General features: G+C 44.5%; 1 protein-coding gene across 1 annotated transcript; it reads right to left on the reverse strand.

Annotated features, from left to right (window-relative positions):
* Nucleotides 1–8,659: 8,659 nt before the first annotated feature.
* On the reverse strand, nt 8,660–44,709 carry LOC134356594 (adhesion G-protein coupled receptor G2-like). Its single transcript, XM_063067554.1, has 8 exons — nt 44,628–44,709; nt 19,060–19,163; nt 16,973–17,100; nt 15,636–15,904; nt 14,316–14,415; nt 10,558–10,655; nt 10,190–10,265; nt 8,660–8,837 (listed from the first exon to the last, which is right to left on the reverse strand). The coding sequence occupies exons 1-8, from the start codon at nt 44,707–44,709 to the stop codon at nt 8,660–8,662; spliced, it is 1,035 nt and encodes a 344-aa protein (XP_062923624.1).
* Between the last annotated feature and the right edge of the window lie 27,380 nt (nt 44,710–72,089).

Below are 72,089 nucleotides of genomic sequence, written 5' to 3' on the forward strand. Positions count from 1 at the left end.
CGTCCGCAGAATTCTCCAGCACCTTCGAGAGAACCAGCTCTTTGTGAAGGCTGAGAAATGTGAATTTCATTGAAATACCGTCTCCTTCCTGGGGTGTGTAATTTCAGGCGGTTCCATTCAGATGGACCAACGGCAGGTCAAGGCGGTGGTTGAAAGGCCCCAACCCTCGACTCGTCGGGAGTTGCAACGCTTCTTGGGCTTCACTAACCTCTATCACCGCTTCATCAGAAAATACAGTACACTGTCTGTACCCCTCACTGCTCTTACCTCATCGGCTGTCAGATACTCCTGATCCCCTGCTGCTGAAAAAGCATTCTCTGACCTGAAGGAACGTTTCACCTCTGCCCTCATCCTGACTCAACCCGACACCGACTGGCAGTTCATTGTGGAGGTGGATGCGTCTGACATTAGTGTAGGAGCTGTTCTCTCTCAGCGTTCGGCCATGGATGAGAAGGTACCCCCCTGCGCCACCTTCTCTCGCCACCTCACTCCCACGGAGCGGAATTGCGATGTTGGAAACCGGGAGCTGCTGGCTGTGAAGCTAGCTCTGGAGGAGTGGAGGCATTGGCTGGAGGGAGAAAAGATGCCATTCTTAGTCTGGACTGATCACAAGAATCTGGAATATATCTGTACTGCCAAGCATCTTAACTCCTGTCAAGCTCATTGGTTCCTGTTTTCCTCAAGATTCAACTTTACCCTGTCCTTCCGCCCAGGTTCCAAGAATGGAAAACCTGATGTCCTCTCCTGAAGATTTCCCTCCCCTGAGACCCCTGAGGTACCCAATGTCATCCTCCCTGCTCACTGTCTCATGGATGCAGTGCAATGGGACATTGAAGCCATGGTGCAAACTGCTCAACAGAGCGAGGCAGCCCCTCGTCAATGTCCCACTAACCGTGTTTATGTTCCCAGCTCTGTCCGCTCACAGGTATTGCAGTGGGGTCATTCTTCCAAGCATACTCAGGCCTTCATCAGTCAGTGGTTCTAGTGGCCCTCCATGGGGGATGACATCCACAACTTTGTCTCAGCCTGCTCGGTCTGTGCTCAAGTCAAGAACTTTAACTGGTCACCTGCTGGTCTGTTACAACCCCTGTCTATCCCCAAGAGACCCTGGTCCCACATTGCCCTGGATCTTGTCACCGGTCTTCCCCCATCAGATGGAAACACCACCATCCTCACAGTAGTTGATCATTTCTCCAAGTCTGTACACTTCATTCCTTTAAATAAACTCCCCTCGGCCGAAGAAACAGCCAAGTTACTAGTACTGCATGTTTTTAAATTACATGGGTTACCTGTAGATGTTGTGTCAGACAGAGGCTTTCAATTCACATCCAACTTCTGGAGGGCATTCTGTAATCTTCTGGGTGCCTCTGAGCCTGTCTTCAGGATTCCACCCACAGACCAATGGCCAGACCAAATGGGCCAACCAACAGCTAGAGAGTATTGCAGAGTCTGATCTCCCAGAAACCCTCTGCGTGGAGTCAGCGGCTACCCTGGGCCGAGTATGCCATAAACTCTCATTCATCCTCATTCACCAGTCTGTCCCCCTTTGAGTGCTGCCTTGGCTACCAACCTCCACTGTTTCCTGCCCAGGAGAAGGAGGTTGGCATTCCATCTACCGAGGCATTCAACAGCCGTTGTCAGCGGACGTGGAGGTAGACTTGCTCTGCTCTTCTCCGTGCCTCTGCTAGGGTCAAGCTGACCGTCATCGCTCCAAGGTCCCACGTTACTGCCAGGGACAGCATGTGTGGCTTTCAACCCGAGACCTGCCCCTCAAGCTGGATTCCTGCCAGCTCGCCCCTCACTTCATCAGCCCCTTTCCCATTGCTTAAGTCATCAGCCCTGCTGCCGTCCGTCTCAAGCCCCCCTCCACTCTCCGCCACATTCATCCCCCCTTCCATGTGTCCCACATCAAGCCTTTCATGATCCAGCCCCGTGTCCTGTCCCCAAACACCACCCCCTCCCCCCCAACCCACGACTCATCAATGGGTCAGAGGCCTTCATGGTGCATTGACTGATTTGTCGCTGGGGCCGTGGCCTCCAGAACCTTGTGGACTGGGAGGGCTACAGTCCTGAGGAGAGGTGCTGGGTCCCCACCTGTAACATCCTGGAACCCTCTCTTGTTAGGGCTTTCATCACCAGCACTCAGCTCTACCTGCTGTCATTCCGGGAGGCATCCGCAGACGGGGTGGGGGGTGGGTGGGGAGGGTGTTACTGTCGGTAACTCCAGATGAACTTTATCTTTTTGTGCATTTTCCCCCAACTGTCAGTCTGTGGTTTTGTATTGCCATGTGCTCCCGTCCCTGCTCCTGCTCTACTCCGGCCCCTGTATTACTGAGTACTGCGTCTCTCATGTTTCTCGTTATTACCTGTATTGCTGCTACCTGTGACTCATTGTGCTCCACCTATCATCTGCCTCTCTGTTTATTGCTCAGTGTATTTCAGTCCTGTGTTTTCAGCTGTTTGTTGCCAGATTGTGCCAGTGAGTTTTCCTGAACCTTTCCAGCATTACAGCCTTACAGCCTTTCCAGTCCTCCCCATGCACCTTGGGGATCTCGGCTGGAGGGTGCTGCACAAAGCGGTGCCCTGCAATAAGTTCTTTAGTCTGTACACGGATCTCCCAGCCGCGTGTCACTTCTGCGGGCTGGAGGAGACCGTGTACCATATGTACGTGGAGTGTGTGAGGCTGCAGCCCCTTTTCGCGTATTTGCGTGGGCTGCTTCTCGCCTTCTGGTTGCATTTCAGTCCCACCCTATTCATATATGGTCATCCAGTAAGGAGGGGGGCACAGAGGGATGAGGATGTCCTTGTCAACTTGCTCCTGGGGCTGGCGAAAATTGCCATCCGTGGCTCCTGGAAAAGGGTGGCAGGAGGTTCTCCCCGGGCGGACTGCCTGGCTATGTTTAGGGGGTATGTTCGTGCCCGGGTGAACATTGAAAAGGAATACGCACAGTCCACGGCGACCGTAGAGGTGTTCCGGGACTGTTGGGCTCCGCGGGGTGTAAATGCCATCATTGATGAGGATGGCAATATATTGGTTTAACATGTATTGTGTGTTTGTAGTGTAGTAATATGTTAGTCACTGGTTTTGTAAATATTGTATAGCACCGACATTTGTAATAAAGAATTTTATTTAATTAAAAAAAAAGGAGAAAAGGGAAAGTTTACTCAACCTATCCTCATAAGGCATGCTCTCCAACCCAGGTAACATCCTTGTAAATCTCCTCTGCACTCTCAATAGTGTCCACATCCTGCCTGGTGTAATGAGATGATCAGAACTGAACACAGTACTCCAAGTGGGGTCAAACTAAGGTCTTGTATAGCTGTAACATTACCTCATGGTTCTTGAACTCATTCCCATGGTTGATGAAGGCCAACACACCATTTGCCTTCTTAACAACACTGTCAACCTGCACAGCAGCTTTGAGTATCTTATAGATACAGACCTGAAGATCTTGCTGATCCTCCACATTGCCAAGTGTCTTACCATTAATATTATATTCTGTCTTCAAATTTGAAGTACCGAAATGAACCACTTCACTCTTATCTGGGTTGAGCTGCATCTGTCACTTCTCAGACCAGTTCTGCATCCGATTGATGGTTCGTATTCTGCAGAGAAAATAATATAACCTCTGACAACCCTCCAGACTATCCACAACACCCCCTATTTTTTTTGTGCCATCTGCAAACTTACTAACCCACCCTTCTATTTTCTCATTGAGGTCATTTATAAAAATCATAAAGGGGGGTGCCCGGAGCAGATTGCCGTGAAACACCATTTGCCTTCTGATGGCAAGCCAATTCTGGATCCACAAAGCAAGCTCTTCTTAGATCCCAGGCCTCATTACTTTCTGAATGAGCCTCGTATGGCGAACCTTCTCAAATGCCTTACTGAAATCCATATACACTACACTCACCGCTCTACCTTCATCCTCAAAGAATTCAATCAGGCTCATAAGGGATGACCTGCCCTTGACAAAGCCATCCATAATCAAATTATGTCTCTCCAAATGCTCATAAATCCTGCCTCTCAGGATCGTTTCCAACAACTTGCCCACACTGAAGTAAGCCTTATTGGTCTATAATTTCCTGGCTTATCTCTACTCTGTTTCTTGAACAAGGAAGCAACGTTTGCAAACTTCCAATCCTCTGGTACTTCTCCTGTCCCCATTGATGATGCAAAGATCATTGCCAGAGGCTCAACAATCTCTTCCCTCGCTTCCACAGTATCCTGGGGTATACCCTGTCTGGTCCCAGTGACTTATCTAACTTTCAAAACCTTTCAAAAGCTCCTGCACATCCTCTTTCTTAATAACTATACAGTCAAATGTGTCAGTCTGCTACAAGTCATCCCCACGATTGCCAAGGTCCTTTTCACTGGTGAACACTGAAGCAAAGTATTCATTAAGTACCTCCATTACCTCCTCCAGCTCCATGTGCATGTTTCCACTCTTGCTCCTGATCGGTCCTATTCTGACCGGGCTCATCTGCTTGCTCTTCACATACTTGTAGAATGCCTTGGGGTTTTCCTTAATCCTCCTCGTCATGGCCCCTTCTAGCTCTCCTAATTTAATTCTAGAGCTCCTTCCTGGCACACTTGTAATTTTCTAGTGCTCCACCAGTACCTAGTTTCTTGAACCTTTCATAAGCTTTTCTTTCAGAAGATTCAGAGCAGCTGATATTTCCAGAGAGAGAAGAGAAATAATGCCAGGGTCAATTTCAAATATGCCAGCCTGCTATCAGTTATACTACCTCTCTCTCAGTAGGACAGGGTAATTGCTTCTGCAGTAACACCTAATGGAAGCCTCCAGAGTTGACCCAAGTCGTGTCTGTGGAGTGGATGGAAGGGCAACTCGATAAACTAGAGATGCTGTCGCTTTACTGCAAACTGCAAGTTGCAAGTTATCTTCACACCTAAACACCTCAGCCTTCAGCAGCAACCCATCCCTCTTCAAATAAACAAATAGATATTCAACAACTCTTTATGTATAAACTTTTCTCGGGCTTCCAGCCAGGTTCTGGTACAGGAAGCCCAAGAAGAGTTCATTTGCCATATACACTGGGAAAGTAGTAGACCCTTTTTCTCTTTGTGTATTTAGCCGTTTTTGAGGTGAACCCTGGCAATGGGATCACAAACATCCTGCAGTGGTTGGTTGTCCGTTGTGTCCAATAACAACAGAAGACCTGTGGGGAGAGTTCTTAAAGTGGAAAAGCTGTTGCACTGGGGCAGTTCCACTTTCTTGACCTCTGAAGTCCGTGTCCAGTGGTTCAAGTGGTCATCACAGACTGGGGGCTTCCTTGGTTGCAGTAGATGGCCATGACTTATCTGTGCCCTGTTACCTGCTTCACTCTCCATGAAGCGTTACAGAATTTCCTTCCTAGCCATTGGAGCTCACTGTCCACCAGAGCTGACTTCACATGCTTGGATAGGCATGTCCCTATCTCTCCGGGGTACGAGGCCCACTGGCTTCTCTCTCCTGGTTTAGCCCACCTGTAGAAACAGTGTACCGGGGTGTGGCCACTGTCGCATGCAGACAACTACTTTGTGAGACCTGAGTGTCTGGTGGTGTCCAAAGGTGACAGCGCTGCTCCAGAAAGGTCATGACAAGTCCTCTCACCAGAGGTGCAATCACTGAACACCCCACACACCCAGAAATACCCTAAACACCACTCTTAAATGGAACAGGAGCATTTGTTTGATGGGCAACCTGAGGTCAGCATCTTCCCTGCAATTTTATCTCTTACGAGATCTACAGAGCGTCTCTGTGTAACACACTTCAGAATCCTGGCCCCTCCTCATTCCTGTCCCTCACGATAAGATTACTGTTGCCACCTGTGGCTCAGCAGGTAGTGTGACTACCTCATGGTACCAGCTACCCAGGCTCAGCCCTGTCCTGCAGTGCTGTCTGTGTGGAGTCCGTATGATCGTCCAGTGACTGCTGGAGTTTCCGCTCCCACATCCCAAAAAAGAGCATAGCGGTAGATTAACTCGTCACTGTAAATTGCCCTGTGGGAGCGAGGTGAGAAAGGAATCTGGGTGGAGCTGGCAGGCATGTATGGGAGGCACAATGCACTGAAATAACTGGGGAAACAGGGTTAATGGGCTTGCTCAAAGAGCTGGCAAATACAGAATGGGCCAAATGGCCTCCTTCCACAATGTGAGAAAATGTAAGATGTATTTTATGTTCCTTCTTTGTAACCCAAATCTCTGCAGAATCTTTAATGCAGGTAGATACACTTTATTGCCATTGCAGAAAGAAGCTGCCATATACAAAATGAAATAAATTGCAATGTTCACACATTCTCTCCATTGGAATCGCAGTCACAAGGATCAAACTCATTCCCTTTACAAACCACCCGATCAGACTCAGTTCCACTCTGAGTAACATTCTGGCATTTGTGATTTAAGTGTGAGTTTTACGTGTTAATGAGTCTTAACAGGAGAAGAAACTTCCTCCAATTTCATAAAAGTGAATCACGGCCAGGGAAGGGCAGTCACTATAACAATGCAGGCAACACAGCACAACAGGACTTCAAAAACAACTGAGTGTTAATGGCCAAATAAACCTGTTCAGGAGCTGTTTCTTGAGTGATGAATATTGGTCAGAACCCAGGGATATCTGGCTTTCTCCTTTGTGAAATCGAGCAGTGTGATCCTTCATGTTGTACTGAAGGGGAGTGTGGGCCTTGGTTTCCCTTTTCACCCACACCAGCCTCTCCTCTCCTCTCCTCTCCCCTCCCACCCTCTGTGGTGCTGCACTCAGCTCACAGTCTGGGACACTGAGGACAGAGCCCTGTGTAATTGCCTGTCACGCACCTCATCCATGTAATTATCCGGGGGCGGGGGGATGAGACTGGTGTTGATCCATTCATTGTAAGAGAACATGTTGTGTTGCTGGTACTTTGCACATGGATAATGTCATATCACGATTGTATTCACTATGTATGAACTGTATGTATAAGGTATGGGGTTAAAAGTGCAAACTTACCAAGTACTTCAAACCAGCACTCTCTGGTAACCTTGGGACAGGAGTGAAGGGTCCCTGGGGGTGAAGGGGGGGGGGTCGGAGTTGGAAGAGCAACAGTGTGAATCCCACACTGGGATTGAGGGAGTCCCAGGGTGACTGGGACAGGAGTGAGGGGTCCCTGGGGGTGAAGGGGGGGTTGGAGTTGGAAGAGCCTCAGTGTGATGGGGTGGGATTCAGGGAGTGCCAGGGTGACTGGGGCAGGAGTGAGGAGTCCCTGGGTGGGTAGGGGGGAGTGACGTTGCAAGAGCCTCGGTGAATGGGGTGGGAGCGAGGGAACCTCAGGGTGGCAGGTGTAATGGGGTGGGAGCAAGGGAACCTCAGGGTGGCAGGTGTAATGGGGTGGGAGTCCCAGGGTGAGAGTTACAGGAGGGACGGAGTTGCAGGGCTTCTCAGAGGTAACATCTGGGTTGGAATCCTGGCAGCTCTGAGAAAGAAACAGATCTGATGTCAGGTCCATTAACCTCCTGCCACGAAATACCAACTGATCTTTGCCCTTCCCTACCGGGTAAAGCTGAGTTACCCTTACTGCCATTCACTGGGACAGGGTGTCGACTCTCAGCAGGTGATCCATTAATTTACTCTTCAATGTAAATGTTAAAGCAAGTTCGTGGAATGGTGATCATTACTGAACATAATAATCAGTACAATATAGATTAGAATTGACACCTGTACGGATATAAAATTTCTTGTAAATGTTCTATATCCTGCAGAAATACATGCAGCTGCCACCAATCGTAATAAACCACTTTTTTTTAAAAAAGCAATGCCTTTTCCTAAAATTGCTCAAGTAAGTCAGAGAGTATATCATTGTGAGAAAAGGTAACTGCTATGCTTTAGTTAGTGTAATATAATTTTCATCTTCTAGTACATCGGTTGCACTTTCTAATTCCACTCTGCTCAAGATGGGAAGCTCAAAGAGTTGATTGTCGAAGTAAAAAACAAAGGGTTTTGGCCAAAGACTTTGACTTTATTTCCCTCCATAGATGTGACCTGACTCGCTAAGTTCCTCTGGCATTTTGCATGTGCTGCACAAAGGTGTCCACCTGCTTATGATTGACAAGGAAACCAACCTATAAGGAGAATGCCGATAAAGATGGCAAAATTTCAACCAGATATTCCGACAACTGAAGGATACGTTTGCAAATTACAGTAGTAGGTGATTTTTGTAACTAATGTGTACAAGTTGAACATTGAAATCATTAACATCCACAAAATGCAGGAGGAACAGATTCTAAGGAAAAGAGTACAGTAGAAGTTTCAGGCCGATACCCTTCATCATGACTGGAGGGAAAAAGGTTGAGGAGTAGATTTAAAAGATGGGCAGAGGGGAGGGAGAAACACAAGGTGATGGGTGAAACCTGAAGGGGGAGGGGAGAAATAAACAGCTGGGAAGTTGACTGGTGAAAGAGATACGGGGCTGGAGTGATGATGGTGCTAAACAGAGACTCCTATGTTTGCATCCATGGAAACAGCTCTATTTCTATCTTTGATATCTTTTTTTCCCTTTTCAAGGTTCTTTTGAAGACCTTGACCCGGAGTTACACTCTGACTTTGGTTCTTTGCGGGAATGGGACCTGTCCTCAGGGCCTCATGACCGGCCGCTTTTTGATATCCCAAGGATGTGGCCTGGAAGACTAGCACTCCTTCAGGGTGTGGTATTTTCGTTGCTCTGGAGACATGCTCGTTCTAGGCCGGTGCTCCTGACTGAGGCTTCGCGGGAGAACACGGAACATCGGGGGGAGCGGGTTAGCTGCCGTGGGCAGTGTGTCCAGAAATCCGAGCCTTTCTAGGGCTGATTCTCTGGGCGCAGAGCTTGGAAAAAATGACACAACAGACTTTTAACATCGTAAGTCAGTGAGTTGTTTGTTACGTCTCCGCTCTCGCTGTGAAATGGGGGCATTTCTTTCTCCCTTATTAGGGAGAGAGAGAGCGCCTGTGGTGTGTCGAATTACTGGGTGAATGAATAGTTTTGGGGTACTGCAAGTCTGTGTCTTTATTGACGCTTGCTGTACGCTTGAGTGCTCGGTGGAAGGTGCTGATGCTACTTGTGGGTGGGGTTGCGGAGGAGTTTGTTGCCTTGATGCTGCTTTGCGTGGGAGGGGAGGGGTAGCTGGGGGAGGGGGTGCTGGGGTTCTAACATTTAATGTCATTCATTCTTTGGGACACTCCTCTGATTTTGTGGATGTTTGTGAAACAAAAAGCGTTTCAGGATATATATTGTGTATATTTCTGTGATATTAAATGTACTTATTGAGAAGGAGGAATGTAATAGAAGAGAACAGAAGGTCATGGAAGAAAGAAAAGGGAGAGGAGCACCAGAGGGAGACAATGGGTAGACAAGGAGATAAGGTGAGAGAGGGAAAAGGAGATGGGGAATGCTGAAGTGGGGGGGTGGGGGAACATTACCAGAAGTTTGAGAAACCGATGTTCATGCCATCAGGTTGGGGACTACCCATTCGGAATACAAGGTGTTGTTCCTCAAGCCTGAGTGTGGCCCCATCGCAATAGTAGAGGAGGCTGGGGATAGACATATCGGAATGGGAATGGGAAATGGAATTAAAATAGGTGGCCACTGGGAGATCCCACTTATTCTGGCAGATGGAGAGTAGGTGCATGGCAAAGCGATATCCCAGTCCATGCTGGGTCTCACTGATATACAAGAGGCCATACCAGCAGCACCGGACGCAGTAAATGACCCCAACAGACTCACAGGTGAAGTGTCGCCTCACCTGGAGTGACTGTTTGGGACCTGTGGGAGGAGCTGTATGGGCAGGTGCAGCACTTGTCCCACTTGCAAGGACAGGTGCCAGGAGGGAGATCAGAGAGGAGAGACGAATGGACGAGGGAGTCTTGTAGGGAGTGATGCCTGCAGAAAGCAGAAAGTAGGGGTGGGAGGGTGGGAAAAATATGCTCAGTGGCGTTATTGGCTTTGATTGTCCCATTGTGGCTCAACAATTGAACACCTGAATAACTCTTTAGGTCAACAAATCACTACTAGGCACATCTTCAAGTGCAAAATGCACGTCACACATGCAAAGAGAAATCAGAGATATTGGTTCTGATTTTTATGGCAAGTTGAAATAATAAATGCTGCTCTTAATTAAAGTTAATAATCAGCGGGGTCTTTTCCAGCAAATGCAGTTTCATTTCCATTTCTTCTTTACTTATCTGATGTATAATTTGAACTTTGCTCTTTGGATGGTAGTTTTATGGTGCAGTACCACAAGAATATAAAAAACCCTGCAAAGATTCAAGAAGAAAATAGCATTGAGATATTAAACTTATTTCAGAATTTGTCCACATTTATTGAAAATGCTTGTAATTTTAGTTCTGATAAAATGAGTCATATCAAATGTACCCTCTGGTGACCATTAATTTAAAAAAACCTTTCAGTTCAATCGTCTCATTTTTAAAATAAGTAATTGAAACATTAACAAGTTAATAAAACAGCAGAAATATTTCAAGATTTGTTACCATTGTATAGCCGTTAATTTATAATTGCCACAACATACCTGGTAAATCTCTCACTAACCTTGCAGGGAGTTTAAGATGCAAAACAGGTACGTTTGAACCACGTACACTGGTCCATGTGAAATCAACGGCAAAGCCCATGTGATGCCCAGCAAATAACTGAGGCCGAGGACAGTCCACAGATCCTTCCACACAGATCTTGACACAGAATAGATTCCTTTTCTCATCTGAACTAACTTGACACAGACGGTGATTAGCATTGTCAGGTTCCAAAGCCATATCATGCCAAAAAAGCCACAGTTTGTAACATAATGCACTTTATCATTTGTTATCCAGCACCTGTGTGAAAATATATAAACTATGAAGTATTCAATTTGCAGATTTTGTCTGGAAATAATTTCCCATTACATCCAGTGTTCTGATCCACTGCCTAACAAGCTCCAACACTCTGGAGAAATGTTTTAACACTATGAGGTCTCTGAACATAGAACACAGACCAGCACAGAAACAGACCCTTTGTTCCACAATGCCTGTATCAGCCCCAATGTCAAATTAGATTAATCCCATTCCACTGCATGAGGAATATATCCCTCTACTCCTTGTATGATCATGTGCCTGTCTAAATGCCTCCAAAATCTTACCACCTTATCTACTTCTACCTCCTCCCATGGCAGTACGTTCCAGGCACCTTCTACTCCCTGTGTCTAAAGCCTTTCCTGGGAAACATCCATGAGACTTTCTTCCCCACATCTTAAACCTATGCCCTCTAATGTTAGACATTTCTACACCAGGAAAAAGGTTTTCATTATCTACTGTACCTGTATCTCCATAATTTTATTTACTTCTATCAGGTTACCCCTCAAACCCTGAGGCTCCAGAGAAAATAATTCCAGTTTGTTCAACCCCTTCTGAGAGTTAATATTCTGTAACCCATGTTACATCCTGGAGTACGTCTTTGCACCCTCTGCAAAGACTCCACATCTTTCCTGTAATGGGGCAATCAGAACGGTGCACCATTCTCCAAATGTGGCCGAACCAAGGTTTTATACAACTGCACACATGACTTCCCAAGTTTTATTCCTCGCACTTCCTTCAAACAAAAGGGGTAGCCATGGGCACTCGCATGACTCCCAGTTATGGTATGCCTGCCTGTCTGTCGGTTACGTGAAACAGTCTGTGTTCCAAACCTTCAGTGACCGTCCCGCACTTTTCCATGCTACATTGACGACTGCATTGGTGCTGCTTCCTGCACCTGTGCTGAACTTGTCTATTTCATCCAGTTTGCTCCAAATTTCACCGTGCCCTCAAATTCACCCGGTCCATTTCCGACACTTCCCTTCCCCTTCTCAATCTCACTGTCTCTATCTTTGGAGACAGCTTATCCACCGATCTCAATTCTAAACTAACGGACCCTCACAGCTACCTGGACTGTACCTCGTTATACCCTGCTACTTGAAAAACGCCATCCCCATCTCTCAATTCCTGTCTCTGCCGCATCTGCTCTCAGAACAAGGCATTTCATTCTAGAATGAAGGAGATGTCCTCCTTTTTCAACGAAAGTGATTTCCCTTCCTCCACCATCAATGCTGCCCTCATTCGCATCTCTTCCATTTCACCCATGTTTGCTCTTACCCGATCCTTCTGCCACCCTACCAGGAATAGGGTTCCTCTTGTCCTCACCTACCACCCCACGAGCCTGCATGTCCAGCACATAATTCTCCGAAACTTCTGCCATCTCCAACTGGATCCCACCACCAAACACATTTTTCCCTCCCCACCCCCACCGCCACTTTCTGCTTTCCACAGGGATCACTCCCTATGTGACTCCCTTGTCCATCATCCTTCCCCACTGACCTCCCTTCTGGCACTGGCAAGCAGAACAAGTGCTACACCTGCCTCTACACCTCCTCCCTCACTACCATACAGGGCTCAAACAGTCCTTCCAGGTGAGGCAACACTTCACCCGTGAGTCTGTTGGCGGTATATAGTGTTTGGTGCTCCTGGTGTGGCCTCCTGTACATTGGCGAGGCCCAACGTAGATTAGGAGATCGCTTCGCCGAGCATCTAGACTCCGTCCGCCAGAACAAGTGGGATCACCCAGTGGCCACCCATTATAATTCCCCTTCCCATTCCAATATGCCCATACATCGCCTCTTCCAGTGTCGTGATAGGGTGTTGGAGGAACAACAGCTTATATTCCATTTGGGTAGCCTCCAACCTGATGGCATGAAGATTGATTTCTCAGACTTCCATTAATGACTGACCCTCCCCCACCACTTCACCATTTCCCGTTCCCTTTTCCCTCTCTCATGTTGTCTCCTTGCTCACTCATTGCGTCCCTCTGGTGCTCCCCCACTTTCTTCTTTTTTCCATGGACCTCTGTCTCTTTCACCAATCAACTTCCTAGCTCTTTGCTTCATCCGTCCCTCCCCAAGTTTCAACTATCACCTGGTGTTTCTCTTTCCCCTCCTCCCAACTTTCAGATCTACTGCTCAGCAATTTTTCTCCAGTGGTGTTGAAGAGTTTCGACCCGAAATGCTGACTGTGCTTTTTTCCTTAGGTGCAGCCTGTTCTGCTGAGTTCCTCCAGCATTTTGTGTGTGTTGCTCAGATTTCCAGCATCTGCAGATTTTCTCTTGTTTGTTCCAAATTTTTATGTTCAGTGCCCTGACCAATCACTGCAAAGTGATATCTAGCCCAAAAATGCATCTTGAACAGAAAAAGCTTTAACTTAATCCTTTCCTTATGTTTCAGGTCCATCATTTGTGACAGGGGTGGGGAGGGAAGACAATTAGTTTATTGAAGTGAGTTCATGGAAAGTTGATAAGTAACCTCCTCCGATAACATGCCACATACTGTTCCGCATCTAAGTCACTGCAACCATTTATCTCCTTTGTTCACGGAAAGGAAATGGCAAACATGGTATGATGTTTCTCCATCTAATACTGAGTTACTGAAGAATAAACTCTAACTCTATCCAAAGGATATTGATGCTTTACCGGCCTACTGGTCACCCTCCAATGTCTCTCCATGATAAAAACTGCCCGTGGGATGTTTGATTGTTGGGGACAACATAGCTAATCTGAAACAACAGGAATTCTGCAGATGCTGGAAATTCAAGCAACACACATCAAAGTTGCTGGTGAACGCAGCAGGCCAAGTAGCATCTATAGGAAGAGGCGCAGTCAACGTTTCAGGCCGAGACCCTTCGTCAGGACTAACTGAAGGAAGAGTGAGGAAGGGATTTGAAAGCTGGAGGGGGAGGGGGAGATGCAAAATGATAGGAGAAGACAGGAGGGGGAGGGATGGAGCCGAGAGCTGGACAGGTGATAGGCAAAAGGGGATACGAGAGGATCATGGGACAGGAGGTCCGGTAAGAAAGACGGGGGGGCGGGGGTGACCCAGAGGATGGGCAAGAGGTATATTCAGAGGGACAGAGGGAGAAAAAGGAGAGTGAGAGAAAGAATGTGTGCTTAAAAATGAGTACCAGATGGGTTACGAGGGGGAGGTGGGGCCTAGCGGAAGTTAGAGAAGTCAATGTTCATGCCATCAGGTTGGAGGCTACCCAGACGGAATATAAGGTGTTGTTCCTCCAACCTGAGTGTGGCTTCATCTTTACAGTAGAGGAGGCCAAATCTGAATAGCTAATCTGAACCTGTTTCCCACCATCTAATGCCCAATGTCAGCTGGCTCAGAACCTCAGAGCACCCTTGCCTGTTTGGCTCGATGCACATCTAGCTCAGCTGAAATTCTAGTCACAGACTGAGCAATGGAGATAAATATCAACATTATTGCTGTTGGCATGGTTAACAAGACCTACATGGAAACAGAGCTGTGAATGTCCTGCGTTTTGATTTGAAACCATCCATAATTGTTCTTGTCCACTGCAATGCACAAAGACACCACCACAGCAGGGATGCCTGTCAATAGAAGAAAATGACACATATTCATCCTGTTGTCGTCACTTATAATTCACTATGTATGCTGTTGAGAATATTAAGCTGTAATTGCTTTATCGATTGGAGGTTTGGCATTGTGATGAATTATTTTCCAATTATTGCATTCAATCCATGTCCAGGAATAGCAGATGAAAGATGAAGAAGAATGAGTTTTAAAAATCATACTTTAAATGTATTGTTGATTCTGCACCAAACTTTGCAATTGGATTATTCTTGCAGATTCCCCAGTGAGAGTCATAATTCAGCCCTGGTTACTGTTGAATCATGGGCTGTTACGTGATGCAGACCACAATCTCAACAAAAATGGATTAGATGTGCCCAAAAGTTCTTGTCCAATCTTGGATCAATTTCAAATACCTGGAAGCAGGGTCATTAATATAGAAATGGGTGATGACGTGTCTGATCACACAATTACTGAGCCAAGATCATGGAATTCCTATGGTAGAAGATTTATATCCTGGAAGAAGGCTGATGAACTGAAGATCTTCTTCAGTTCTGCCTCTGTTGTAATGGGAATGTGCACCAAATAGACATCTCTCCCTTCACTATCTTTGCAGTAGGGTAAATAGAAAAATGTTAGAACCTGCAGTGAAGATGTTAGGGAAAAACTGTAGGGCGGGAGAGGGAGGCAGGGGGCGAGGGAGGGTGCGAGGGGAGGAGGGAGAGTGGGGAGGGGAGAGGTGGAGAGTTAGATAAATAAGAATCTCCACAAAGCAGTTTCAGAATCTCAGGAGGGAGAGAAAAAATATTGACATGAGTGGGAAGCAACTGAAACACAGAACCCAAGGCAAGAATATGGTCGGATGACAGCAGGCAATGATGTCAATCAGCTTTCCTCTCTGAACATTGCACTATTACCAGTAATGATACAATGATAGGAAACAAAATGCAGAACAAGAGAATGAAGGACTAATGTTTGGAGCAACTCAGTAGCAAGTAGCACCTTTCATGAAATGAAGTTAGTTAGGGCTTATAATTTTATAACTGACACCAGCTCCAGAAATGGGAGATATGTAGGTCTCATGATGGTGCTGTGTTTAGGAGTACCAATGCCCAATTGGCATCAGGCACCTGTCCATCTGGTAATATTTAGGAAAAAATATTCTACTGGATCAACTAATGTCCAATGTGTAAAGCACCGAGTGTTCAAGAGAAAGTGAAATAAATGACCTGACACTCACCCCAACCCATCAAAGCGAGCTTTTGTATGTAGCGTTTGACATAGATGTTGAACACTTTGATCAGCATCAAGTAGAGATGAAGTCCTTCAATTACCATCCATGTTATAGTGCACAGTAATGAATAGTGAAGGAACACAGCGATCGTCTTACAGAGACCATCAACCATCAACTTACTAATCCACTCATTGGTCAGGAAATTCATATTCAGTAGAAAGCAAGCAATGCAGAGGTTAATGTGGATCTGGGTGGTGTGATCACCTTTATTCTTCCTAAAACAAAGAGACAACCAGGTACCAACATTGTGAACTACAGTCATACTTCAAGAACCTTTCTGATCCTACAGAGATAATATCACATGGAAACAGACAATTCAGCTTTACACAACCATTTTAGTCATTTTCAAAGGGCTTGGCGATTGTCAGAACAAGAGGGAAATTACTGTGGGAATGGTGGTGGAATGGAGAACCAGGATTCAGAACTGTGTTTACAGAAGGGACAGTCTAAATTCCAGGCAGAAACGTCTTTCAACATTGACTCTGAATGTCCTTTTCCTGCCACTCTTCCCTTCTCCTTCTCCTGCCATTGCTTCCTCTCCTCCCCTGCTTCTCCCCCTTTTCTCCTCTCTTTTCTCCTTGCTCCCTCTGCTCGTGGTCCCCAGCCCTTTGAGACTCTCTGATTTGAGAGGCTGAGCTGCATTCTGTAGAGTGCAGTGACCACGAGCCACTGTGGTGCCGAGCTCCTCCAGACTGCTTCACACACTGAAACGCTTCATCAGCACGCCTGGAGCTATCACCGAGGCTTTTGTTGTGCTTTGTGGATCCACACTGGAATCAGGAGCCAGGTGGTAAGGGAATCGATCACCCCTTTGGTTTAACAGTGACCCAGGAAAGGGGGGCACAGCTGGGTTACAGGCAATGGAACACAAGGAGTATGCCATCGGAAGTAACCTTATTCCGATGCAAATTACCTCAATTAACGTCGTGCATCCAGTAAGTAATGAGCATTCAGCTTTTAACACTGAGGACACCACTGTCAACACCCCTGTGTTGTAAAGGAATCAGCTTAGCTGTCAACTGGTTGGTAAAGTAGTGTTGGAGCTGGGTAATCTGTAGTTAGTGTCAGGGTCATTGTTGGGTAACTTGTAGAGATAGTTAGTAACAGTATGAGTGATGAATAATCAGTGTTCATTTCTTTACTGCTCCACGCAGAGATAATTAGAAGGTTCACAGAAGAGACTGATCTGTGAAACACACAAGCTGCTGTGTGGACTGAGGTTACGACAGGGTGCAGTCTGATCAGTGATACTCCCACAGAACTCACTGGATGGGGTCACTCACCTCATCACACAGTAAAGGAATACTGTGATGGCTGAGAAGACAGCAGAGATTGCACAGCCAGTCACTGTGATGTACGTTAATGATATCACATCTTTTTCATCCAACGTGTTGTTGTCCAGGCGTAAATCCTTTGAGAAATAATGGTGATTGTGAGCAATGATTAAACCTGTTCTCAGTCTAATTTGTCTATTCCTGGAGGTAATTTAAATTTTTGAAAATAAATTTGGTTGAAAATTAACAATGCCTGAAATGCGTCTGATGTAAACATGAACTATTCTCAGGAAATAGGCGTCCCAGACAGCGGATCTGAACACATCTGCTGTTCATGCTGAAATGAGACCACATCTCTCAGTGAATAGTTTGGTCACAAAAGCATCAGATGCTTCATCCAGATCGCCACATATAACATGAAAATTACGCACCCAACACCAACCCTTGCAGAACACCACTAGCCTACAGTGGCTAATCAAAAAAGCTCCCTTTATTCACGCTGTCTTCTGCCACTCAGTGTAATATTCATGCAAATACTTTTCCTGAAATACTATATGCTAGTTTCTTGTTTAGCAGCCTCCTCTGTGGCACCTTGTCAAAGACCTTCAGAAAATCCAAGTAAAGAACATTAATTGCTTTTGCTCATTACTACTTCCCTAATGTCATTATCCAGTGTCTACTCGCCTCACTTTTACTTACTATAAATCTGAAAAATCTTTTGGTATCGCTTTTTATATTATTGGCATACTATATATCTGCAAAAACTTTTGGTATTTGCTTTTATTATTGGCTAAGTTATCTTCATATTTCATATTTTCTCCCTTATTGCGTTTTAGTTGCCTTCTGCAGATTTTTAAGATCTCTAGATTCTCACTAATATTGGCTTTGACTTCCCATGTCAGCCACAATTGTCTTATTCTACTTTTAGAATTCTTCTTTATCCAGATGATATGATCCTGTATATTTTGAAACTCTTCACTTTGCTCCTCTACCATCATCCCTACTAGTGCCCCCTTCCAATCAAGTTTGGCCAGCTCCCCTCTCACACCCCTGTAGTTATCTTTACTGATGCATCTGATTTTAGCGTCTCCCTCTCAAATTCCCCACAGATGTACCCACACTTCCCAGTGGGCCAGATGTGAATGGGATCAGTGTGAATGGGTGCTGGATGGTCAGCATGGACAGTGCACCCACTGACCTGTTTCCTTGCTGTGTGACCCCATGGTCACTGCTGTGCCCATCACTGAACAGCAGCTGCAAGTTCCAAAGGCAACACAAATTCCAGTGGCTATTCTCCCTGACCTCATTGAAGGTCACCATCGATAAAATTCTGTCTTGGGCTGGACCTTGTTGGTATTCATGTCTTCTCTTGGAGTGGCACAGAGCTGCTCATGTTTTTGGCCAAGTGCGGACATTTGCTGTATCATTAACCAATTCTCAGTACTGGAATGACTGCATCCTGACAAGGGATGGGAGATTGGATGGCTGAGTACTGTGTGGGTAGACATATTCAGGTCAGCATATTTCCACAGCGTGATTTGGTGAAGCAGCTGACCTTGAGGACCTCGAGGGGTGAGCAGGGCTGGCTGAAGAAGATGAAGAGTTGAAAAAAGGAAAGAGGAAAGTGGGGAGTTCAGTGGCAGAGCTAGTAGATCCCCTGTCTCGTAGCTCCAGTGACGCAGGTGAAATCCTGACCTTGGGAACCGTCTGTGCCAAGTTTACATGCTCCCCCCCCGAGGCCACATGGATTTCCGTTGGTTCCCCTCATGTCCCAAAGTCCTGCAGGTGGTAGGTTATTTGGCCACTGTAAATTTCCCCAATCTTTGGGTGAGTATGGAGGAACTGGAGGGGGGAATTGCAGCAGGAGAATCTGGGGGGATGAGGGGGTTAGGGGGAGAATATTATGAGATTATTATAGGTTGGTGTAAATGAGTTCTGGGTGGTCAAATCAGACTTTCGCTGAATAGCCTGTTGTGTGCTGGAGAAATCAACGATATAACTCAGTGAAAGGGACAGACAGCTATGCCTTCTACAGGTGACCGACATATCTTTATTTGGGGGGGGGGGCGGGGGATGGAACAAAATGTGAAACCTACCAGCAGCACAGCAAAGAAGGTGAGGTGGTCACACACACAAATGGTTTGATTAGCTTCAACTGTTGTCTTACAGCCCGTGGAATTCCAGGAGTCTGAGATGTTTTCTGTAACGTTAATTCAGGGTTTAAAGATTACACTGTAACTGGGGTTTCCAACACTGACTGAAATATTTGAACTGGTTTTCAGCTTACCGTCGTCATTTTCAAACAAGAATACACATCGATGTGATCCATTCTGAAAGATATGTATTTGTTTAGTTAGTTTGTGTGTTACCAGAAACCTGTTGCAATGACTGTTCAGCAATGTATGTACCATTGTGGGCACCAGGGTCTGTACAAAAGAGTCCTAGTGCTACTATAGAACTAAACTGCTGATTGATAAGACTGTACAACTGACCTGTCCCACTTGTCTGCTTAACTGTTTTTACTGTGATGTAAAGATCAGCAATAATGTTACTTTCTGATGTTGTTAAAAGACAGAAAACAAATTCAGAAAAGTCTCAAGAAATTGAGAGATGCTCTCAAAATATTGATGGTGAATCTCAGACCTGGAGTTCTATCAGGGGTGGCACAGTAGAGCTGCTGCCCCACAGCTCCAGATACCTGGGTTTGAATCTGGCCCCAGGTACTCTCTGTGTGGAGTTTGCAGGTTCTCTCTATCACCATGTATGTTTCCACCAGGTGCTCAGGTGTCCTCCTACATTCCAATCATGTGCTGGTTGGCAGATTAATTGGTCTTTGTAAATTTACTATGTCTTCACATATGTTGAAGAATCTCGAAGTGGTCAGGAAATGCAGAGGAGGCTTGACCCAAAAGCAGAGCGGTGGAGACAATGTAGTAGTGAATGACACTTTACTAATATACTTTTAAATAACAAGCCACGAGGGGCCACAAAACCAGAGAGAACTGATACCTAACGCACAAAGGTAACAGAAGTTTGGGAGAAACAGGATGAGGCTGGCTAGTTTGATGGGTGAACAAGGACAGGGGATGAGTGCTGGGTTTAAATAGGCTGCAGGTTATGAGTTGGAAACGAGTGACAGGTAAGTCCTGTTAGCTGGTTGGAGACTGGAGGTTCCTGTCTGTGCAGGCCAGATGGGGGTGAGCTACTGAGAATGTGGGAAGGACAAAATATAGGAGAAATGTGGAATAATTGATGATTGGTGCAGACATTGTTGGGCAAAAGGCTTGTTTCTTTGATGTATCTCCTTAACTTCATTCCACCCAATGCAATTATAAAGTGGAATTAGATGTCTTGTTCTGTGCTGTCATATTGTTCCTGCTTTACTGCACTGAAGTCTGAGAATTGAAGCCTCCAACTGCACCCAAACTGATTCATATCAATTTGATTATGTTAGTGTTAACAATGCATCAACAATAATGTGCACGGATAGAAATGAACTTAACAGCTCAATGTATGGGAATTAAATAAAACCATCAGACCATAAGACATTGAAGCAGAATGAGGCCATTTGGCCCATCAGGTCTGTTCCACCATTCCATCATGGTTGATTTATGATCCCTCTCAATCCCATTCTTTTGCCTTCTCCCTGTGACCTTTGACACCTTGGCTAATTAGCAACCTAACAACCTCTGGTTTAAATATACTCAATTACTTGGCCTCCATGGCCATCTGTGACAATGAATTCCACAAATTCACGAGCGTCTGGCTAAAGAAGTTCCTCCTAATCCCTGTTCTAAATCGCCATCCCTCTATTCTGTGGCTGTGCCCTCTGGTTTCAGATTCACTCTCTGTAGGAAACATCCTCTCCATATCCTGTTTAGGTTTTTCAATATTCAATCGGTTTCAATGTGATCCTCCCTCATTCTTCTAACTTCCAGCCAGTACAGGCCCTGCTCCAGCAACACTGCTTATGTGTGTAAACTTTCATTCCCCGAATCATTATCGTGAACCTTCTTTGAACCCTTTCAATGCCAGCAGATCTTTTCTTAGATAAGGGGCTCAAAACTGCTCACAGTACTCCAAGTGCAGTCAACCAATGCCTTGTAAACCCTCTGCATTACATCCTTGCTCTTCTATTCTGGTCCTCTCAAAATGAATGCTAACATTGCATCCCTCCACCTATCTTTGTATCATTTGCAAACATGGCCACAAACCATCAATTCCATCATCCAAATCACTGACATGTAGTAGGAAATGAAGCAGTTCCAACACTGACCCCTGTAAAAAACCATTAGTCATCAGGAGCCAACCAGAAAAGGTCTCCTTTATTTCCATGCTTTGCTTCCTTCCAGTCAGTCAATCTTCTATCCATGCTCATATCTTTCCTGCAATACCATGGACTACTATCCTGTTAACCAGCCTTATGTGCAGTGGCTTGTCAGAGACCATTTGAAAGTCCAGGAAGACAACATCCACTGACTCTCCTTTTTCTACCCTGCTTGTTATTTTCTCAAAGAATTCCAGCAGATTTATCAGGCAAGATTTCCCCTTAAGTAAACCATGCTAACTTTGGGGTATTTTATTATGTGCCTCCAAGTATCCCCAAACCTCATTCTTAACAATAGATTCCATCATCTTCCCAACCACTGAAGTCAGGCTAATTGGCCTATGATTTCCTTTCTTCTGCCTCCCTCCCTTTTTGAAAAATAGAGTGGCATTTGCAATTTTCCAGTCCCCCGGAATGATTCCAGAATTTAGTGATTCTTAAAAGATCAACCTCTTTCATAACCCTGGGGTGTAGTCCACCTAGTCCAGGTGACTTGTCTACCTTCAGTCCTTGCAGATTCCCAAGCACTTTCGTCTGACTAGTAACAACTACACTCACTTATGCCCAGACACTTTTGAACTTAAAGCATTCTGCTAACATTTTCAGCAGTGAAGACTGATGCAAAATACTTGTTAAGTTTGTCTGCTATTTCTTTGTCCCTCATTCCTTCCTCTCTAGCATCAGTTTCCAGCAGTCTTATATCTACTCTTGCCTCTCTTTTACACTTTATATATTTGAAGAAGCTTTTGGAGTTCTCTTATCTTATTAGCTAGTTTTCCTTCATATTCCATTTTTTTCTCTACTTATGGCTTTTTAAGTTGCCTTTTCTTGATTTTTATAAGCTTTCCAATCCTCTAACTTCCTACCAATTTTTTGCTGTATTATATATCCTCTCCTTTTCTTTATGCTGTCTTTGACTTCCCTTGTCAGCCAGGGTTGTGTCATTCTCTCTTTACAGTACTTCTTCATCTTTGAGATGTATCTTTCCTGTGCCTTCTGAATTGCCCCCAGAAACTCCAGTCACTGCTGTTCTGCTGTCATCCCTGCTAGTGACCCCTTTCAATCAACTTTGGCCAGCTGGTTTCTCATGCCTCTGTAATTCCCCTTATTCCACTGTAATACTGATACATCTGGCTTTATCTTCTCCCTCTCAAACTGCAGGATGAATACTATCATATTACAAGACTTTTATAGGGTGGTTTATTGATACAAAGGAGCTGTTTACAGGTTGTTTTGATAGAATGAACTAATGTGTAAATTAAATGTTAGCCAGGGTGGTTAGTGTTTTGACTTAGCTGACAATTCCGAGTAGAAATACTTTACTACACCAAATGAGTTGTTACAATTTGTGTCTGGGTAATAAAAAGATAAACTTTAATTGACCATAAGACCTTTCACCATTCTAGAAAGATTTTTTCTGAGTTATTGTCAAAATACTTACTTTCATGTTTTTGCCATGATTAATCTTAATCATCACACCTTCTGTTAAATTCTGAATGCTTGTGTTTCCCACAGTAATTCCAAACACTTGGTCATTTAATAGTGTGTTATTATTTTCGTCCTACAGCGAAATAAACCAAGAGTCCTTTCAGCAAGGTGCAGTGTTGAAGAACAAAGCATCAGATATTTTTCAGAATTTTCACTATTTTTAGAGATTTTTAACTTTGGACTATATTTTGCCCAAAACATCTGGCCAAATTTTCTCCTCTGACTCTGGTGGACCATCACAAATTAGACTGAGATCCAGATTCACATTGTTTCAGAGTTTACTTCCTCTCAGCCCAACCAGGAACCACAAGGAAAGGCATTAACATGGGAGGTGGTGAGGTCACGGGAGAAAATCATTCAAACTGAGGACTGACCACCACAGGCACCTGGCCCTTTTCAACTGAATGGTAGCAATGTAGGCTGACAACAATCTCATTTCATTTCAAGTGTAAATTTATACAGACTACAATGACACTTTTGAACAATTTACCTCAAACAGTTCGCTGTCATTAAATACAGTGAAAATGAGCCTTGAAAGGTCATTCTGTTGCTCTTCAGCTCTCTCAGATAGCTCAGCTGGAAGGATCACCTCGACATCAGCATCCTGATTATCGGTGGTTCGTTCACCCACCTATACAAGTCAAAGGGAAACCATTTCACCATTCACTCTGTGTTCTGTTGATAATAGGTACAGATTTAACATCACTTGATCTGATTGTAAAGTAGGAAAGACTTATAATTATGGAGTAATACTGCATGCAAACAGGAACTTTGACTCAACTTGTCCAAGCCGACCATGGTGCCCACTAATTTGTCTCAATTTCTCACAATGGTCCGATATCCCTCTGAACCCCCTTATCCACATACTTATCCAAATGTCTTTTCGATGTTGTTATTATACTTGTCTCAACCACTTTCTTTGGTGGCTTAGTCCATAAATGTATCACCTTCTGTATGAAAAAAATTGTCCCTCAGGTCCCTATTAAATATTTCAACTCTCAACTTAATCCCATGCCCTCTGATTTTTACTTCCCTTTCCTGGGACAAAGACTGTGTTCACCCTATGAAAACACATCATGATTTTATGTATCTCCATAAAGTCACTCATCAATCTCCTTCATTCCAAAGGAATAAAGTCCTAGCCTGTCCAGTCTCTCTCAGGCCCTCTATCACAAAGAAAAACACACTGATTTATCTTGATAGAAACATTTAAAATGACACATAAATATCATATGTTGCTTCTTTTAGGCAAATTTCCTTTCTGTTTTGTTAACCCAAGGGACGTTCAATGAGTGATCTAAAGATTGGTTGTATATGTAACTCCAGCATAGGTGGACAGCTTGTGAGTTCCTTGTACTTACCCACAGTGAATTGGCAATCAGTCTTATTCGTTGTTTTCTGGGGATTCCCTTTTTTCTCAAAACTTTATATTTTGTGTGTATTTCTATGGCATCTTTCTTTAATTCCTCACATAAAAATAACATTTTGAAGCATTTTCTTCTGAGTCTGTGAAACCAGAAGACATGAAAATGTATAAACAGTAATGTAACATTTGAAATTACGGCTGTCTCAGCGGATGGGAGAGTAATTTACGGCATCTCAATTCAGTCTTTTCCTCTTTAATCCCTTTCACTATTCTCTCTACCTCTCCCAAAGCTCTTCAGTCATATTGATGAAAGCAGCTACAATCATGTGATTGAAAGGGCAGGTGGATTCCAGTGATCAGTGCATAATGAACAGAGTAAAGTTTAACAGCCCATCCTCATCACTGATGCTGCTAGATTCACACACACACACACACACACACGCAGCAGACATAACACACGCAAGCATACACTACATACAGATACACACACTACATAGAAACATAGAAACATAGAAAATAGGTGCAGGAGTAGGCCATTCGGCCCTTCGAGCCTGCACCGCCATTTATTATGATCATGGCTGATCATCCAACTCAGAACCCAGCCTTCCCTCCATACCCCCTGACCCCTGTAGCCACAAGGGCCATATCTAACTTCCTTTTAAACATAGCTAATGAACTGGCCTCAACAGTTTGCTGTGGCAGAGAATTCCACAGATTCACCACTCTCTGTGTGAAGAAGTTTTTCCTAACCTCGGTCCTAAAAGGCTTCCCCTCTATCCTCAAACTGTGACCCCTCGTTCTAGACCTCCCCAACATCGGGAACAATCTTCCTGCATCTAGCCTGTCCAATCCCTTTAGGATCTTATACGTTTCAATCAGATCCCCCCTCAATCTTCTAAATTCCAACGAGTACAAGCCCAGTTCATCCAGTCTTTCTTCATATGAAAGACCTGCCATCCCAGGAATCAATCTGGTGAACCTTCTTTGTACTCCCTCTATGGCAAAGATGTCTTTCCTCAGATTAGGGGACCAAAACTGCACACAATACTCCAGGTGTGGTCTCACCAAGGCCTTGTACAACTGCAGTAGTACCTCCCTGCTCCTGTACTCGAATCCTCTCGCTATAAATGCCAGCATACCGTTCGCCTTTTTCACCGCCTGCTGTACCTGCATGCCCACTTTCAATGACTGGTGTATAATGACACCCAGGTCTCGTTGCACCTCCCCTTTTCCTAATCGGCCACCATTCAGATAATAATCTGTTTTCCTATTTTTGCCACCAAAGTGGATAACTTCACATTTATCCACATTAAATTGCATCTGCCATGAGTTTGCCCACTCACCCAACCTATCCAAGTCACCCTGCATCCTCTTAGCATCCTCCTCACTGCTAACACTGCCACCCAGCTTCGTGTCATCCGCAAACTTGGAGATGCTGCATTTAATTCCCTCATCCAAGTCATTAATATATATTGTAAACAACTGGGGTCCCAGCACTGAGCCTTGCGGTACCCCACTAGTCACCGCCTGCCATTCTGAAAAGGTCCCGTTTATTCCCACTCTTTGCATCCTGTCTGCTAACCAATTCTCCACCCACACCAATACCTTACCCCCAATACCGTGTGCTTTAAGTTTGCACACTAATCTCCTATGTGGGACCTTGTCAAAAGCCTTTTGAAAATCCAAATATACCACATCCACTGGTTCTCCCCTATCCACTCTACTAGTTACATCCTCAAAAAATTCTATGAGATTCGTCAGACATGATTTTCCTTTCACAAATCCATGCTGACTTTGTCCGATCATTTCACCGCTTTCCAAATGTGCTGTTATCACATCCTTGATAACTGACTCCAGCAGTTTCCCCACCACCGACGTTAGGCTAACTGGCCTATAATTCCCCGGTTTCTCTCTCCCTCCTTTTTTTAAAAAGTGGGGTTACATTAGCCACCCTCCAATCCTCAGGAACTAGTCCAGAATCTAACGAGTTTTGAAAAATTATCACTAATGCATCCACTATTTCTTGGGCCACTTCCTTAAGCACTCTGGGATGCAGACCATCTGGCCCTGGGGATTTATCTGCCTTCAATCCCTTCAATTTACCTAACACCACTTCCCTACTAACATGTATTTCGCTCAGTTCCTCCATCTCACTGGACCCTCTGTCCCTTACTATTTCATATACATGAACATATCAAGTACATACATGCACATACATAAATGTATATACATTTATAAGCACATACACACACACACACACACACACACACACACACACAACGCACCCATCATTGGGATAGATCAATAATTGTCATGGATCTTAACGTAACATGACTATACGGCACAATTACCAGATGCCCTCATCTGGACAAGGACCAGTAGATCTGTGGACCGAACAAAACTCCTCCCATCTCTAAGGATGAGTGTTTACACTCCCACATTGATACCTTGACAGAACCTTCACACAGAAATATAGATCCACAAATGCCTTGTCAGATCAGGTGAGTTACTTCCAACATCACCATCACTATTCCGCAGGTGAGTCACTGGTTCTATCATGTGTGCTTGAAGAAATTAGATCTATACACTTTGGATAACGTAGACTGATGTTATGGAAATGATTAAAGATCCAACAGAAATAGAAGATGTTGAGATGTTTCCACTGGTGGGAGAAACTGCAGCAAGGGGATATATCAGATTTGTGAATGGTTATTTGAAACGGAATTACATAGCAACGTTTTCTTGCAGAAGATGTAAATCTCTGGAATACTCTATCCTGGAGGTTGGTAGAGACTGGATCCCAGGGGATACTTAAAGAGGATGTAGATACATTTTTGAGAGAATGGGAAACTGTGGGGAACTAGCTGAGAAGAGGCAGATTAACCATGTTCATATCGAATGGTGGGGCCATCCTGTGGGACTGAATATCCTATTGTGTCCCTTATGATCAAAGTAAGAGCATTTGTATTCTCTGCGATGACACAATTGCATTTCTGTGCCTACCAAACGCAATTCCCTCCTCTCTGTTGTTCTGTGAGAAAATTTATACCAACCACTGGTGACATGGGTACCTAGGGTTTGGTCAAATGTCCTCTTCCACTGGCCATCAATTTGGATATGTGTGGAGCAGGACCCCACAATAATTTAACCTACTGCTTAACATTGAAAGAGTCTCCATATCTATGATTTCTAGCAAGCTCCTACCCCCATATTCTGCCATGCTGTGTAAACTGAGGCCAGTGTCAAGAGGTCGTTTGAAGGTGAGGCTAATTGTGCTGGATTCTCTCGTATGTGCAATCTCTATTAAGGTTCAGTGAGCGGCTATGAGGAAGCTGATGAATGATCTTATCCACCCCCACCCAGAGCACTGGAGTATCTGAGCAACCCAGGCTGAACCAAGGATCCTTCTTGTAATGTATCATCAACAGACTCATCCCCAGTGTATTGGTCATTTGGGTGATGAGTAATCTACACTTCAGACTGTTGTAAACAAGGTACAAAATACATCACACATGATGAGAACACAATTCTGAAATTCATCTCTCCTGATCACAATTCTTCAGCTGCAAATCTTTATAATTCACTTCTAACATCAGTAGAAAAGATAGTTCAATTAAAACATACTTCCTGGGCCATTTCTTTTTCGAATTTGTTCGTTGATTGGTCACATTTAGAATACCTGAAATGAAATGGTAGAAAAATTTGTTGTAAGTATTTCAGAAATAATTTGTGTTCCTGTTGCTTTTCCTACCCACACTTTTCTCCTTTGTTAGCCAGTGATTAAACAGGCCATCAGTTCTATATGTTTTGTACTTAGCATTGAGGCCAGGTTTACATAGAGTGCAATCTGTGCCAACTGCAAGGAATTGGAATTTGTTGGACAAAAGAGCAAGAGAGTTAAGTTACTGAAAGACAGGTAAGTGTTTCACCAAAATTACAGTTACAAAATTACAAAATTGAGGAGAAATGATCAAGTATTTAATCACTAACCCAGAATCGAACACAACCATGACAAGGAAAGAGTGGTTCAGTTAAGGATACAAATGAAAGATCAGCATCTTTATGAAAGAGAAAGGAGAGTAAAATATTTCTTAGATCATGGCTGGGTAACTGGGAACTATTCCTGAAGATATGGGAATTTCTGCTCCTTGTGTCTCCGGATGCCATACTGCACAGGCAGTGCCTCTGATTGATCACACTCAGGTTTAAGATTTCAGAATCCCCGTGGAGGATGAGGGAGATTGAAATTCCCGGATCGTATATTCCAGGACGTTGACTAAATGATAGATCAGTGGTGGTTTGAAGGGTAGGGAGAGGTGGGTAAAACAGCAGCAAACATTCTCAATTCAGTACCCAACATTAGAGACTGATGGAGATGAGTGCAGAGTGGAGTGCAGTGCAGATCATGGCACCGTGGACAGTGAAACTACACGGGGAGCACCACAAAGGGTACAGCTGCAGCTGTATGCAGAAATGCAGTGAGAATTAATTTAACTAAAAAAAACAAACGTATGTAAAGTGTCGGACAGTTGTAGTGAAAAATAGCCTTACTACATACAGTGGTTGCTCAAATCATCTGTATCGTTCAATGAGCCCCTGCAGTATGACCTGCCCACAAAGTGTACAAATCCACAGAGAACCAGCCACATGGTTCTACTGAGTTTGCATTCATCCCTCAATTCTCAGACCTTTGCTGCAGTGAAACTATTCATCAGCCTTTTACAATCCCAATAAACCCAGAACATTTCTTATGGTCAAACCACCAAGCAGGGTAGCATTGCCTCAGGAACATATTTCACTGGGCTGGCTGGTAAAGTAACAGGATGGAGAATGGAGAGCGATAGTCGATTATAGATTATTAAATCAGCTCACTCCAGTGTATGGCCGAACAGTCTGCTGTGATAGACAGCAGAGAAACAGCCCCGACAAATAATCTCCAGGAAGAAATTCACTGAGTGGAGTAGCTTCTGTTGGGACAAAGGACTGATGCAGCCATTAACTTTATCTGAGAAGAGAAAATGATTCCTGGGAAGGAAGATTCTCCGATGCTAAGGTACTCTGTGCAAGATCTACACTCTCCACAAATTCAAAACTTGAGAGATGATCTCTTTGGGATGTGTGAAGTTCTTGAATGACATGCCATTGTAGAGCAAAAGAAAACAAACTGCTACAGCAGGGGTTCCTACATTTTTACGGCATCAACACCTTATCATTAACCGAGGAGACCATGGACCCCAGTTTGGGAACTCCTGTGTAAGCGGAACTCAGCAGATCAGGCAGTATCTGTGGAGGGAAATGAATGGTTGAAATTTTGGGTTGAGATCCTCTGGAACTGAAAAGGTACAGGGGAGATAGTTGATATAGAGGGGTGAGGGGAAAGGGCAGAGCAAAAGGTGGCAAGGGATAGGTGGGTCCAATTGAGATGGAGTAATGAGCACATGGAGGAGGCAAGTGTACAAAGAGCGACAGAGGCTTGAAGGGAACAGGTGATGGAATCTGTCAGGAGAGGCAGGTGGAGCATAAAACCCAATGAGGAAGGCAGGGAGGGGAGATGGGAACAGTGGGGGGTGGAGAACCAGTGGGAGGAGTGTGAACATGATGTGCGGAGAAGAGGAAAGAAACAAGGTGAAAGGAGAAAGGTGGTTAGGTTAGGTATTTGTAGAATAAAAGTAAATTTCCAGCATTTTCTGTTATTCTCTCAGTTTTCAGAGAAGCATCAGCACTCTATTTTTTTATTTTTATTGACAGCAGGAGTAACTGCTGGAAGTTGCATTTGGAGCAATCCTGGAAGGTATTCCACGGGCTTATTTGATTTGTTAAAATGAATATTGCGTTGGCGCGTGGCCAAGTGCTTAAGCTGTTCGTCTAGTGATTTGAAGGTTGCTAGTTCAAGCCTTGGCTGAAGCAGTGTGTTGTGTCCTTGAGCAAGGCACTTAACCACACATTGCTCGGCGACGACACCGGTGACAAGCTGTATGGGTCCTAATGCCCTTCCCTTGGACAACGTCGGTGGCATGGAGAGGGGAGACTTGCAGCATGGGCAACTGCTGGTCTTCCATACAACCTTGCCCAGGCCTGCGCCCTGGAAAGCTTCCAAGGCCCAAATCCATGGTCTCATGAGACTAACAGATGTCTATAAAAAATGAATATCCTACTGATCAGAACTACAGCTCTCAAACACAGCAGTAAATGTTACCTAACACATTCCTCAAAACTCCAATGTTTTGTGAACATAATGATTTACTCTTGCACAAAAGGAGGACATTTGGCCCATTGGGTAAATACTACTGCTCAAGAAGTCAACAGTGGACACTGGGCTAATAAATGGTGGACTTACACATGTGGGCTAATTGCAAATTAAAAACTGGCAACTTTCCTGTTTCCAAAGAAAATGATTGAGCAGAAACATTAATTTCATGGATCTCTTCACAGGAAGTGTCCCTCCTGTTGGCCAGTATTTTCTGTTTTTATTTTGGCTTTTCACCATCTGCAGCATTGTGATTTTTTGGTGCAGATCCAGACACTCTGGTTAAGGATTTGGGAAGAAGGAGAGAGGCCCAGAATCTGCAGGGACTGTAGCAGCAATCTTTGGTCGTGTTGAGTGACAGTGGGAGGGGATCACTCAGGAGATTAGTGTGTGAAAAAGCACTGACGATATGCTGCATTGTAGGAAAGATTCAGTCACCTTACGTACATGGTCACAGTTGGTGAGTAGATGGATCCCACCTGCCAACCAGAACACCACTGACCTCACATGTTCTGCACCATACACCAAAATGCCTGAGGTGGGATCTTACTGCACAAATATAGAGGTCATTTTCCTCAGACTGCAATCACTTCCAAAAGTATTTCATTCTGATTAACTTTGATAAAAATCTGTGGCTGAGAAAAGGGATTCATAATGGCAAGATAGCTGAACTTTCCTGAATCTGTGATTTGGTATTCATCATTAATTTGGTTAAAAGGGAAATGTAACTGAAAGGACTCAAAGTGCTGAAAGTTTCTCATGATGTTAAAAATTTAAGTTACTGACCTTGGCACTCCTCCTCCATACATTGATATATGCAACAAGTACCTGGAGAGACAGAATTAAAGAGCCACTGTTATGGAGTTACTGCAGAGGTTACAGCCCAGGTGCAGAGGGAGAGACACTGGAGCCGATGAACAGTTCACTGACATAATAAGACTGTGCAGAATTAAAGGAAAAACAATAAACACTTGGCCAATAGGTCCATTAACCAAAACTTTCAAACTGAAAGTTAATGCTGACGTTGCAACGAAGAATCAATATCTTAATAATAAATGAATACTGCTCCTTTACAGCGTCAGTTAAGCAGCAGACTTCTTTTCCAGAACAAGGACGGAGGCAAGCAGGGAGCATAGATTTTGCTGTGCTTTTGGTAAAGTCTCAACAAAACTGGAATGAGAGGCAGGGAGTTAAATACCACCACAATGAAACTCAATTGGCTGGAACGTGCATACTCACGAGTGTGATTGCTGAACCCATTCCACAGTCTGCCTGTTTGGGCACATAGACCCTGTAGGAGAGTCTGTGGTTGTGACAGGGTTCCCCTCCCTAGGTGCAGCTCCCAAGGTGCTAGAGACTGGTGCCTGCTGAAATTCCGGCATGAGAGACTTGTCCAGGATGACATGGATCAGAACCAAACAACATTCCTGAGGGCCAAACCCCTTACAAGCCATGCATCCAGCAACATGCCAGGAGTCACAATATAGAATAGACAAAGGAATGGGAAGAAGAGGAAGGAGGGATAATTGGAGCTGGGGATGGGGAGGGAGGTAGTCATCGGCTTGAGTTGGGAAACATGCAATGATGGGTGGATCTTCATTGACGAAGATAGGTGCCATGTATATGAGACCTTGTTGACAGCGTTCTCCATCATGCATGGTCCTACATAGAATGGGGCCAACCTGCGGCTCTCAACTTCCGAGGGAAGATCTCTAGATATCAGCCAGACTTTCTCTCCTGACTTGACAGGCCTCACCTTTCGGCAGAGCTGATCAGTGTGCTGGGCACATTGTTTCTGAGTGTGCTGCAGAGAATCCATCAGCCAACTCCACGTGTGCTTATAGTGTTCAGCAGCAGGAACTCCCATGTCAGTCTCTTGATCAGGAAAAAGTGGTGCCTCGAATTCCTCCTGGCATTTCAAGGGGACATGCCAGTGGAGGATAACTGGAGGCTATTTTGGGCAATCATTCCCCAACCAATTGGGAGCTCCCAGGATGTGGGGCTAGAAGAGACAAGGCAGTGCAGGGTTGTCTCCAGCTTCTGATTCTCTCTCTCAGTCCTGATTAGACACTATACCCTGAGGGAAGCTGTGCAGCCTGAACACATGCTGAACCATATGGGTGGCAGTCTCACATGCCAACAGGGGCTTAGGGAGAGCGATGAAGTGGACAGCCTTGGAGAGCTCTTTCACAATCACCAGAATGGTAATGTTTCCATCAAATGGGAGCAGACCAGCGATGAAATCCAAGGAGAGGTGGGACCAGTGGCACTGAGACTCAGGCCGTGAGACACAGACAGTGGACATAACAGATCTGCAGTGTGCTGGTGTGATGTCCTGTTCTGGGCACAAGTGGGACAGGCTGAGACAAAGTCAGGACATCCTGGGATATAGATGGTCGCCAAAATCATCTCTTGATAAATTCCAGGGTCCATTGAATTTTTGGATAACCAGCTAGATGGGAGAGGTGACCCCATTCCAACTCTCTGGGGCAGATCCTGGCAGAGACAAGCAGCCATTTGGAAAATTCCCCACCTGGGTTGGCAATGCCGTAGTTGTATGGCTGATGTGTTGACAGGAAGGTGCCTTCTTACTGAAGATTTCAAGAAGGTCAACATATTCAGCCAGAACAACAGACAGGTCTACGCTACCAGTTGACACAGAAGGGGATACGTTGGCAGGGGCTTGAGCTGGACCTAGACATATAGACATGCCGATCCCCACTCTTGGAGCACCGTTCTGTCTATCTGTTGTGGTGTCGAGATAGCTAAGGAAGGCTAAGCACCAGCAGGGAGCATTATATGATTAGGGGAAGATGCTTGCAGGGAACACCAGTTGGTTGAATGTGTATACTCATGAGCGTGATTGCCGAGCTCAGTCTGCGGCCCACCAGCGAGAACACATAGACCCTATGGCAGTGTCTGTAATTGTGACAGCAGCACTGTGATTCCTTGGGAAAGTCATGCATGTCCAGTTGCTACGTGGGCTAGGTTCACAAACCCATAGGATTTATATCTGGACAGTACCAGGAGATATGGGGATGACCAAGGAAAACTGACATTGAGCTGGATGGTCAATGATGATCTCAATAATTGGCAGAACGTGGTCTAGGAGGGGAGTAGACGTCCCCTGTTGCTCACACTCCTTTTTCCATACATTCTATGTTGTACAGCATGTGTCCACGTGTGCTGTCAGGTGAGCAGGTGTCCTGGGACTGAACTTGTATTTGGTTCTATTTAAATGCAATTCTTGAAATTCCAGAGCACAATGCACAGTTTTAAAAAGCCAGCAACTTTTTGGAATCATTTGGCACAGCAGGAGATTGTGGGAGCTCACTTCCTCCAAATATTCAATGTACAATATAAATGTGAGATTAGATCTTAGCAAAGCTGGAGGATATATGGGTAGTAGGTGAACCTAGTATTGAGATCAAACATCAGCTAGGTCTCACTGATTGTTAGGAGAAGACCAAAGAGAACTTTAGGCTCTCCTTCTCCTAACTCTTTTTCTTTTCCATGCTGTACATCAAGTAACCACCTACACTGAAGTAATCCTGTGCTTCCACCCAAGGATGAGTGTGGCAGCATTTTATCCTTTATCCACATCCAGCATCACAGAGAATGTGGCATAGACAGGTCTGTCACTGAACAATACTGAGCACAGTACCAGAGGACAGTCTGTTGTACGTCACTTGGTCACCGGGCTGGTGGAAACAAGTTAATCTCTAAACTGCGATGCACTACTGATAGACTTGGGTTGTTGCCACAGATCAGAGTTTGTAAAACACATGAAAAGTATTGACGGAAACAAGTCTGGCTCCATATGATAACCTACACTCAGTGACCTCTTTATTAGGTACTTCCTGTAACTAATAAAGTGGCAACTAATTGTAGGTTCATGGTCTTCTGTTGCTGCAGCATATCCACTTCACATTCAACATGTTCTGTGTTCAGCAATGATCTTCTGCACACTAATACGTGTTTATGCGAGTTACACACATCAAAGTTGCTGGTGAACACAGAAGGCCAGGCAGCATCTCTAGGAAGAGGTACAGTCGACATTTCAGACCGAGACCTTTCGTCAGGACTCAGCCTGAAACGTCGACTGTGCCTCTTCCTAGAGATGCTGCCTGGCCTGCTGTGTTCACCAGCAACTTTGATGTGTGTAACTCGCATAAACACGTATTAGTGTGCAGAAGATCATTGCTGAACACAGAACATGTTGAATGTGAAGTGGATATGCTGCAGCAACAGAAGACCATGAACCTACAATTAGTTGCCACTTTATTAGTTGAGTTACAGTGGGAGTAGATCGCTCATGGGATCAGTGGTGGAGTAAAGCACTGAGGACATGGCGCAGTGTGGAGAAGAGTCAGTCACCTCACACGTACGGTCACGGTTGGTGTGCAGATCGTAGGATCCCACCTGCCAAAAGAGCACCACTGGCGTCACACTGTCGCTGGGCCATGTACCATAATGTCTGATAAAGGAACTTACTGCACAAATATAGATGTCATTTACTCACATTGCAATCACTTACAAACTATTTCACTCTGATTTACTTTAGGTAAACATATAGCTTTTAAAAGAGATTAATATTTGCAAGATCTGTCAATTGTGCACATTTTCTCTATGAGCATATTGGTATTTCCCATAAATTTTGATAAAAAGGAAAATGTTTGAATAGCTGGAATCTCTTCTTTGCTGTTAAAATTTAAGTTTCTGACCTTTGTATTTCCTGCAATTATTCGATTTGCAATGTTCCTCTGCAGAGACAAAAAAGAAAGAACCACAGTTCAGAGTCATTGCAACATTGTCAATGCATTTTTTCCCCTTTTGCAAAGCAGGTTTACTCAATGATTACAGCTTCACGTTATTATAATTCTACAATATTTCACAATTCATACTATTTACAGTTAATAGTTTATAATTAAAGCACTGTTATCTCTATCCAGAATTCAGTTGGGCCCCTGTGACACCCATCAGCCCCAGAAAGTGCCCAGTGTAGACATAGTTGTCACGTTATTCTTTTCCCAGGGGCACACGTACATGGACGTAGGCGTGGAAAATTAGCAGGCAATCAGCTCAGGGACAACCCTCAACTGGCCACTGCCTGATCTGTGAATGGCCACCTTGACTCCTGGGTGAACTCCTGAGTCTCATTGCACTGTGGGAGTTCAGTCACTGATATATTCAATGTACAAATCAATAAGAGAGGCAGGATTTATGAACATTTGGAGAGGTATAATATGATTAGGAATAGTCAGCATGGCTTTGTCAAGGGCAGGTCATGCCTTATGAGCCTGATTGAATTTTTTGAGGATATGACTAAACACATTGATGAAGGTAAAGCAGTGGATGTAGTGTACATGGATTTCAACAAGGCATTTGGTAAGCTGCACCATGCAAGGCTTGTTGAGAAAGTAAGGAGGCATGGGATCCAAGGGGACATTGCTTTGTGGATCCAGAACTGGCTTGCCTACAGAAGGCAAAAAGCGGTTGTAGACTGGTCGTATTCTGCATGGAGGTCGGTGACCAGTGGTGTGCCTCAGGGATCTGTTCTGGGACCCTTACTCTTAGTGATTTTTATAAATGACCTGGATAAGGAAGTGGAGGGATGGGTTAGTAAGTTTGCTGATGACCCAAAGGTTGGGGGTGTTGTGGATAGTGTGGAGGTCTGTCAGAGGTCACAGCAGGACACTGATAGGATGCAAAACTGGGCTGAGAAGTGGCAGATGGAGTTCAACCCAGATAAGTGTGAAGTGGCTCATTTTGGTAGGTCAAATATGATGGCAGGATATAGTATTAATAGTAAGACTCTTGGCAGTGTGGAGGATCAGAGGGATCTTGGGGTCCGAGTCCATAGGACGCTCAATGCAGCTGTGCAAGTTGACTCTGTGGTTAAGAAGGTGTACGGTGTATTGGCCTTCATCAATCGTGGAACTGAATTTAGGAGCCGAGAGCTATATCGGACCTTGGTCAGACCCCACTTGGAGTACTGTGCTCAGTTCTGGTTGCCTCACTACAGGAAGGATGTGGAAGCCATAGAAAGGGTGCACAGGAGATTTACAAGGATGTTGCCTGGATTGGGGAGCATGCCTTATGAAAACAGGTTGAGTGAACTCAGCGTTTTCTCCTTGGAGTGTCGGAGGATGAGAGGAGACCTGATAGAGGTGTATGAAGATGATGAGAGGCATTGATCACGTGGACAGTCAGAGGCTTTTTCTCAGGGCTGAAATGGCTACCACAAGAGGACACAGGTTTAAGGTGCTTGGGAGCAGGTATAGAGGATATGTCAGGGGTAAGTTTTTTACGTTGAGAGTGGTGAGTGCGTGGAATGGGCAGCCGATAACGGTGGTGGAGGCGGACACGATATGGTCTTTTAAGAGACTTTTGGATAGGTACATGGAGCTCAGAAAAATAGAGGGCTATGGGTAATCCTGGTAATTTCTAATGTAGGGACATGTTCAGCACAACTTTGTGGGCTGAAGGGACTGTATTGTGCTGTTGGTTTTCGATGTTTATATGTTTTCTAAGAGTTTATATGACAGCAGAGCCAGAGAGTATGTGAGAAGGAGATAGAAACAAGATTGGCTCCCTCCACACTATCCACAACACCCCCAACTTTTGTGTCATCAGAAAATTTACAAAATCATCCCTCCACTTCTTCATTCAGGTCATTTATAAAAATCATGAAGAGAAGGGGTCCCAGGACAGATCCCTGAGGCACACCACTGGTCAACGTCCTCTATGTACAATTTGACCTGTCTACAACCACTCTTTGCCTTCTGTGGGCAAGCCAATTCTGAAAAGCAACGGGAATGACAATAAAAGGGTGATAAAGAGAGTTTGCTGAGTGAGGATGGTGAAGGTTTGCTAATCCCTTCCTCCTCTCTATCACTGACATTCCCTTTGTTCTCCCAACCACCAAGGAATTGGGCTGACGAGTGGCAAATGGATTTCATCACGGTTAACTGCGTGGTGATCTATTTTGGAAAGTCAAAGAGGTGTCGGACATTTAGTATCAAGGGTAATGATCTGGACTGCCAGTCCAAACACCCAAACTTGAATACAACTCTCACATAACAGCTGTGAATTAACATGCAGTCAATATCTAAGATGATATCAAAATTTAGTAAGATGTAACAGAATGCTACTGTTTTTACCAAGAAAGAACATGAATGAGCTGAAATACTAATCCTATGTCTCTTCCTTCACAAACATTCCACCTCCTGCCTCTCATTACCAGCATTTTCTGGTTTTATTTCAGATTTGCAGCATCTGCAGCAGTGTGAAATTTGGTGTGGATCTGGACAACCTGGTCATGGAGTTGGGTAGGAGAGGGGCTCAGAGTTTGCAGGGTCTGTGGCAGCCATCCTTGGTCATGGTGAGAGACAGTGGGAGAAGATTGCTCATGAGATCAGTGGTGGAGTGAAGCACTGAGGACACGGTGCATTGCGGGAAAGATTTGGTCACCTCACACACATGGTCACAGTTGGCGAGCAATTTGTAGAATCCCACCTGCCAACCAGAGAACCACTGGCCTCACGCTGTGTCTGGACTATGCACCATAATGTCTGAGATGGGATCTTACTGCACAGATACAGATGTCATCTTTATCCACATTGCAATCACTTACAAATCATTTCACTCTGATTTACTTTAGGTAAATATGTAGCTTAGAAAAGAGGTAAAGATTTGCAAGAATTGTGAACTGTGCACATTTTCTCAATGTACATATTGGTATTTCCCATCAATTTAGTTAAAAAAGAAAATTTTCACATAGCTGGAATTTCTTCTTGATGTTAAAAATCAAGTAACTGACCTTTGTCTTTCAAATGTGTACAATCCTTATTGCACTGCTTCTCTGCAGAGACAAAAACAAAGAACCACTTTGTGATTCAGAATCTGTACAACACAGACGTACAGTATTGATGAATGTGGGTCTGGTTCCATTTGATAATGTGTGTACAAACTATCACTGTATATAACTAGGTACAGTTTTGGGAGGTTCTGATGAACATCAAATATGTTTTAGGATTCAGTGAAAGAAGCAGGGTGGAGAAACAACGGGAATGTCAATAAAAGGGTGATAAAGAGAGACAGCTGAGTGAGGATGGTGAAGGTTTGCTAATCCCTTCCTCCTCTCCATCACTGACATTCCCTTTGTTCTCCCAACCACCAGGGAATTGGGCCGACGAGTAGCAAATGGATTTCATCAGAGTTAACTGCGAGGTGATCTATTTTGGAAAGTCAAAGAAGTGTCAGACATTTAGTATCAATGGTAACGACCTGGACTGCCAGTCCAAACACCCAAACTTGAATACAACTCTCACATAACAGCTCTGGATTAACAAACAGTCAATCAATGGGAATTTGAAGATGATAATATTTAGTAAGATATAACTCAATGCTATTGCTTTTACCATGAAATAACATGACGGAGCAGAAATAATAACCCTATGTCTGGCCATTCACAAAGGTTCCCCCTCCTGCTACTCATTGCCAGCATTTTCTGGTTTTATCTCCGATTTGCAGCATCTGCAGCAGTGTGATTATTGGTGTGGATCTGGACATGGGGTTGAAGAGTTGAGAAGGAGAGAGGTGCAGAGTTTTCTGGGACCATGGCAGCCATCTTTCAACACTTTGAAGTCAAGTCCACATGCACCACTTCCACTGGCAGCTTGTTCCGTCATTATTTCACTCTGATTTACTTCAGGTAAATATGCAGCTTAGAGAAGAGGAAAGAACTACAAGATTTGTGAATTAATTCCCATGAATTTAGTTAACAAGCAAAATTTTCATATAGCTGGAATTTCCACTTGATTTTAAAATTTAAGACCCTGACCTTTGACTCTTATCCTTTCACATTCGTCTTTGATCTGCTTCCCTGAAGAGACAAAACGAAACAGCCACTATTCAGAGTTGCTGCAGCAGTGTGAATCCCTTTTTTTCCCTTTTGCAAAGCAAGTTTCATCATTGATTACAGCATCACATTATTACAATTCCACAATATTTTACTATTCACACTATTTACAGTTAATAGTTTATAATCAAAGCACTGTTATCTCTATCCATAATTCAGTCAGGCTATTGAGGTCAGGAATCAGTTATGACCCCACTGATTGTCAGGAGAGTCTCAAAGTGAGGAGGAAACTTCTTCTGCTCCTAATTCTTAATCTTTTCCTTTCTACATTGTACATCAAGTATCCACCTCCATTGAAGTAATCCTCTGCTTCCATTCAAGGATGAGTGTGACATTGTTTTATCCTTTATCCACATCCAAAGTCATAGACGAACAGTTTGAAATAATGCACCCAATAGACACAGACTGGTCTGTCACTTTATTACAATGAGCACAGTCCTGTCTCCCATCACCACAGTTACACATTTTACTTTATCCCACATCTAACACTATAGAAAGGATCTTTAAATAAATCTTCCAATTGTAGATTGTGGAAACTTACTCTGGAAATCCAGTTCCCATCTTCAGCAGTAGTGTATCAAGGGTCATCCTCTCAGGGATATCCTGAATATTGGGATATCCTGAAGCAGGAATTAAATTGCAAGATCTCAGTCTTTGCAACTCTCAGGCTGAACAAAAGTTACCACTTCTCATCTTTTTATTTCACCTGTGGTTACCTGCGGATTCAAGGAGCTAGGGGACCCGAATGTCAATAAAAATGTAATCAATGACTATCTGACCCTTCATGGGGGCCATAACGATAAAGAAACAGAGTGATCAGTTTTGAAAATCCAAAATTATCCCTGATTAGTGAGCTCTAACATTTTTTTCCTATATCAACCGGTATTTTCACCTCACCATTTATCAGGGATTTCCTTTCCACTCACAACTTGTGGTTTATTGAGATTTGTCATTAATTTGGTTAAAAATGAAAGGATTCATAAAGCTGGAAGTTTCTCATCATGTTAACATTTAAATTACTGACCTTGTTTGTTGCCTGTTTTAGATCCACGCCTGCAACTTATCTCTGTAGAGGCAGAAAGAGAGAACCACTATTAGTGAGTTGCTGCAGAAGCTCAGATCTCTTTTAAATTTCACCTCTCACAGCCTGTATCTTCCAGCTGTAGACTCCCTTGTCCTCCTAAAGAATCTATGAGCATCTATCTTATCCAAGACCCTCATAGTTCTGGAAAACTCTGTAAGGTCACTCCAGAGATAATACATAGCAAAGAGAAATAGCCAAGCTTATGCAGTCTCTCCATACAACTGTCACAGTCTTGATCAGTTATTCCCTGGTTCCCTTTAAATTTTCTTTGTCTCACGATCAGGACTGTTGACTCCTTGTTTTCCTTTAATTCATTGTTTCCCCGTGTTTCTTGGGCTCTGTAATTAAAGGCACTTGATGCTCAGCTGAACGGTCAATATATAGTATCGGGCTTACAGTTGCTTGGGGCTAGATCGTCATCGGACGTCACCGAAGCAAGTGCGAGCAAGTCACCTCGCCATAACAAGCCAACTTACATCGCCGGAGCTGCCCAGGGCTTCTCCCTGAAGCAAGTACTAGTAAGCTGCCTCTCCTCACTGGAGCCAGCCTGTTACGTTACCTTGCCTGATCGAGCCGGAGCGGGTCCGTCAAGTTAACCCGCTGGAGTGAGACTAGAGCCGCTGTCTGTAGTTCCTGGGCCGCATCAAGGGCTTGCCACTACTTGGAGCCATTTTGTGTCAAGGTATGAACTGTCTATCGTTGTGTGGTACCGTCTCTTTGTGTCCTCGTCTCTGCTGAGTAGGTTGGCCGTTTTGTCTATACTCTGAGTTAGGAACTATCTCCTCGTGTCCTCGTCTCTGCTTGGTAGGTCCAGCCATTTGCCGCTAACCTGAGTGGGGAACTGTCTCTAAGTATCCTGCGACCTGTGTCTAAGAAAGGAGCCCCGGCTCGGTGTCCCGCGACCTGTGTCTAAGAAAGGAGCCCCGGCTCGGTGTCCCGTGACCTGTGTCTAAGAAAGGAGCCCCGGCTCGGTGTCCCGCGACCTGTGTCTAAGAAAGGAGCCCAAGTCCAGGCTCTGATGTTCTGAGTTCCAAGTCTGGGTCCAGAGTTCCAAGTTCCAAGACCAATCCCGAGTCTAGCCACACTTATTCCTGCTTCTGCTTTGCTCACTCTTTGATCTCCCTCTGAACAATCCTTGCTTCTCTGCTTTCCTAGTAACAATTAATAAACTTTATTCTTGCTAATGCTACAGAATGTGTTTGTGTTCTGCTTTTGGGTCCACCTGTGCTCATTGATTAAAGAGCTCTAATATTTTTTTTCTGTATCAACCAGTATTTTCACCTCACTATTTATCAGGTATTTCATTTCCACTGACAGCTTGTGGTTTATTGAGATTTATCATTAATTTGGTTAAAATGAAAGGATTCATAAAGCTGGAAGTTTCTCATCATGTTAACATTTAAGTTACTGACCTTGTTTGTTGCCTGTTTTAGATCCACGCCTGCAACTTATCTCTGTAGAGGCAGAAAGAGAGAACCACTATTAGTGAGTTGCTGCAGAAGCTTAAATTTCACCTCTCACAGCCTGTATCTTTCAGTTGTAGAGTCCCTTGTTCTCATAAAAAGTCTATGAGCATCCATCTTATCCAAGACCCTCATAGTTCTGGAAAACTCCATAAGGTCACTCCTGAGGTAATACATGGCAAAGAGAAATAGCCAAGCCTATGCATTCTCTCCACGTAACTGCAATCCTCCATTCCAGGTAACATCCTTGTGAATATCTCTGGACTCTCTCCATTGCTCGTGCATCCTTCCAGTAGTGTGCTGACCAGAAATTTACACAATATTCCATCAATATTCCTAAAGATTCTGCTATTGATTTTATATTTCCTGCCAGCATGTGACTTCCTGAAGCAAATTACCACACACTTGTCTGGATTAAATTGGATCTGCCATTGATCTATCCAATTCCACACAAATGCCACATAGATGTGGATTAACATTCAGTTAATAATAAAAAAATAACAAATTCAATTTAATCCAATTTCCTTTTTCTACACAAGGCATCCACTTCCACCACCTTGATAGTGATTTACATATCACTGATGGTATTTGGTTTACTGTCTGTGAAGTTTTGAACTCAGACAAAGAACTTAAGCCCTATCCGATATAAGTGCCCTCACTAAAGTGAGGCTATAGTGTAGCCACTTGCTCTTCAAAGGCTAGATCACTTCCCTTTTTATTGTCCATGATGAGTTTAGCTGCCAATACCCACTATTTGAGCAGTGAGTCCCCCTCACTATGAAGGAGGAGATAGTTCCAGCTAGTGAAGTAGTTTAAACACAATTCATTTATTTTTAGTGAGTTTCATGTGAAGGCTCTATAAAGTCACTCCTGAGGCTCCTTTGCTCCAATGAGTACAAGAACCCCAACCTATCCAATCTCTCCTTGTATTCAGCACACTTCATAACCTTAGGATATTCCAACTGTCTTTATGCTGTGGGATATTTCTCAAGTGTTGACTTGAGAATGTTTTGAAAGTACATTTTTCAAGCTAAGACTGAGGAAGGTTGAATATAAGATGCACAAGTCATTCACTTAGTTCTACCAATTGTAAAAACAGGAAAGCAATCAAACATGTAACACAAATGAAGTAATAATGTATCTTACCAGATATCATTCCAATAATGAAGATAAACAAAATAATGCTTCCTGTTTTCCATCTGCAGGTACATGCCCTTGGGTTTTCCATTGTGAAAGTATCAAAATGCTAAAGAAATAAAAACAATGAATTGCAGCAAATTATATTGCATGGAAGATGTTTCTAATAGTCATAGTCTCATAGGCATAGAAAAATACAGCACACATTAGATCATTTGGCCCTTCTAATCTGTGTCAAACCACTTAAACTGCCTACTCTCGTCTATCTACACCAGGACAACAGCCCTCCATACCCCTACCATCCATGTACCTATCCAGACTTCTCTGAAACGTTGAAATCAAGGCCACGTGCACCACTTCCACTGGCAGCTCGTTCCATACTCTTATGATGCTCTGAGTAAAGAAAGCCTGCTTGCATTTACCTGCTCTAAACTCATCCCTTTTAGCTCCACATATGAAGCATTCTGATCTTCCAGAGCAGAATGTCCAAAGCAATCTTGCTCTTACCATATCCGTAGAGTCCCTTAGGATTCTCCTTCACTTTGTCTGCTACGCAACCTCATGCCTTATTTTAGCTCTCCTGATTTCTTTCTTAAGTGTTATTTTGCATTTCTTCATAAGTACCTCATTTGTTTCTACCTGCCAAGCACCTTTTTTTTTCTTAACCAGAGCCTCAATATCTTTTGAAACCCAAGGTTCCCTAAACCCATTATCTTTACCTTTTATTCTGACAGGCACACTTAAGCTTTGTACTCAAAATTTCACTTTTGAAGACTTCCAACTTACCAACTACACCCTTGCCAGAAAACAGCCTATCTCGTATCACGCTTGCCAGACACGTTCTGTTGCATCAAAATTGGCCCTTTCTCCAATTTAGAATCGCAACCCATAAAGCAGACCTGCTTATTTCATGTTCTCTTCAAAGGCTAGATCACTTCCCTTTTTATTGTCCATGGTGAGTTTAGCTGCCAATACCCACTATTTGAGCAGTGATGGCATTGTGGTCACTGGTTGTAAAATGTTCCCCTACACAAACTTCTGTCACCTGCCCTATCTTGGACACCTGCCTTGGACACATTTGACAAATTCTATCTCATCTAGTTCTTTTACAGTTTAGGAGTTCCAGTCAGCAATTCGAAAATTAAAATCACCTACTGTAACAATCTTGTATCTCTTGTAACAGACTGCAATCTCTCTATCAATTTCTTCCTCTAAATCCCATGGACTGTGGGTGGTCTGTAATATAGTCCTGTTAATGTGGTTATACATTTATTATTCCTCATCTCCACCCATAACACCTCAATTGACAAGTTCTACAGTCTGTCATGACTGAGCACTGTGGTAATATTTTTGCTGACTAGTAATGCCACCCCTCCTCCTTTCATCCCTCCCTCTCGGTCACATCCAAAACAACAGAGCTCCAGAATACCAGAATATTGAGCTGCTGGTCCTGCCCCTCCTGCAGCCAAGCCTCACTAATGGCTACAGCATCACAATTCCAGGTGTTACTCCATTCCTTGGGCTTGTCTGCCTCTCCTATGATACTTCTTGCATTGAAATATACACAGCTCAGGACATTAGTAACAGTATGCTCAAATTTTTGATTCCTCGCTTTGTCTGAGGTCGTACCAGCATCTGTCTCCACGACCTCTCCACTATCTGTTCTGGCACTCTGGTTCCCATCCGCCTGGACCTCTAGTTTAAACCCCATCGTGCAGCACTAGCAAACCTTCCCGCTAAGATATTAGTCCCTTCCAGTTCAGGTGCAAACCTTCTTTTCTGTACAGTTACTATGTTCCCTGGATGACAGCCCAATGATCTAAAAATCTGATAGCCTCCCTCCTGCATTAACTCCTTAGCCACTGTATATTCTTCCTATTTCTGGCTTGATTAGCATTTGGCACGGGTAGCAATCCTGAGATCACAACCCTGGGGGTCCTGCCATTTAACTTGGCCCTCATCACTCTTCCTACCATTGGTACCTTCCTGTCATTGGTACCTCCATGGACCATGACCTCTGGATGTTCTCCCTCCAAATGAAGAATGCTGAGGACTTGGTCTGAGTTATCCTGGATCATTGCAGCGAGGAGACAACCTACCATCTGGGCATCTTGTTCTCACCCACAGGTGTACTCCGCACTGACTGTTAACCCCTTTCCCCTTCCTGACTGTCAACTTGTTTCCTGTGTCCTGCACGTTGCGTGTAACTACTTCCACACATAGAAACATAGAAAATCTACAGCCCAATACAGGCCCTTCAGCCCACAATGCTGTGCCAAACATGTACTTACTTAGAAATTACCTAAGGTTACCCATAGTCCTCTATTTTTCAAAGCTCTGTGTACCTATCCAGGAGTCTCTTAAAATACCCTATCATATCCACCTCCACCACTGTTTCTGGCAGCTCATTCCACACACTCACTGCTGTGTTTTTTAATAAAATAAAACAACTTAAACCTGACATCTCTGTACCTACTCCCAAGCACCTTAAAACTGTACCCTGTCATTTCAGCCCTGGAAAAGAGCCTCTGACTATCCACATGATCAATGCCTCTCATCTTATACATCTCTATCATGTCACCTCTCATTCTCCATTGCTCCAAGGAGAAAAGGCTGAGTTCATTCAACCTATTCTCATAAGGCATGCTCCCCAATCCAGGCTACGTCCTTGTAAATCTCCTCTGCACCCTTTCTATAGTTTCCATATCCTTCCTGTAGTGAGGTGACCATAACTGAGCACAGTACTGCAAGTGGGGCCTGACCAGGGTCCTATATAGCTGTATCATTACCTCTTGGGTCTTAAACACAATCCCATGGTTGATGAAGGCCAATGTGCTGTATGCTTTCTTAACTAAAGAGTCAACCTGCGCAGCAGCTTTGACTGTCCTATAGACTCGGACCCTAAGATCCCTCTGAGCCTCCACACTGCCAAGAGTCTTACCATTAATACTATATTCTGTTATCATATTTAACCTACCAACATGAAACCACCTCATACTTATGAGTTGAAATCCATCTGCCACTTCTCAGCCCAGTTTTGCATTCTATCAATGTCCTGCTGTAACTTCTGACAGCCCTCCAGACTATCCACAACACTTCCAACTTTGTGTCATTAGCAAATTTACTAACCCATCCCTCCACTTCCTCATCCAGATCATTCATAAAAGACACGAGGAGAAGGGGTCCCAGAACAGATATCCGAGGCATACCACTGGTCACTGGCCTCCATGCAGAATATGACCTGTCTATAACCACTCTTTTCCTTCTGTGGGCAAGGCAGTTCTGGATCCACAAAGCAATGTCCCCTTGGAACCCATGCCTCCTTACTTTCCCAATTAGTCTTGCATGGGGTACCTTATCAAATGCCTTGTTAAAATCCGTATACACTACATCTACAGCTCTACCTTCATCAATGTGTTTAGTCACCTCAAAAAATTCAATCAGGCTCGTAAGGCACCACCTGCCTTTGACAAAGCCATGCTGATTATTCCTAATCATATTATGCCTCTCCAAATGTTCATAAATCCTGCCTCAGGATCTTCTCCATCAGCTTACCAACCACTGAAGTAAGACTCACTGGTCTATAATTTCCTAGGCTATCTTTGCTCCCTTCATTGAATAAGGGAACAATATCTGCAACCCTCCAATCCTCCAGAACCACTCCTGTCCCCAATGATGATGCAAAGATCATTGCCAGGGGCTCAACAATCTGCTCCCTCACCTGCCACAGTAGCTGGGGTACATCTCATTGGTCCCAGAGACTTGGCCAACTTGTGCTTTCCAAAAGCTCCAGCCCATACTTTTTCTTAATGTCTATATGCTCAAGCTTTTCAATCTGCTGTAAATCATCCCTACAATCGCCAAGATCCTTTTCCGTAGTGAATACTGAAACAAAGTATTCATTAAGTACCTCTGCTATCTCCTCTGGTTCCATACACACTTTTCCACTGTCACACATGATTGGTCCTATTCTCTAACATCTTATCCTCTTGCTCTTCACATACTTGTAGAATGCCTTGGGGTTTTCTTTAATCCTGCTCATCAAAGCCTTCCCTTGGCCCCTTCTGGCTCTCCTGATTTCGTTCCTAAACTCTTTCAACAACCTTTGTATACCATGATTCCTGTATCCTACCATCTTTTCCATGGCTCATTGGATTGTACCTATGCAGAACTCCACACAAATATCCTCTGAACATTTGCCACATTTCTTCCATACATTTCCCTGGGAACATCTATTCCCAATTTATGCTTCCAAGTTCCTGCCCAATAGCATCATATTTCCCATTACTCCAATTAAATGCTTTACTAACTTGTCTGTTCCTGTCCCTCTCCAATGCTACAGTAAAGGAGATAGAATTGTGATCACTATCTCCAAAATGCTCTCCCACTGAGATGCCTGACACCTGACCAGGTTCATTTCCCAATAGCAGATCAAGTACAGCCTCTCCTCTTGTAGACTTATCTACATATTGTGTTAGGAAACCTTCCTGAATGCACCTAACAAACTCCACCCCATCTAAACCCCTTGCTCTAGGGAGATGCCAATCAATATTTGGGAAATTAAAATCTCCCAACATGACAGCCTGTTATTATTACACCTTTGCAGAATCTGTCTCCTTATCTGCTCCTCTATGTCCCTGTTACTATTCGGTGGTCTATAAAAACACTCAGTAGAGTTATTGACCCCTTCCTCTTTCTAACTTCTACCCACAGAGACTCCATAGACAACCCCTCCATGACTTCCTCTTTTTCGACAGCTGTGGCACCATCTCTGATCAGCAGTGCGATGCCCCCACCTCTTTTTGCCTCCCTCCCTGTCCTTTCTGAAACATCTGTAGCCTGGAACTCTAAGTAGCCATTCCTGCCCCTGAACCATCCAAGTGTCTGTAATGGCCACAACATCATAGCTGCAAGTACTGATCCATGCTCTAAGCTCATCGGCTTTGTTCATGATGCTTCTTGCATTAAAATAGACACATCTCAAACCATCGGTCTCTATTGACTGCCTATCCTCCCTCTTGCACTGTCTCCAAGCTTTCTCTATTTGTGAGCCAACAGCCCCTTCCTTCCTTCTCTTCAGTTTGGTTCCCACCCCCCCCCCGGCAATTCTAGATTAAACTCTCCCCAATAGCCTTAGCAAACCTCCCTGACAGGATATTGGTCCCCCTTGGATTCAAGTGCAACTCGTTCTTTGTACAGGTCACACCTGCACCAAAAGAGGTCCCAAGGGTTCAGAAATCTGAATCCCTGCCCCCTGCTCCAATCCCTCAGCCACGCATTTATCCTCCACCTCACTCTATTCCTATACTCACTGTCACGTGGCACAGGCAGTAATCCTGAGATTACTACCTTTGAGGTCCTGCTTCTCAACTTCCTTCCCAGCTCCATGTAGTCTGTTTTCAGGACTTCCTCCCTTTTCCTCCCGATGTTGTTGGTACCAATATGTACCATGACCTCTAGCTGTTCTCCTTCCCACTTCAGGATGTTGTGGACATGATCGGAAACATCCCGGACCCTGACACCTGGGAGGCAAACTACCATCTGTGTTTCTTTCCTGCATCCACAGAATCACCTGTCTGACCCCCTAACTATAGAGTCCCCTATTACTGTTGCCATTCTCTTCCTTTCCCTACCCTTCTGAGCCACAGGGTTGACTCTGTGCCAGAGGCGTGGCCACTGTTGCTTCCCCAAGGTAGGCCGTCCCCCCAACAGTACTCAAACAGGGGTACTTATTGTTAAGGGGGACAGCCACTGGGGTCCTCTTTAGTTTCTGCCTCTTGCCCTTTCCTCTCCTGACTGTTACCCACTTATCTGTGTCCTAAAGTCCCGGTGTGTCTACTTGCCTTCAGCTCCTCTCTATCACCTCCTCACTTTCTCTGACCAGACGAAGGTCATCGAGCTGCATCTCCAGTTCCCGCACCCGGTCCCTAAGGAGCTGCAGCTGAACGCACCTGGCGCAGATGTGGCCGTCCGGGAGGCTGGGAGTCTCCCGGACTTCCCACATCTGACACCCAGTACAGAACACCGGCCTCACAGACGTACTTCCTGTTTCTATTCCTCACAAGTAACTGACCTCACTTCAACCTGTTATCGCTGAAGCTCTGTTGAACCAAAGCCCTCCTACTGTCTTCCACTACTCTCACTGCCGCTCTGTAAAGCTGTCTCCTTTTAAATTTCACGCCGGACTAAGTCACTGACATCCACTGCTTACGCAGTCGTCCCTCGATCTACGAGTATGTCCCATCTATCACCCCCTCAGTCTCCAAAAATGATCCAGAATTCATCCAGTTCCAATTCCTTAATGTGGACAGTTAGAATCTGCAGCTGGGTGCACTTCTTGCAGGTGTAGTGTCAAGGACACTGGAGGTCTCCCTGGCTTCCCACATTGTGCAAGAGGAGCATTCAACTATCCTGCCTGGTATCCCTACTGTTCTAAATGTGCAAATATAATAAAATAAACACAATAAATAAACTGGGGGGTAAAATCTACATACAAGTTTTTTTACCTTCACTCATTAAAGCCTCAAAGAGCTGAAATCTCAAAAATCCCCACTCTAACACTGCCCACTCACACAAAGGCCACTCCAGCAATGACCACTCCACTTGCCCCTGCCTTATTTTAATTTGTTCTTGTCAATCAATCCTGATTGCTGATTGACCCCTGCTCAAAACACTGAGCTCTCGTGAATCAATGCCTTCAGAACTCAGTCAGTGACACTGAATGACAATTTGAATGTTTTTAAGCTAGATGCAGCTTTGTAGGAAATCAGATGCCGGGTGCAAAATTAACGTTCTGCTACTAATGAACATTCCTTGGCTAAAACTGAAACCAGAATATGTTGTTTTCCTGAAGCCACAGGATCGGGACAGTTTTCAATGAGGGAAGACGCAGATCAATGAACTGCCACTGAAAATTTATTAAGTGCCTGACACTATCCTCTGCCCGCTGCTCTGGCACTAACCCTGTCTTAAACTGTGGATTCATTTCTGATAACGTTTTGTTGGAGAAACATCACACATGTATACTGAGCTCTGTTACAGTATACTGTATATTAGCCTGAATCTGTAAGTCAGGTTGAATAGTCCAGAAAGAATTCTGGGTCATTCTCCTGATCCATCGGTAGGTTGAACTCTGAAATGAGCCATCTATCCATTGGGCCATCTATTGGACAGAGTCCAGCATTGATTTTTGAATTGCTCCAACAGGCTTTAGGACAGTCAAGGTAATAGATGACACTGTTAAGTACTACTAAGGTTGAATACATTTTCACCATTGATCCTTCCCACACCTCTGTCGTTCTCCCTTCTTCACACTCACATGGGAGAGAAGGTACAAAAGTTTGAGACCAGGGCTGGATTTAGTGGGGCTGGGGCCCCTGGGCTGGAGGCCCTGATGGGCCCCTGGGCTGGAGGCCCTGATGGGCCCCTACCGACACTGTTAAATGCTGCTGTACCAAGCAAAAAAAGACAAGAACAAGAGCAAAGGTCGTACCGGTCAAAATATCAAAGCTGTGGACCAAGACATTGGTTTAGTACAATACGTAGGCTATAAACTTACAGGCCTTAAGAGGGAGGACAGAAAATAATGCAGATTCTGAGTTTGAGGGACAGCATCTAAAGCACTCAAAAATTGACCCAGGCTTAGTTGGCTTAGTAAAGTTATGAGGGAGACAAGGTATGATGTACCCAATCTTAAACCTTTATTTAGCTATTGCTGCACATACCAAAGGCCTTATTTCTCAAACAATACCAAAGCATTTTTATCTCGGTATTTTTCTCAACCCTCTGTTCTGAGAAAGTAAAATGGAAATGAGGGGCAAAAAGGCCAAGAGAGATGGCACTATGGCAAACTAGGAAACTTGACAATACTCCAACAATCTTTTTGAAAAATGAGATCTAGCACATACTAACCTATTGTTGTGCTGTGTGGCTTGCAGAGTAAAGACCACTTATTACTTACTAAGTTTGTAAAGTCAGCTATTAGCTTATTGCCACAAAAACAGGAGCAGCACTGGCACAGAAGCCTAGATATTTACAAAGTCAGATGCTTGTTTTTTAAAATTAAAGCCTAGTTCTTCTAGATTTCTTCGCAGCAAAGTCCTTGATCAGATCACTAAAATCCAGTTTCCGAACAAGGTCACTTTCAAGTGACATCAGAGTAAGATGACTCAGCCTGTCCTGTCCCATTGTGGATCTGAGCCTGTTCTTCACTAGCTTGAGTCTGAGGAAAGATCGTTCACCACTTGCACCTGTGACAGGGAGAGTCAGGTAAAGCCTCAAAGCAATACTTACATTTGAGAAGATGACCTGCAAGTTTTTTTTCTCTGAGGAAGCATAAAAGCTCTGTTGCGGATGAAATATCTTTGCCACTTACAAATTCCTTTAATTGGATAATCTCCTCCACAAAACAAAACACACAACCGGTGGAAGGGGAATTTAACAGCCATGGCGCTCGAGAGGCTGGTCGAAAGCTTGAAGTTTTCGGACGGATGGACTCAGTGTCAGCTGTGGTCAGCTGCTTCCAAGGCATTGGCAAGTTGACAGTGCCTGGAGGTTTATGGCAGGGAGTTTCTCCCTTTTGCCGCCTGCTATCGGGAACTCCGGAGTTGATCGACTCGGGGACTTTTCAGACTTTATTTATCGTGCCCATGGTTTGTTCTTCATCAAATTATGGTATTGTTTTGCACTGCTGTAACTATATGTTATAATTATGTGGTTCTGTCAGTGTTAGTCTTTGGTCTGTTCTGTTTTCTGTGACATCACTCCAGAGAAACATTGTATCATTTCTTAATGCATATATGCATTTCTAAATGACAATAAAAAGAGGACTGAGTGTTCTCATAATCTTAAAAAAAACAGATCTCTTATGATCTCTCAAATTACCTCATTGCAACCATCACACTAGATCCTGTATTCTTTTTTTTCCCCCATTGTCACGTACTACCTTGTTGTATTTATATATAGAATGGTCTGTAAACAAAGCTTTTCACCGTATCTCCATACTTGTGACAATAGTAAACCAACTACCAAATCCTTTTACACACCACCATTATCCTTTAAGAAGTCATGGAATCCAATCTCTTACTCACCTTGTAACAGATGCTCATGAAAAGGACTTGTTATTCGTGTTTCGATCCTGTTTCATCAATGTGCTTTCATATCAGGGAACATTACAGGAGAAGAGACTCTGGGAACTGGTGCTGAGCTTAAAGTTTTTACAGAATTAAAGGATGCAAACTATCTATTTCAGGCTCAGATTTCTGCCAGGGAGAGCGATGGGGTTGGTGACAACAGAATGCAACAGGTAGCTGCTAGAGTTAACTTCTACCGTTAAGAAAAACAAAGCTAATTTTGTTCTTCCACAGAACTGGAGATCCTCATCTCTGGTTAATCTCTCCAACCTCTCCACAACCTCATTCATTTGATCTTTCACAAAACATGCAAATAAAAATTGAAAATACTAATTAATGGTTTTGTGGCAATTACTATGAATATTGAGTAACTCCCACTTTGTAAAGCAACACATTAGGGACCTGACCACTGAATACTATTGAATTACTCACAAATTATTTGAAGGTAAGTGTACTTCTGTTCGTAAACTGATGCAGACGAGGTGGCTGAGAGTCTCCTCACAAGAGTAGAACACCAGGAAGGAACTAAGATGAATCATGCATTGCAAGTGAACTCAAATGCAGAAGTTACATAAACCACAATAATGGTCAGGCATTTCAGATGGAACCCTGCCTAATTCTGTACGGTTTTCTGACAAAAAACTTAAAATTCCAAATTAAATTCCATATAGTTCCTGTACCCGTGGGTGGTGGGTAGTTTTTGGGTCTTTGTCATGACTCTTTATTCCACATTTATTCTTAAAATAAACTTGATCTAAGTCATTTACAGCAGTGTTCTGAGATCTAGCTTCCTATACAATTTTTGATTTCCACAGTTACTATAGCCTCACATGGAACAGGTTTGCCCTTTAGACCAGTTTTGGGTTCAACCATATGAAGCTTTATCAGGGCTCACAGACTAGAAATACATTCACTTCCATAGGGTCACCATAGAGCTCAAAAGAAACCTCCACCTTTGCCTGTCCACCACCAAACATCTCTCAAGCCTCTGATCCCTGTCAACGATGTCCAAGGTTTACCTTGACATCATGGTTAAATTCTCAGTTGCAGGAAATCTGCTTTACAATCTCAGGGCACAAAGTTAATGACTTGTCGAAAGCAAGAGGGGATGTATGTCTTTGTTTACAGACAACACAAAGATCAGAGGTGTAAATGTGTATTTCTGTTCTCCTGTGTAAAGGCTCAATGTTCAACATTAGACTTCTAGTTATGAAGTAAATTTCTAATGGGATTTCTCTGAGATCAAACACTAAAATTCTTAACAAATAGTAAAAAATAATGCACTAGCACTTGCCCTGGAGACACTGCTTTCACCTATGCAGGAGTATCTCTGCCACCAGTTCTCTTTACTTCAGAAAAAAAAATGAAGAAACCTGCTTTTCTAGTTTAACTCTGGTTCATTTCCAGAGGTGGCCTGCTGCTTCAAAGGCAAGGCTTTCAAAGTAAAATCCAACTATTGTGGAAGATTGTTAACCTGCTGCTGATGTATTGGGTTAAATTAATTACCTATCAACAAAATACAGTATTAAAATTCTCCTGACTAATCAACACAACTGAATTTGATCTCAAAATGTTGAAGCAGTATTGGAAGTGTCAAATTTCCTCACGGCATAGGCAGAACGCTATTCTGGCCCTTGAGTTCGTGCTGCCTCAGTGAGCAATCCCACTCCCCTACAAACTTATCCTTGGAAACACGAGGAAATCTGCAGATGCTGGAAATTCAAGCAACACACACAAAAACTGCTGGTGAACGCATATTTATGCCATCAGGTTGGAGACTATCCAGATGGAATATAAGGTGTTGTTCCTCCAACCTGAGTGTGGCTTCATCTTGACATTAGAGGAGGCCGTGGATAGACATATCAGAATGGGAATTTGCCTTCAGTTACACAAGAAAATTTGCAGATGCTGGAAATCCAAAGCAACATGCACACAATTCTGGAGGAACTCAGCAGGCCAGGCAGCATCTACAGAAATGAGTAAAGAATGGCAGCGAAGACAAGTCCTGGTGAAGGGTCTTGGCCCCAAAACATCGTCTGTTCACTCTTTTCCATAGATGCTGCCTGGCCTGCTGAGTTCCTCCAGCATTTTGTGTGTGTTGCTTTCTCTTCAGATTCTTACTCACCAGGGGCACCATTCAGTCTGGGAACGGACAGACAACACAATCTGCAAGACCCTTCACTATGGGCTGGAGAGATTCTCTGCATTTCCTACATTTCTCATGTTTAAAGAGAATCAGAATCAGGGTTATTATTATTGACGTATGTTGTGCCAGGATTCTTGTTATCTGGAATGCAACTGTATAAGGTGTTTGGAGTTCAGTGATTTTTGTCGTAAAATGCAAACTGACCTTGCCAAGAGTGGGAGTCGGAAGGATTATTTTTATTCCAAATAATAAAACGAGGCAAGTAAGATAGGAACCACATGAACGCCAAGTGAGGCAGCAAATGATTCCAGAGGTAAATACCAGTTCTGCACCGTTTACCCATCCACTGTGGCAAAGGTGGGGGCAGTATTCTCCACTAAAACGTGCATGAGAAGGGGTGGGAGATACTTCACGGGCACTATGTTAAGAGCTGTAGGACCAGGACCGGGTACAGTTAACTCCCTGAATACTGAAACAAAGGGAATGAAATGAGAATATTGGTTAATGGAAAACAGTGTGCATGTGCAATATCCCCAGAACTGTTTAAGGGGAGGGAGGATGAAACCTTTGCCAAACACCAGTAGAAAAGTATCTCTGCAACACACAGAAACTTGAAGCTGCTCACCTTTTCTGCTGCTGATCCCGTAACAAACTCCGGTCTGGATTTTCCTCATTTCCCCTACCTGAAGTCCACAATGAACTATTTGCTCCTGCTGACATTGAGAGCAAGGTCTAACACTGCTCAGACAGCCAATGTCTCTCACTTCTGTGCGTCTCATCACTGTCTGAGAGTCTGCAAACAGGGTGTCATTGTCGAATTTGTTCAAATGGAAACAGTACACTTTTGCCACAGAAATTGCTGTTATTGCTCATAAATTAAGCCACATGATTTGGTATTTAATCCTGGGTGCCCATTGCTACCTGTTCATGTCAGGAAATGTAGAGGTCTGACTCAAAAGCAGAGCGATGGAGACAATTTAGCAGGAATAATAACTTCAATTATAGACCACAAGATAACAAGCCGCAAGGGCCACAAGACAAGGGGAACAGAAAATAAACACAACAGGCAATGGGGCCACCTTTAGTCAGGGAGAGTGAAACCTAAGAGCAACTGCTTGTGGCCAGACGGATCGATGAGTGAAGAAGGTAATCAGTCTAGAGCGAGTGGTGATGGGAAGTGTCTGCTTGTGCATGCAGGGAGGTGTCAGCAAGAGCAGGCCTGACAGGACCATCCCCACCTACGGCCAGCTCCCGATGGCCCAGGATGATCCAGATGGGTTTGGTGGAACTCATAGATGTATGCAAGATGTAACTGAACACTGCCCAAGACCTCTGCTCAGAATCATACCCTTCTCTGTCAACCAAGTACTGCACTCCAACTTCCACTGTTAGGGTGTATTCTGGAGTACGTAATGGAAAAATAGCAAATTTCAACAATGACCAGTCTTCAGATCTGAATGTGGATTGTAATTTAAAATGAAGTTCAGAACAAGGGTAATCCTGGGCTCAGTTTTTTTCCATGGGCTAAATCGTTTGGCCTTTCTGTGGGCTCAGAGACAGTGGTGATTAACGTTCATTTTGGGTGTCTGGAATGTTGGTGCAAAGATCTAGGTGTGTAAAAATTATATGTAATTCAACAGAACATTGATTAGATTAGATTAAATTAGATTAGATTCAACTTTATTGTCATTGTGCCGAGTACAGATACAAAGCCAATGAAATGCAGTGAGCATCTGACCAGAAATGCAAAGAGTAGTGTTATTTACAAAATAACTGCGAATAAAAAGTAAGTGCTACAAGCACACAAATATAAAAGTACTGAGACAGTACAATATGAGTGCAAAACTGCTTAGCGCTGTGATGAGAGCTTCAGCAGGGTTAAAGCCTCAGGGAAGAAGCTCTTCCTGTGCCTGCTGGTGCGGGAGTGGAGGCTCCTGTAGTGCCTGCCGGATGGGAGGAGAGTAAAAAGTCCATGGTTAGGGTGAGATGCATCCCTGATAATGCTTTTCACCCTGCCCAGGCAGCGTTTATGGTAGATGTTCTCAATGGTGGGCAATTGGGTGCCGATAATCCGCTGGGCAGTTTCACCACACACTGGAGTGCTTTACGGTCTGATACAGGACAATTGCCATACCACACTGAGATGCAGTTGGTAAGTATGCTCTCAGTGGTACAGCGGTAAAAGTCTGTCAGTATCCTGGGACAGAGGTGAGCTTTCTTGATGCTCCGCAGGAAATAAAGGCAATGTTGCGCCTTTTTGATCAGGATGGAGGAGTTCAGGGACCAGGTGAGATCCTCGGAAATGTGGACACCAAGGAATTTGAAGCTTGATACACACTCCACTACAGCGCCGTTGATGTAGATGGGGACGTGAGTGTGGCTCCTAGCATGCCTGAAGTCCACAATGATCTCCTTGGTCTTCTGGGTGTTAAGGGCCAGGTTGTTGTCGGAACATCACTCGGCCAGGTGCTGGACCCCGTCCCTGTAGGCCGTCTCGTCATCCCATCTGATGTGGTGTCATCTGCGAACTTGATTATTGACCATGTACAGGAACTCAGTAATTATTGCAAAGGGAGTACAGATGAGGACTGAGGACTCAGCACACAGCCTTGCGGCACGCCGGTGTTCAGGGTGAGAGTGGAGGAGGAGATGCTGTCTAACTTAACTGATTGGGGTCTGTTGGTCAGAAAGTCTAAGGTCCAATTGCAGAGGGATGAGCTGATACCAAGCTGGAGAAGTTTGCTGATCAACTTGGAGGGGATCACAGTATTGATCGCCAAACTAAAGTCAATGAACAGCATTCTGACGTAAGAGTTGGGGCTGTTCAGGTGGGTCAGGGCAGAGTGAAGTGCCATGGAGATTGTGTCCTCTGTTGACCTGTTGGTGCAATAGGCAAATTGATGGGGGTCCAGGGTAGTAGGCAGACAGGATTTCAGATGTGATAGAACCAGTCTTGCAAAGCACCTTGCAATGATGGGGGTGAGTGCAACTGGACGGAAGTCATTCAGGCCCATGGCAGTGGAATGCTTCGGCACTGATACGATGGTGGTGATCTTGAAGCTTGTGGGGACAACTGCCTAGGCCAGGGACAGATTAAAAATGTCCGTGAAGACCCCGGCCAACTGCCCTGCACAGACTCTGAACACACGGCCAGGTATTCCATCCGGACCAGAGGCCTTCCGTACGTACACCATGCTCAGGGTGGCGCAAACATCGGAGGTGGAAAGTGAGAGAGGTCGTTCACCAGGTGGGAGATCCGCTTTGAGGGTGACCTCCTTGCTCTCTCGGTCAAAGCGAGCGTAGAAGTAATTGAGCTCATCAGGGAGGGAAGCAGAGCTGGAAGGGGGCACAGTACTAGGAGGTTTGAAGTCTGTAATGACCTGTATGCCATGCCACATGTGCCGGGGGTCCAAGGAGTTGAAATGCTCCTCGATTCTCTGTTTGTATATGTGTTTAGCCTGAGAGATTCCCCTCCTCAGGTTGGCCCTGGCTGAGCTGTAAGCCTCCCGGTCTCCAGACCTGAAGGCCGAATCTCTGGCTTTGAGCAGGAGGTGAACTTTTCTGTTCATCCATGGTTTCTGACTGGGGAAAACTTTTATTTGTTTTCGTGATGTCACTCTATCTACACACTTGTTGATGTGCTCAAGGACAGAGTTGGTATATAAATCAATGTTAATCTGAGAGTCTGTGGTGGCATGGGCAGCAAACACACTCCAGTCTGTGTGCTGGAATTGGTGTTGAAGAACAGTCAGCACCCTCCAGCCAGATCTGAATAGTCTTCATTGTGGGTTTCACACGTTTAATGACCGGGCTATACTTGGGAAGCAGAAACAATGAAAGATGGTCAGACTGTCCCAGGTGGGGGAGGGTAGTGGCTTTGTAAGTGTCAGCCACATTTGTGAAGACATGATCTAAGTTTTTATTACCCCCTGTGGTGCATAGCACATTTTGGTAAAATCTTGGAAGCACGGTACGTAGGTTACAATGATTGAAGTCCCCAGCGACAATAAAGGCTCCGTCTGGATGTAATGTCTGCAGCTTGCTAATAGTGACACTGAGGTCTTTCATGGCTACTTCAGCATTAGCATCCGGTGGAACATAAACTGCAACAGCAATGATGCATGTAAACTCTCGAGGTTGATAAAAAGGTCTGCACTTCATAATCAGGTACAGTATTCCAGATCAGCAGAGCATTGTGCTGCTGAAGCAACCTGCAGTCATTGTGGTGGGAGGTGCTGGTAAGCACACTTTGGGGCCACTGTCTGCTACTTCTTTTGTTTCCACGTTTCCTCACAAACGTCCTGAAGTGGAATTTGATGCCGTAGAGGAAGAGTCTTCTACAGACCACCTGAAGGTGGCAGTACCACCCGGGGCAGGAAAAGAGCTGCCCCTGAGCCCATCCCCACACAGCACCAGCTCAGACAGGGGCACCGGGTGGGAGAAGATCAAATCAGAGGGGTTCAGTTCCAGAGGGGAGACACTAGCAACACTGGGCTGTGGGTAGGCGGGAGAGAGAATTAGCTACAGCTGCCAGGTTGAATCTGGTCAGTGGTCTAGGTTTGGAGAGATCTGGTGACCAACAGATGTGGAAGCAACTAAAATACCTGGAGACTGTCAGAGCTGCTACAGGAGATGCTAGGGAGGGCAGAGCTGGCCATGCTGACTTTCTCCCAGGGGTGGTGCCCAGCCAGGAGACCGTGATTCTGTCTTCCCTTCCAGGCAACATTAAGGAAATGTGGTGGTTGAAGGAGCAGATGTCTGCCTCATCTGAGTCCCCTAGGGATCAACAAGTCCTGCACCAGCATCTGGCTTAGCCCATGAACTCCCAGGCCCAGATGTTGCAGCTTCTGCATAAGAATGGAACTTTCGGGGAAGGGGTGAGGTGTGGTTTACTGTTGATGACCATGGCCAAGTCAAGCAGGGCATCATGGAGGAAAGGATCCCTCTGGAATGTCTTTGCATGAGACTAGACCCTGGCTGGGATCCCAGCAGTCGTATTTTCAATGTCAAATTACATGTGGTCAAGAAATCTAAACCAAGCATCACCTTCCAGCTATGGAGGTCAAATATTCAGTGAATAGTTCATGATATTTCCATTCATTTTTAAAATTCCTATATTGTATTTCCATAAACCATAAAACATAGGAGCAGAATTAGGCCTTTGGCCCATCAAGTCTGCTCTGCCATTCTATCATAGCTGATAATATTCCTCTCAAACCCATTCTCTCGCATTCTCCCTGCAACCTTTTGATGCCATTACTAATCAAGAACCTATCTACCTCAGCTATAAATATACACAATGACTTGGCCTCCACAGCTGTATGTGGCAATGAATTACATAGATTCACCACCCCCTACCTTGAGAAATTCTGCCTCTCCTCTGTTCCCAAGGGGTATCCTTCTATTCTGAGTCTGTGCCCTCTGCTCCTAGACTCCCCCATTATAGGAAAAATCCTCTCCATACCCTCTCTATCAAGGCCTTTCAATATTCAATAAAGCCTCAGCATTTCATCTTTGCTTTTATACTCTAGTCTTCTCAAAATGAATGTGTCACATGGGGGTGCTGGGAACGGACCCGAATGCGAGACACATACACTGAAGTACAAGGAACAGGACTTGACTAGAGTAGGGACGTGACAGGATTCAGGCAAGGCGCAGGGACAAGAACGCAGAGTTGGTCTAGGGAAAGCGGGACCAGGACTGGGAACCATGGATTGTCATGGTCCGGTCTGTGAAGTCTGTATTCCAGTTCACAATCTGGTCCATCGACCCTTGCTCCAGGTTTTCCTGTCTACCCTGTTTCTGTTCTTATTGAGCTCTAATTGAGGCAGCTGATGCTCGTTGGGGCTGGCTGCATAAATACCTTCAGAGACCAGGGTGTGGCTGCTGGATTATTCTTGTCCTTACTTCTTGTATCCCTTCCTCTGCCTTCTATTTCCTTGCCTGAAGCCTTGCCGGTAACTCTTGCCTCGCCTGAAGTTCTCGTTTCACCTTGCAATGCCTGAAGCCTTGCATTGTCTTACCAGTAACTCTCACCTCGCCTGAAGTTCTCGTTTCGCCTTGCAATGCCTGAAGCCCTGGCTTGTCTTGCTGGTAACTCTCGCCTCGCCTGAAGTTCTCGTTTTGCCTTGCAATGCCTGAAGCCCTGCCTTGTCTTGCCGGTAATTCTCACCTTGCCTGAAGTTCTGTCTTGCCTTGCATTGTCTTGCTGTCTTGTCCTGGAGCCACCCTGTACCTAGCTCCCTTCCTGTCCCTTGCCTCCGTCGGGTGGTGATCTGCGTCCTGCCCAGGAGTACCGCGTCCTGCCCAGGTGAACCGTGCCCTGCTCAGGAGGAGCCTGTCTAGCCACAAGCCTGAAGACTCCAGCCTCCTGCCTAGCCTCAAGCCTGAAGACTCCAGCCTCCTGCCTAGCCTCAAGCCTGAAGACTCCAGCCTCCTGCCTAGCCTCAAGCCTGAAGACCCCAGCCTCCTGCCTAGGCTCAAGCCTGACGACGCCAGCCTCCTGCCTAGCCTCAAGCCTGATGACTCCAGCCTCCTGCCTAGCCTCAAGCCTGAAGACTCCAGCCTCCTGCCTAGCCTCAAGCCTGAAGACTCCAGCCTCCTGCCTAGCCTCAAGCCTGAAGACTCCAGCCTCCTGCCTAGCCTCAAGCCTGACGACTCCAGCCTCCTGCCTAGCCTCAAGCCTGAAGACTCCAGCCTCCTGCCTAGCCTCAAGCCTGAAGACTCCAGCCTCCTGCCTAGCCTCAAGCCTGAAGACTCCAGCCTCCTGCCTAGCCTCAAGCCTGAAGACTCCAGCCTCCTGCCTAGCCTCAAGCCTGATGACTCCAGCCTCGTCCTGCTTGCCAGCCAAGCCTCGTCCTTGCCTAGTTCTGGAGTCTGAGCCAGAGGCAAGACCCAGGTACTGGGTCCTTGTCCTGTCTCTGGCTCGAAGTCCAAGCCCGGGCTCCTAGCTCTCTTGTCCAGTCCTGTACCAGGTTCCTGGTTTTCCTGTACATGTCCTTGCCCTCACCCTGTATCCTAGTCCTGACCCTAGTACTTCAGTGTCTGTGTCTTGCATTTGGGTCCGTTCCCAGCCCCATCTTATGACAGGACTAGGAGACAAGGCTTGGACTCCGAGCCCAAGACTGGACAAGGATCCAGAACCTGGGTCTTGCCTCCGGCTCAGACCCCAGAACCAGGCAAGGACATGACGTGGCTTGAGGCTGGGTTCTTGGGTCTTGAGGCTTGGCTTGAGGCTGGGGGTCTTGGGTCTTGAGGCCTGGCTTGAGGCTGTGGTCTTGGGTCTTGAGGCTTGGCTTGAGGCTGGGGTCTTGGGTCTTGAGGCTTGGCTTGAGGCTGGGGTCTTGGGTCTTGGGTCTTGAGGCTTGGCTTGAGGCTGGGGTCTTGGGTCTTGAGGCTTGGCGAGGCTGGGGTCTTGGGTCTTGAGCCTTGGCTTGAGGCTCGGGTCTTGGTTCTTGAGGCTTGGCGAGGCTGGGGTCTTGGGTCTTGAGCCTTGGCTTGAGGCTCGGGTCTTGGGTCTTGAGCCTTGGCTTGAGGCTGGGGTCTTGGGTCTTGAGGCTTGGCTTGAGGCTGGGGTCTTGGGTCTTGGGTCTTGAGGCTTGGCTTGAGGCTGGGGATGGGTCTTGAGGCTTGGCTTGAGGCTGGGGTCTTGGGTCTTGAGGCTTGGCTTGAGGCTGGGGTCTTGGGTCTTGAGGCTTGGCTTGAGGCTGGGGTCTTGGGTCTTGAGGCTTGGCTTGAGGCTGGGGTCTTGGGTCTTGAGGCTTGGTTTGAAGCCGGGGGCTTGGGTCTTGTGGCTTGACTTGGCTTGTGGTCCTGAGGCTTGGCTTGGCTTGGGATCCTCGAGGCTTGGCTTTGCTTGGGATCCTCGAGGCTTGGGTCCTAGGAGCTTGGCTGCGGGACCGTCGAGGCTTGGGTTCTTGGAGCTCAGAGACAGACAGGGAACCGAACATCAACATAGAGCCAGGACTTATCCTTTAAAAAGCCGGAACTCATCCTTAACACGACACTAACATGAGACAGGACAGAACATAAACATAGAGCCGGGCCTTATCCTAAGACAAGCCGGGACTCAAATTCTCCACACAAAGGTGGGACAGGTCCATCTATTGGGTAACAGCAGGATGGCCAGACTTACTCAACAGAGGCAAAGACAAGACAAGACATGCCCCCCGCAGGGCAACAGCAAGACGGCCTGACTTACCCCATGGAGGCGAGGACAAGACAAGACATGCCCCCCTGCAGGGCAATGGCAAAACGGCCTGTCTTACCCCACGGAGGCAAGGACAAGGCAAGTCAAGACATGACCCCCCGCAGGGCAACAGCAAGACGGCCTGACTTACCCCATGGAGGCGAGGACAAGTCAAGACAGATCCCCCTGCAGGGCAAAGGCAAAATGGCCTGGCTTAACCCACAGAGGCAAGGACAAGAAGAGACAAATGCCAAAGAACGACAGACAGTTCCACCTCTTCTCCGGGGAAGCTCCGAGTCTCAGTTCGGCCAGTAACCTCAGCTGGCTAAGGAAACAGCCAGCTCCCTATCTAGCTTGGAGTGGCTGGCAGCCACTTAGCTGGCCCAGGAAACAGCCGAACCCATGCCTCAAAGACTACTCCAACAAGTGGCAACAAGGCTTCATGAAGCGGTGGTCCTACAACCACGTCCAGAGTTCACGAATGGTTTTACTAGCCTTCCATCAGCAGGTTGCTCCAAGGGGGACTGACAAGACAAACCAGCAGCCCACACTCAATCCCAAGGCTACTTATATTGCAAGCCCGAAGATGGGAATCAGGTGCCTATGATTAATTCAAACAAGGGACAGCTGGAAGACCCAGAGTCCTGAGTCCAGGGACCGGACTGTGAACCAGAATGCGGACTTCACGGACCAGACTATGACAGAATGCTAACATTCATTTTTAAATCTCTTTGAAGGAAATTTCCTCTTGGTTGTCTTGGGAAGCTATAAATGTCTTGAAATGGAAAACCTAGCAACTAATTGATCTGCCAATTTTATCTGACTGTGCAGTTCATTAGTTATGTGGATACCATCTCTTATCTCCTAATGTCCATTGTGGAAGCTCCCAATGTTCCATTTCTTTTCCAGCAGAGGGGCTGTCATTGGAAATATACTGTATCAGAATTCAACTTCCAGTCACTGTGATTCTGATTTTTTTCCCCGAGTCCTCGTCATATATCAAGACTTCCTTTTCATGGTTCGAGCCTGTTTGATCAGTTGAGAAGCAGAGTGTTCTCACATCAGGGAACTTTACGGGGTGGAGACATGGGGAATTGGTGATGAGCTTGAACTTCATTGCAGGACAACAGATTGCAGAATATCTCACTCAGTTTCAGGTTGCTGCCAGGGAGAGGGATGGGGCTGGTGACAATGGAATGGAGTCAGCAGCTGCCCAATTTAACGTCCACTCTAAGAACAGCAAAGCTGATTCTGTTCTTCCACAGAAATGGAGACACTGATCCCTGGAAAATCTCTGCAGCCCCTTCCATAACCATGGTCTGGTTCAGTTCATCCTTCACAAAGAGTTACAAGTAAGAATTGAAAGTGCTAATTAATGGCTTTGGGGCATTTGTTATGAATATTGAGTAACTCCCACATAAATCCATTTGTAAACCAACACATTAGGGACATAGTCTCATCAGCACTGACCACTGAACATCATTTAATAACTAACAAATGATTCGAAGATGAGTGAACCTCTTTTCACAGACAGGCACAGATGAGGTGGTTGAGAGTCTCCTCACAGGGGCACAAAACCAGGAAGGAACTAAAAAGTATTTCTTCATAGTGCATTACAGGTGAACTCAAATGTCAAATGTAGAAGTTATCCAAACCACAAAAGTAATGGTATTTCAGACAGAAATCTGGCTATTTCTGTTAATAAATTAAAAAAAAATTTTTTGCTTTTTAACAACAAACTTAAACCTCTAAGTGAAATTCCATACAGTTTCTTTACTTGTGAAGTTACTACACCTGTCAACAGGAATAACACTGTTTCTCGGGTAGCTCTTGGGCCTCTCTGTCATGTCTCTTTGTTCTACATCTGTTCTTAAAATAAACTTGACCCTTTCTGAGCTCCAGCATCTTATACAACTGTTGATTTCCCCATTTGCTACTGTCTTCCCAACTCTGGCTGTAACCTGTAAGGCACATTCTGCCTCCAAAAATCATATAATTCGAGAAAGCTGTAAACACTCAGAGGAACAGGAAGCACATGTGTTAAGTAAAGGTACTTGGAGTGGATTTCTGTTTTATCTCAGTCTTGCAGCATCTTCATTTACTGATCATCAGTGATTTTTTTTCACCTTCACATTTCCCCAGCTGTTTCAGGAACATGCCTCACACGGAACTTGTTTGTCCTTTTAACCAGGTCTGGGCTCAACTATATCAAGCTTGTTCAGGAGGGCTGACAGACCAGAAATACATTCACTTTCATAAAGGCACCATAAAACTCTCACCTCTGCCTCTCCACCACCAACCATCTCGCAAACCTCTGAATCCTTTCAACAGTATGCAAGGATCAACATTTACCTTGACATCACAGTTAAATCCACATTTGCAAGAAATCTGCTTTACAAATTCAGGGCACAAAATCAATGACTTGTTGAAAGTGTGAAGGAATGTTTGTTTTTGTTTACAGATAACACTAAGATTGCGACCTTTTATTCAACATTTTCATATGGTTTGATTTATTGCTCTTCCAGTTATTTGGATTTGATCAGAAAGTTTCTCTTTTTTTCTTGCTTTTAATCTCAGTATGGGCTGCCCAGTCCCCTTTTTGCCTTATTCTTCTTTTTTATTTTTTGTTTTTGTTTATAGAAAATAGTGTTTTTATATATTTAAAAATTATAAAATTTTCTTTATCTTTTTTCTTTTTATGAAATGATAAGAGAATTGATTATCTTATTTTTTATTATATACTATGTATGATCTTGATAATGTTTATTTTACCTTTTATATGTATTATTATCCATACAGATATTTGAGAAAATTCTCCTCATGTTTGTATATATGTACTTTTTTAAAATTAATAAAAAGACTGCTGAAGAAAGAAGAACACTAAGATCAGAGGTGTAAATATGTAATTCCGTCCTCCTGTATAAAGGCTTAATGTTCAACATTAAACTTCTAGTTACAGCATAAGTTATGAATGAGATTATTCTGAACTTATATACTAAAATTCTTAACAAATAATGAAAAATAATAATATATTGATATTTATCCCAGAGAGAATGCTTTCAGCTGAGCAGCAGTATCTCTGAAATTATTTCTCCTTACATCAGGAAAGAAATTTGGAAATAGTTGTCAGTTCTGCTTTATCTGATCTAATTGATAATGTTAATTTCCGGAGGTGCCCTGCTGATCCAAAGTCAAGACTTTTAAAATAAAACCGCACTGTAGTGGAAGATTGTTAACTTCCTGATAAACTGTTTTTGTTGGGTTGGGTTAAATTCACTACGACAATCAACAAGAATATTCAAATTGTCCTAACTAATTCAGCACAACTGAATTTCATCTTAAAAGGTTAAATAGGTACTAGAAGTTTCTTATTTCCTTACAACATGGATGGAAGCTATTCTATTCCTTGAGTTCGTGCTGGCTCAAAGAGCAATCGCACTCGCCTACAAACAATTCCTTGCAAGCTACTCTCTTTGCATTCCCAGAGTTACCATTTGCCCATGGGCTAAGTGCAATTCAGACAGGCCATTTCAGCCACCAACCTGCATGTCTCTGAGGGAGGAAGCAGGTGCACCCATACAAAACCCATACGTTCACAGTGAGCACATGTCAACTCCAATTCAGCAGTGAAAATTCCACAAAAGGGACCAATTATTGTTGAATTGCACACAGAATGGGATCGACCTCACTTGTTTCTCAACTTGGAAAAAAACATTTCCAGGAAATATTTTGAAAACTGTAACTGAATAGGGGCCCTGGACAATTCTGATTTGATGGAGACGGACGTGAAAGCACAGAGGAACATCTGGAGAAATTTCTGAAACGCCACTTCGCTGCCGCTGCTACTGCGCGATCGAGAATCTCCAGAGGGAAGGCCCCAAAATCCCCGGCTTTGCCTGCTGCTGGCGACCGAGGCTGAGGTCAAAGTGTTCGGATAGAGATGGTGCTCGGTACTCGGTGTCGGAGGGCTGATCGGAGCTCGAAGTTTTCGGACGACTCAGAGCCGGACTGTGGTCAGGCATGGCAGGGAGAGTTTTCTTCCTTCTCCCGTCTGCGTGAGATGTGGGACATTCGAGAGACTTTGAACTTTTTTACTGTGCCATGGCCTGTTCTTCATCAAGTTATGGTATTGTTGCACTGTTGTAACTATGTGTTATAATCATGTAGCTTTTGTTAGTTTTTCTTTTTTTTTTCACTTGTAAATGTGTTTATTATTCTCACATGACCTGAGGTACACTGATAAATTTGTCTTGCATGCTGTTCGTACAGATCAATTTATTACAATGATGCATTGACGTAATAGAAGATCATACAACAATGGAGTGCAAAATAAAATGCTATAGTTACAGAGGAAGTGAATTGCAGGTAGACAATAAGTTGCAAGGTCAAAATGAGGGAGATTGTGAAGAGAAGAGTCCATCTTATTGTACTAGGGAATCGTTCAATAACATTATAGCAGTAGGAGAGAAGCCGTCCTTGAGCCTGGCAGTATATTCTTTTACACTATTGTATCTTCTGCCTGATGGGAGGGAGGGAAACAGGTAGGTAAGGTCCTGCCTGTTATCCCATGGAGTGAATTGAATTGGCAATAAAGCTGGTGATTGTGATGGAAGGGATCTCAGGTAGTGGTTTATAACTTCAGCACGAATGACTAAAAATGATCACGTCTTGATTGCTGGACTGTGGGCTCCAAGATCTCCAAGACATTTTGGGACAGAGGCATCATGGATTTGCCTCCTTCCAGCAGCTATTTAACTCTCTAAGGTCATTATTGGTATTCCTCGTATAAGTCTAAAACTCACTGTGGAGAGTTTTGGACTCAGTGTTCATTCACTTTCAATGTTTTTTGTTTCATTATTCAACACTTGGCCAAGTGTTGGCCTTGAAGTCAAAGGCAGTCACTGTTACCTTGCCTCTGGAATTCACTCTTTATCTATGTCAGCATCTAGGCTAGTTATGTCTAGAGCTAAGTTTTCCTGACAAAAACAAAATTAAGAGTTACACACTGAGGCCACTCCTCTACCTAATACCGAGGTATCTCCTCTACCTAATAAAGTGGCTACTCAGTATATGTTCACGATCTTCTGCTGCTATAGCCCATCCACTTCAATTTAGACATAATCTTATTTCTTTTAATTGGTTTCAAAACCCCATTAACATTATAGGAAATTATTTTTACCAATTCAGTTTGCATTTTTCTCTAGTAGAAAAAAAGCACTCTCCTTTTCTAACCAAACAGTAAGCAATCCCTTCTCAACAGTAAACCAAGACATATAACCACACCCTAGACATTTCTGAACGTATAACATTTGAAAATTTTCCCCGACTTCCCACAGTGAGGCCTGAGCACCGACCCGCCTCAGTTCAGAGGGATAACCTCTATCTTCACCCTGTGTTAGAGGGCCCTCAGCAGTTTGAATAATCATAGAGAATTTTCTCCTATTTATGTCTCGACCATATTGCTATCATTCAAGTTATTCCGCCTAGATTATTTTCAATTACCAGTTTTCATTTTACTTTTAAGTCCGATTTACTCTTTTCAGTCATTTCTCTTAATTAATCTGTATTCTCTGTACATTCGCGTCTGAATATTTGCAGCTTTTCCTTGTAGTTTGACACTCTGGTTCGAGTGGAGCGTCCTCGCCCCACTAACTGCCACGACTTCTGCCGAATCCTCTCCAGTAGCGACTCCGGTTGGGTGATAACTTTAATAGGTAGTCCCTGGTCCGCCAGGTCCGACGTTGCCTCCTCCACCGTAGCGTAAGTTTTTGTCCCTTCGTCGTAAAAGACTCTCAGCCGAGCTGGATACAGGGTCTGGAATCTGATGTTGTTTTCCTTCAGGACTCTCCGTGTTTCCGTATATTCCTTCCGTCTGGCAAGAGTCCCCGGTGCGTAGTCGTGGTCTAAACTGATTTTACAGTTGTTCCACATGAAACCTTTCTTTTGCCATGCTCTTTTAAGCACCTCTTCCTTCGTTCTGTAACTGAGAAATCTGATCAGAATCGATCTGGGCTGGGCGCCTGCCGGAGGCTGTGGTGCCAACGCGCGGTGAGCCCTTTCTATCTGTAGGTCTTTTGCGGCCGGTATATCAAGGTTCTCTCTAAGCAGCTTCTCCACGAAGGGAATCATCAATCCGGGTTTACCTTCGGTTCCTTCGGGAACTCCGTAGATCCTCACATTTTCCCTTCTCGAGCGGCCTTCTTGATCTATTAGTTTCCACTGGAGCTGGTCTTGTAGCTTCAGCATTTCTGCTATCACCTCCTCTGCATTTTGTAGCTTCTCTTCAATTCCAACAATCCTTGCTTCGGCTTCATCTATCCGCGAGTTAGTTTTTACTATTTCTCCTTTAATATCTTCCAGCTGTTTGCTGTTATCTTGTCGGAACTCGCGAATCTCTCCGAGAATCAAAGACAGAGTCACCGATTCCCCCTCATTATCTCCGTCCTGGCTTGCCGTGGGAGAGCTAGGCCCTTCGCCTTGCTGCATCTCTTTATGTTTATCAGCCTTCGAAGCGGACTTTTTATTCTTGTTCTTAGACATCATCCTTGCCCCTTTTATTAGTATAGTTATGCAATATTAAGTATTTGTCTAAATTCGATTTTGGGGCAGTTTACCTTCTTTTTTGTCGAGAGACCTTTTCCTTACGCCGCCATTCCCTTGATGACCCGGAAGTCCCCCCAGCTTTTGTTAGTTTTTCAGTCTTGGTCTGTCCTGTGTTTCTGTGATATCACACCAGAGGAATATTGTATCATTTCTTAATCCATGCATTACTAAATAACAATAAAAGAGGACTGTGTGTCCACATAATCTAATCTAATCTAAAAATAAGTGAACAAGTAAGTTAATTTTCCTTGAATGTGTATTTTCAGTTAACTAAGTCCTGACTGACTCAACCTTAAACCCATTTTTTTGCCTTTACACAAAAAATCTGAAAAATTGTCCAACAAATGTTAGAAAGAACCATACATCATGTCTTCAAATTCCATTCAACAAATCCTTTCATTCATCAACAACTTGTGACCCTTCTAATGGTTGAGTACAGTAAACCTTAGATAATCTGGTACCCAGATTGACAAATTTTCCAGGTTATTGAGTACTACTCTTGTTAATACACTGACAGATTTTAATCACATTTTCTTTCTGTTAATCAGTACTGTAATATTTTACACAATTTCGAGACAGAGATGAGAACAGAGTTCTTGGCAAGATGCCAGATGAGAACCTGATGAGACTACACTGAATCCAAACGGATAGAAATCCTAAGCATTATAGCAGACTGAACCAAAATTAGGCTTTTGATTGAGCACTGACCTGAGTTCAGGTGCTCTTTAAATAACTGAATCTTGGCACCAAAACATGGCCGCCAATTAGAGGAATGGGCCAGAATCTTTAAAGGGACTGCACCAACTACCCATACTCCATAGAATTGGAGCACCTAAACACTGGAGACTAGTGTGGTCGGGTGTTTACTGTAAAAGGCCCCCCTCACCTACAGCTGATAATTAACGGCTCTTGCTGTTTGGGGTGACGTTGACGGTAATCATGGATCAGTGCAGGGGGTAATTCAGCAGACTTCAGAGTCTCCTCCAGAGGTTCACTAGAGTCTTTTGTCAAAACAGAGTCCTAGATGAGGTCCTTATCTGAACTACAGAGACTTGACCAAATTACAGTCCAAATCTTAAACCGTATCCTTGGACGATGGCAACAAGGCACTACAAATTGTCCTTGTCCTCCTGGGATTGGGCTGCGCAGTGTGACCAATGGTCTCACCCCAGTGAATCTGGCTTCCTCCTAGTGACAGTTGATGCATGGTGACCCAGAAGTTGTGTATCTCCAGGCCCTGTCTTGAGATCTTTCACTGTGACTGACGAGAATTTTCTATAGCCTGTTGGGTCCATGTCAGAATCAGAATCAGGTTTATTATCACCGGCATGTGACGTGAAATTTGTTAACTTAGCAGCAGCAGTTCAATACAATACATAATGTAGAAGAGAGAATTAAAAAATAAATAAATAATAAAAGTAATAATGAATAAGTAAATCAATTGCAGTATACATATTTTGAATAGATTAAAAAACATGCAAAACTCAGAAATACTGTACATTAAAAAAAAGTGAGGTGGTATCCAAGTGTTCAATATCCATTTAGGAATCGGATGACAGAGGGGAAGAAGCTGTTCCTGAATTACTGAGGGTGTGCCTTCAGGCTTCTGTACCTCCTACCTGATGGTAACAGTGAGAAAAGGGCATGCCCTGGGTGCTGGAGGTCCTCAATAGTGGACGTTGCCTTTCTGAGACACTGCTCCTTGAAGATGACTTGGGTACTTTGTAGGCTGATACCCAAGATGGAGCTGACTAGACTTACAACCCTCTGCAGCTCCTTTCAGTCTTGTCCAGTATCTCCACCCCCCCCCCCCCCGCCCGGCGATATCACACAGTGATGCAAACTGTCAGAATGTCCTTCATGGTACATCTATAGAAGATTTTGAGTGTATTTGTTGACATGCCAAGTCTCTTCAAACTCCTAATGAAGTATAGTTGCTGTCTTGCTTTCTTTATAACTACATCGATTTGTTGGGACCAGGTTAGATCCTCAGAGATCTTGACACCCAGGAACTTGAAACTGCTCACTCTCTCCTCTTCTGATCCCTCTAAGAGGATTGGTGTGTGTTCCTTTCTCTTGTCCTTCCTGAAGTCCACAATCAGCTCCTTCATCTTACTGATGTTGTGCCAGGTTGTTGCTGCGGTACCATTCCACCAGTTGGCATATCTCACTCCTGTACGTCCTCTCATCACCACCTGAGATTATACCAACAATGGTTGTATCATCAGCAAATTTACAGATGGTATTTGAGTTGTGCCTAGCCACATAGTCATCTGTATATAGAGAGTAGAGCAGTGGGCTAAGCCCACACTCCTGAGGTGCGCCAGTGTTGATTGTCAGCGAGGAGGAGATGTTATCACCGATCATGTTGCCTGAATTGTGCTGTGATGAGAGGCCTAGGCGAGGATGATAAGGACCCATGTGCTGGAGTGTCGGAGATTGGAATCGAGACATGATTTCAAGACTGAGACGAGAACCTGACGAGAATCCAAATGAGATAAAAGTTCTGATGGCAGAGTGGACCAAGTTGAGCACCAAACCTGAGTTCAGGTGCTCTTAAAATATCTAAATCTTAGCACCAAAACATGGCTACCAATTAGCGGAGTGGGACAGCGTCTTTAAAGGGACTGCACCAGCTATCCCTACTCCAGAGAACCAGAGCATATAAGCCCCGGAGACTGGTGTGGCCAGGTGCGTAACGCAGCAGCTATTGCTGTGGAGGAACAGGTATGGAAGAGACACTGAGTAGATCAGGGACAAGGACTTTTCCCCGTGCACCACAAAGTGACAGGCAGAGTCTCACATATGCAGATTCTCACGTCTGTGTAATTAGAGGAAGTGAGATGAGTGAAAGGAAACGTTGTTCAATGTGATAACATGGTGAACCAGGGGGATGGGCTTCAATTAGAGGGGGGAACAGAGGACACTCAGATCATCCTGGAGTGGGATGAGGAGCAGTATGACTCAGGGTCCCTGGAGAGGATGAGTCAGGTGGGATAAGAGCACCTGAAGCTCTCCAAGTG

Source organism: Mobula hypostoma, chromosome 14 (genome assembly GCF_963921235.1).
Source record: "Mobula hypostoma chromosome 14, sMobHyp1.1, whole genome shotgun sequence".
NCBI classification, from domain to species: Eukaryota; Metazoa; Chordata; class Chondrichthyes; order Myliobatiformes; family Myliobatidae; genus Mobula; species Mobula hypostoma.

What these genes read in the sequence shown, in the direction of transcription:
- LOC134356594 (XM_063067554.1), bottom strand. Translation starts at nt 44,709, where the DNA reads ATGGGGTTTAAACTAGAGGTCCAGGCGGATGGGAACCAGAGTGCCAGA. An exon ending in TTCCTTTACTGTGTGATGAG is followed by an intron (nt 15,905 to 16,972) that starts GTGAGTGACCCC and finishes TCTTTGTTTTAG; the next exon opens with GAAGAATAAAGGTGATCACA. An exon ending in ATTCACAGCTCTGTTTCCAT is followed by an intron (nt 10,656 to 14,315) that starts GTAGGTCTTGTT and finishes CCTCGGCCTCAG; the next exon opens with TTATTTGCTGGGCATCACAT.